The sequence below is a fragment of the Oreochromis aureus genome, linkage group 11 (assembly GCF_013358895.1).
Source record: "Oreochromis aureus strain Israel breed Guangdong linkage group 11, ZZ_aureus, whole genome shotgun sequence".
Lineage (NCBI taxonomy): Eukaryota > Metazoa > Chordata > Actinopteri > Cichliformes > Cichlidae > Oreochromis > Oreochromis aureus.
In genome coordinates, this window is record NC_052952.1 from 9185376 (window position 1) to 9257464 (window position 72089).

Sequence of the window (72089 nt, forward strand, 5' to 3'; positions counted from 1 at the left end):
GTAACCACTACTTATTTAACCTTTAAAGGTGGCAAACACGAGGAACTAAATTGCTTTGCTTTACGTATTTGAAGCTCTCTAGTGTAAGCTAGTGTCTGAAAAAAATACAACAAAACAAAGAGACATTATTCATTTTGCTGCATGAGATCTGCTCCACGACAACTTCATTTGCATTTATCCAGTGTCAGGCAGTGAAATAGAGAGAGAGGAGCACTCATCTGAAATGATGCATGGCTGACACACTGTGAGTGATAAAAGTAATCACTCTAGATGCCATCTTTGGAATGAGGGTGTGTGTGTGTGTGTGTGTGTGTTTGTGTGTGTGTGCAATCATGTATGCAAGGCATAGGCAGGGCACCATACAGTGTATAAATCTGCATGCTTTTGTTGCAAGTTTGCTTAATTTCAATGTGTACATGTGAAGATTTATGTGCATGCACAGAGTTGCATGCACACAAATCTCTTTGTTTGTTTGTTTGTGCATGAATGCATGTACGTAACATAGCTACCATTGAGACTGAATTTGTGTGTGCCTGTGTGTTTGCCTGTACCTTTTGTGTGTTTGACGGCGTCTTATTAAAGTGTCATTTAGACAGACACTTCTCAGAGTCTGGCCCCAGGCAGCCTGATAGATTGTAATCATGGAGTAAATTACTACTTTCCCAAGCTGTAATCATAGGCTGTGTGTGTGTGTGTGCGTGTATGTGTGTGTGTGTTTCTTAGAGATAGACAAAGAACCTCATCATTGTGTGGCATGTGTCTGTTATGATTCAAGTGAATATAACAATCGGCCTGATTTATTTACCGCTTACTTTGTAATTCATCGGTGCCCACACACCACCTTTAGTTTCACTGGATTATACTCTGCATGTTATACAGGTCATCAACTCCATTCACATGTTATTAAAAAGAGTGGGAAAGCAATTAAGTTATTGCTTTGGACTTTAATAAAACTTTAATCAACATGGCCAAAGGCAGTATAAAAGCTGTCCTTTTGCTTTATTTATTTATTTTAACTGTCAGAATTTATGTTAAAATCTAGCAAAGACCTGCAGATTCCATTCTTAGGAACAAAATATGACTCCTAGTTTTTAGATTTCAGCTAGTAATACATCTTACAATTTTAAAACTACATTTTTATACGGTAGTTATAAAAAAAACGTTCTCCTAAAAGGTCCATCAGGATCAACTGCTTAAAAAAAACCCAATCCAGCCTTTTGATGTCACAGTGATGACGGCACTGTCTGGCAACACTCGGCCCTGTTGAACTGTGACTCCAAATTGCTCAAGGTCTATATCTCTGCTGCGCTTCCATCACTTGACTATTTTAAGATACTAAGGACACACACACACACATAGATACACACGTGGAACAATTATAAGCATTCACATCCAATGGTCTTCCACCTGAAAAGCACATGCACACACATACACAGAGATTCCAAATATCTCTTGACCTTTAGCAAAGCATACGGTGACAAGAACTGTCTTTCCTTTTAACCTTCTCGCCCTACTCTTCTACGGTTATCGCTTCCCTCTCAGACTTCACCCAGATTATGTCTCTTAACAGCTTGGCCACTCTGAGCAGAATGTCAGCTAAAGAAAAGGAACAAAATGAGCCAACAGCACACGTCATGTTATATTTTTGAGTTATGACTAATGGCAATTAAGATCACGGGCTTGAGTAATGAGTTGTTAAGAAAATAAAATGGGACATTAAAAAGGCCACACTCTCCTGCTATTAGTAATCTGATAGTTCTGTACTACGCTGTGCACTTTTGAATTTATTACCCACGCCTGCAATGTAGCTTACTGTTAAGCTGCAATGCTTAAAGATGGCAGTGAAGTATTGCTTATGATTAAAACAATCGCATTCCCTGCTCCTCCCCCCTGCTTTAAAACCTGCAGTGCTTAATTTCCTTTGGCCTTGCGTGTTTGGCGAGCTTGGTGGTAACTTGATTGGTCAGCTGCGTGCCTTTCCTGTCTGATGATTGGATTTGGTTCTCATGTGTCCAGAGCACACCCCAACACACCAGGATGAAGCAGATTAACTAGATTTTGTGTTTTTCTATGCTCTCCCTTTCTCGCTCCATCCCTGGCACTGTTATTGGAAGAAAGTGATAATTCCCCTGCACTTCAAACACAGCCCCCTAACTAAGACTCCGCTTAAGTCTCCTCCAAGGAAAAGCTGCCTGCCTGTGCACAGATGTCTCTGATTAAATTGTATCTCAGAGAGAGAAAAAGAGAGTCCTCCTTGCAGCTCCCCCCTCCTTTATGCTACCCCCTTTCTCTCATACCACCCCCCCACCTTCCCCACCCCATGTCTCTCTATCTGTCTCTCTGTTAGCTTGCTCAACTGGCTGTTGCCAAAAGAGCCTTGGGCAACGAATAAATTGCTTTGGTTTCAACAGACAGAGAAGTTGGCCGAGACAAGCTGAATCAGTGCATTAGATGCGAAGGCCCCCTCATAGACTGGAAGTTAGCCTTTAGCACAATCATTGACCGTGAGTGATGATTATGTCTAATTGAAGGAGACTTTCGCTACCTGTAACACAGCTGGGGGGCCTTGAGCATATTGGACAGATGAAAACAGACAGGGAGAAAAGAACGGGGCGTTTGTTACAGGAGATGATGATGGAGGGGGGTGAGATGAAGACAGAAATTACTGGGAGCAAAAAAAGGAAAAAAAAGAAAGAATTGTTCTTATAAGTGGCACATCTGAGTGTGTATAATACAAGCTTTTGTGCAGAGTTAATAAAATTCAAATAAATAAATTAATTAAGCGTAACTAGCCAGCATTCTTCTTTCATTCAAGTCCTCTGGCTGTTTAGTTTTCAGCATTTGGATCGTTGAACATATTTGTTGCTACTGTAGAAATGCATCTGCTTAAAATCTGCTTCTAACAAGGAAAATGTGCACAAAAAAAATAGTGTAGAAAAAAAAAACAGATTTCTAGCGTGCTTCATAGCCTTTCAAATCATTCCCAAAACCCATAAAAAGAGTGCACTTGAATGCAGACTGGACTAGAGCTGAATGTACAATATGCAAAAGCTTCTGGGCAATTTAGAGGAAAAAAAATCAATATGTTCATTGTGCACTGGGAGGGAAAAAACACACACACTCTCCAAATTTAAACACTGGAAATAATAGGATATTTTCTACAGGCTTTATTACAGCGAGTGTTTGGAAGTGTTTAAGTGTTCACGTAACCAAGAGCCAGCACACATAAAGTTGTGCGTATAACATGCATGTGTTTAGGTGAATGTTGATATGTCTGAATCTGTTTGTAGGCCTCTGTGCGTGTGTGTGTGTATCTGTATGTGTGCAGGAATGAACGGCTGAGCTGAGCAGACGAGTGCCAAAGACAAAAACAGCCATAGTACCCCCCACCCCTCCCTTTCCTTCCATGTCCACATGGCACCGGGCTCCCTGGCACGAACAGTGGCCATGGGAGTCGCTTCAGATCATCTAGGAGGGTATTGGATGGCCATGGCTGCCTTTTGCAATAACCTGGCAAGGTCCAAATTCATTAGGGTAAAATTTGGCCCTGGCTGCAGCGCTGTAGTGCCCATAGCATTTGGCCCTGCTGCGCCGTGCTACGCTAGGCCGAGCTTCGGAGCGTTTTTGCTGGATCCAGAGAGAGCCATTAGCGGCTGCTTGTGATGATGGTTATGCTCCCCAGTGTCAAACACAGATAGTTGCCTTTGAATGATTTGAGCGATTACCCTTTTCACACAAGCTATGGAATAATGGGCTAGGTGAGAGAGCGCAGGGAGGAGAGAAAAGGGAGGGAGGGAGGAAAAAAAGAGCGGGAGTCAGAATCTCAGTGGATAGTTTAATATGAAATAAAAGAGAAGTCATTTTGATTTCAGAAAATTTAGCATTTCAATTTCTGTTTCCAATCTTGCCCACTGATTCATGTCATTTTATTTTTGTCTGTTAAATAATCAAAATATTAAATTTCTCCAGATTTAGAGAAAAATACCAATAATATCAGTGGTAAATGATTATGGGGCATTTAGCAACACGAATGTATTTCTGTTAACATGTATTGTGGGAAATAAGCAAATTAAAAAGAGTTTGTTTTTTTCAGTGAAAATATTTAATATGCTGAAGCAAAAGTATAAAGTATAACTCCTGGTTAAAAAAATAGGAGCTGTGACAAATTACTTCTAACATTTGTTACACAATCATGAAAACTTTGAACCGTTGTCATGCCACCTGTGTTGAAACAATCCTACTTTATATAACAAGGTACTGTACAGCAATGATGTAGTTTGGTAAAATGAGACTTTTTAAGAATCTCCCTGCAGTGCAGCTATTTGCACTGACTGCATTTCACTAAACCACTCATTCAAACACCAACTGAAACCACCTCCTCAGCTGTACCAGAGGTGCATCTGTGTGATGAATGAAATGCCAAAAGGCCTAGTTGCTGACTTCAGAGAGCAACACAGAATCAATACTTTGCCAAAAAAGAGAAAGAAAAAAAGAAAAAAACAACACAAACAGGACTGAGGTGCTGACAAGAACCTGCCCACCATTCAGAGTTCACAGTGTGCAGTTTTTGTGCTTCTTTCAGGCTTTGGTCCTCTGGGGCTGCTTGCTCAGTTGAAGTTAACACTGATCTGATCTGATCTGAAACTTACAGACTTTTCTTTAATCTTTCTGTCTGCCTTCCTTTGAGAAGTACAGTTTTGTTTTGTTTTGGTTTTTTTATATATATATAACTGTCTTTGTTTTTCTTTCACTCATAAGATCTTTGTTTTATGTCTCCGACGGTTTTTCTTACACACTTCTTGTTGCTAACACATTTGTCTACATTACTTACCTTTTCACTGCCCTTCGGTGTTCGCAGCAGCTACACATCTTTTCCACTGTTTTCTGTTTTTTTTTTTTATCTTAACTCTGGCATAGCTTCAGTTCCTCAAGCAAGCAGTGGAATGACTGAAGTTTTCTTGTCCCAACATGTAATTAAGCAGTTAAAACCGTAAGCTCATCTCCACAGAGGTGTCAGAATACATACTTCATACAACAAGCCTGCAATGTAAATGAATGCAAATAATTTGAATTTAATCTTTACACCAGTACTTTTTTCCCAGACTCCAAATTCTTATTCTTAAATTTAAAAATAATATGTTGTGTGTATTATATAATTTTCTGCTCCTTTTACTCAAAGAAAACCTTTTTTTTTTACAACGATTTTAAAGATTCAAAGGTGCATTTGGAAAATGTGATGATGCTTGGTTATTACATGATAAAGTAACAGGTGACAACAGTGTCGTGTATGAATAGATGTGTCACACCACTGCAAATGATACACACTGAATACCGACCAACTCATGCCACTCTCCCATCAAATATAAAGCCACCAGTACAATAAATATGCATACATATACAGAGCAATCTTCCTCAAACAAACAGCTAACAGTGTTAATGGAAATATAGATTCTATATCACAAAATAGCTGCACAGCTACTCGAATTGATTAAAACAATCACACATTATACTATGAGTAAATATATACAGTACTGCATGCACCCCGTGTGCCTCCACAGGATTGTGTAGAAAAAGGAAATATAACTGTCCATACATCAGTATGTACTTGCATTTGTGTGTGTGTACTAAAAAAAAAATCCCATTCTGCTGTACAGTGCAGCAGGGCCATAAACAGGGGGCACCTCTCCTATTTGATAACAGATAGGCTCCCGTAGGATCAGCCATTATTCCTTTGCATTTCGCAGAGCAAATGAACTTGACAGATGGCTGTGTCACCCAAACCCTTGACTACCAACCTGATTATGCAGAAAACAATACAATAGAATAGAGCAGGGGAATCATTACCGGAGGTAGGGATTGCGAGCTCGAGAGCACACCCCAGCACCTCACCCACATTCGAGGACAATGCAGCACAGCCCAACAAAATTACACTTGTGAAATTGAACAGCAAGAATGAGTTTAACATAAACTGGGTTACGGTCAGGCAATCTGTCATCAGGCTAAAGCCATTGTCTAGGGCTGCTTGCATGGCATATGAACCCATCCGTCATCTCTGGCTCCATTAATGGCTGCTGCTCAGGTTTTAAACTGTAGAGGTTTACTTGCTGGGGCAAGGCTCCCCTGGTGCATGTGTATGCTTTATGAGGAATGTGTCATTTTGTGTACTGGATGGGTTTGTCTGTGGGGAAGTGGCTAAGTGAGACTGGTGTTTGCTTAGGCCCACTGTAAATCTTTAGACCCTTTTTTGCCTTGTAAAACACGTCCTTCTCAAAAAAACAAAGAAAGAAAGACAAGAAGCATTTTGCCCTTTTCAACTTAACTGTCATGATTTAAAATATTAGGGTTTGAGAGTTCAATCATAGGTCATAGAGTTTTCAATCTGAAGTGAAAATCGAGAGTCTTCAAACACACAGCAGCTAGATGAAAAATGCATCTAAAAAACCCAACAGGTGTTGTACCTGGAGAATCAACAGTTGTACTTGAAAGTTCTTGACAACATCTGATCCAGCTGTTTAATTTGGCACCAAAGGCATTGTTCCTGGTATAAGGTTGTGAATGGGCCCATGACTGCTTTGGCTTTCGCCTCTTTTTATGAAGGTTTTGCTTATGTTTGTGAGTTCTTTTCAGTTCAATTCAATTTTTTGAAAAGCCGCTTTGTTTGTTTTAACATATCACCGAATTGCTCATCAGTATAGTAAAATATACTTTCAAATATTGTTGTTTAAAAAAAACCCAACAAAAACAAAGCCTTTTAGCTTACTTGATGATTTTTATGTCCTTTTTGTTGCTGCTGTTATCTCTGAAATTTTAATTTATTTTTCTTCTCACCAGAAAAACAAACCTGTTGTCCAGTGAGCTTTTGCCCTTTCTCTGAGGCATATTTTTAGACTTCATCCTCACCACTTGCGTAAACAGAGTCCAAATGAGTCCGCATTACCCACATTCTCTCCATTGAGATTGTGTGAGTTTCATTAAGTTCTTGTTTAAAAAAGGCAGAAAAAGTGTTTCCCCATCACTCAAAACATCAGGCTGTTAGGATAGCAAAATGGGGTGAATGTATCTCTTCTTTTTCAATGTAATGTGAATTTCCATAGCATAGTGGCAGAGTGTGTTTTACTACTTCAACCTCATATCCTGAAGCTGGTGGTTCAGTCAAAGTATTTGTGAAGCACAGGGTGTAAACAAAGCTTAAAAGGCTGCAAATGCCATAAATAAGAACTCTGAAGTCTGTAGTAGAAAGTTTGTTTAACCTGTACCATTTCCCCTCCCTCCAGGAGTAGTGTGTTTCCCTATCCATGCTGTTGACAGTGTGCCATGCTGCATTGCCAGCTTTCAAAGCAAACGAACAGTGGCCTTGCATTGGTTTAGCACCCTGGTGTTAGGTGTGTACACACAGCGAGTCAAATCAAAGACCTTGTTGTGCTTCAGCACAGGGCAGGTTTTCAGTGGGGATAAATAAACCTTAAATAGGAAATCTCACACTGTCTTGTAAGCGGGCTCAAGAAGGCACAGCCTTAAAAGAGGTGAGCAAGTAGTGAGGAAAGGGGAAAAAATGCTCTCTTTAAATGACTTCGATCTCTGGTGTGATGAATCACAGAGTTGCAAATCCCTTTTTAGCTAATTGCTACCAGCATGTGAGATTTCGGCCCTACTCCTCCTCCATGTTCAATATCAATTTTCAGGGCCGACAGAGAGAGATAGCCCTGGTCCGTTCCCCTGAGTCTCGCCAGTGGCTTCGCTGATAAAAACTGCACTAACAGCACTTAGCTATTTCAGAGACTGAGGGAATGGGCACACAAACACACACACACACACACACACACACACACACACACACACACACACACACACACACACACAGGGAACAGGCTGGTCTCTTATTCACAGCTGTGTGTGGTAATGAAGGAGAAAAAGATGGGGTCCCTGTGCTCACTGAAGGAAAACAGGCTTCGCTACAGGCTGGTGTCATTTTCTGCTCTTTTGTGCTCTGCCTTCTGACTATACATGACTTTTTTTTTTGCATCCCCAAACATAAACTATTGACTGTGTGTATTTGTTTAATGTGTGTGTTCCTTCAAAGGCATATGTATGGTATGTAACGTGCGAATTGGTGTAGATGCTGTGCTTTTCATTTCTTATACTTACTGTTCACTTTCATATTTGTCTGATCCAATATGAGGTCATGACCAGAAGGTTTATGCTCACAAAGAAATGAAAAGGAATTAACATTTGTCTGCTTCCCCAAGAGGAGCAACACAGCAGAAATCCTGACACACCTTCTGCTCCACAGGCTGTCCCCCATGGAGAATGCAGAAAATGTGTGCATTTTCCATGTGTAATTAAGGGTCATGCAGCAGCATTTTGTGCTCTGCAATTAGCATTCATACACTATACATGACTTTTTTTTGCATCCCCAAACATAAACTATTGTAGTATATACGTGTTTCTGTTTTTGAATATTTGTTTAATGTGCACCACTTCCGCCTCGAAATCCATCATGGAAATATGTGAACCCACTGCACTCCAGTCAAAAGGATAGCCACACACTTTATGAGAGCGTCGCTATTTTCCCTGTAGTGATTTGGCTACATTTAAAAGTGACACAATTGGGTTTTACATCTTTGTAAAAGGTGGTGCACTCCAAAGGTCGGTGAACTGCTGAAGCTAAAACCATAATAGCAGTGTGCCAGTGGTTTACCAAGCTGGTTAGCTTGGTAATTGTCAAAGAGAGATATTTGAGTTGCATTTGTTTCTAACAGGACTCACGCAGTTCAATTAAGAGATGTATTTGTATTTTTAACTCGTTTCAGGAAGTGTTTGGAAATTATAATGGGTTGAATGAAAACTGATGAAAGATACCCAAAGGTTAGTATAACTTCCTATGCTATTGACTCAAACTGACAATAAGCCAGTTTATCTCATAAATACCATTAGAGCTTCAGCTTTGTGTCTTTTTCATTGTAGCTGAAGTCCGGGACAAACTGTTCCTTTTCACCTCAGCGCGCTTTCCCTTTTGTGTCTTTTTTCATTGAGCTGAAGTCCGGAGGCTTTTGTATACAGACTGCCAGATTTCAATTCTGGGTTTAATTGTTACCACAATGAAACTACAAAACTGAACAACATATGGTTTTATTCTCCTAACTTTTTCTTTTATCACACAATTCTTTCTGATAAAGTGAGACTACCCTTTTGCTTCTGTATGTTGTAACACTTGTGAATGAAATTGATATTATTCCACAGCTGACCGCTATAGTAGATGTTTTCCTTTTTCCTTTACCTGTCTTTCAACCCTTTTAATGGTTTTGTTTCATTTGTTGCTAAAAGGCCTTTTGGGGGGACTACTCTCCTGTCACCTACTCTCCTGCCTGATTATGCAAAAAGCTTTTAAAGAGGTAAAGTGGAGAGAGGTTTGAAAGATCTGTGGCCTTCACACCCTGCTCCCTGTAACCCTCTGCTCTCTTCTTTACTCTAATCTGATTTCTAGTAGACATCTTTGATCTAGGCCTGGGCAAGAGTAAAGCAAACTGCTGGGGCCTTGCCTCTACAGATGAAGTGAGTATGGAGATTAGCAGCCTTCCCTTACAGCTTTAGTGGCTAATACCTGATTAGGGCCCAGAGTCAGCCAATTGTCTCAATGCTGGCTATCAATACCACCACTGGCTCTAGAGGGAGGGTGGGGGTAGTTGGATTGAGTAGAGGATGGAGGGATGGAGTAGTAGTGTTGGTAATATTGGGGAGAGAGGGTTGGGATAAAGGTTGATTCCGTAATGGATACTCATTTTATCCCACCCCACTAAGAAGATTAGGCCTTGGGGTGTCATATTAGCTGTGCTCTCTGGGCCTTCGGTGGCCCATGCAGCTGGTTCTCCTTTCCTATTTTCTCCTTCCCCTGCTTTCCTGTTGTGGAATATTCTCTTGCATTACACAGTACTACTGGATCATGAAAACTGAGTGTTAAATATCCCACTTTCCCTTTAAAAAAAAAAAAAAAAGACCAGGACTGATCTAGTGTAATGCTTAACATCTGCTTCAAGTTAGAGAAAACTCCTATCATCTTTTGAGGACTAAGCTGCACCATGCATACTTTCAAATAAGAGATTGGAAGACATTTGATGTATGAGGTGAGATACACTGCAAGTGCATTTTGCAAAAAAGAAAAAGAACAAAAAGAAACATAACAAATCTGATGCCACTTGCTAAAAATGAGACAACTCTTTGTTCATTCAATCCTGCTATTCTTCTGAGATGTAAATTATGTTTAGGGACTGTTGAGTCTTAACTAATTGATGCCTTATCATTAATTCAAGATCAACACCATCTTAAGTTTTGTGTTACATCATGAGTAGAGAGTTGTGAGACATAGCTGGCAAAAAGGCCAAACAGCAGGCCATGAAAGTTTTAAAAAAAAGGTGTTTAAACATCTTCTTGCACTGCAGGACTGTTACTTTGTCTCTGTCTTCTACCTTGCTCTCTTTAAGTCAGTGAGCTTAACAATGACAAAGCAGACTCATCTGTGAACAATAAGCTTTGCCAGTTACAACACTAGAGACAGGTAAATGTCTCTTTCCTCTGTTAGTTGGGTTTAAAGTTATGCTCCAACTGGTGAGAGCGAGTGGTTATTGGTACAGTGGGCAGCTACCAAAAACAGGTATAATGCAAATGCTATATAGTACATGAATTATTTAAGCATGTATAACATTTTATACTAAGCATTATACTCTACAGAAGAGGCCTTTAGGTGTCAATCAAGTTCGCCTATTTAACAAACAGTAGTTAAAATGCAGTTACTTGTAAAACTGATATGTGATAGCTATGGAGCTGTGCCCCATAGCTATCACCCACTATAACTGCATGGGAAAAAAAGTCAAATACTGGGTGGTGGATTGGGGGACATGGTGTAGGGACAAAGAATTAGAAAGATGTGCGGTTTAAGGAGAAGCTCATTTGTCTCAAATGCATCATTGTTCTAAAAGCTCCATTGTCTTCCAAGTATACTCTACTACTTAGAATCTTTTACTCTTTGTTCCACACACACGCAGATTAAAGGTGTTGAGCTATGGCGTGTGTGTGTGTGTGAAAGGAGCAGTCTAGACTACATGCTTGCATGACTGTGTGCATATGGCTTATTATTGTTGTGCAGAAACTCTGAACGGGAAATTTTAAAAATAATAATAGGTAGAGATTTGCTTTGTGTGTACACCATTTTGTTTAGGCCTGTTGGACTTAACAGATGCAAATGACTAATCCGTCATTACCTAAGATCTTTATCTCAAAATTGCTAGTCAAAGCCGCTATTTGTCTTCTTTAGCTACGTGCTAGCTGAATTACTGGATGCATGAGATTAATTGTGTGAACTTTTTTGTTGAAGTCCTGTGATGTCTCCTTCCGAAAGAGGTGTGGTTGCTGTGTTGTTGATGGTGATGGTGGTGACATATGTTGGGGAAAATAAGTATTTGAGCCCATGATGAATTTGTAATCTTGCTCACTCACTCATGTAGAGGCCAGTGAACATGAAAATGATTCATTGAAGGTTTGGGAGAAAGCGCTATGGTGAAACAAAACCAAATCAAGCTCTTTGGCATTAACTCGACCCACCATGTTTGGAGGAAGAGAAATGCTGAATATGACCAAAAGAACACCATACTCACAGTTGAGCACAGAAGTGGAAGCATGTGCTTTAGGACTATACCTTTTAGGCTGTACAAAGGGTATATGATTGCTTCACGGCGTTGAGCCACTGGCTGTAGCTCAGGAGGTAGAGCAGGTCATCTACTAATTTGAAGCTTGGCGTATTGATTCCTGGTTTCTCCAGTCTGCAAGCCAAACATTCTTAGGCAAGATACTAACTCCAAGTTGCTCTCCGATGAGTATGAATGTGTGAATGTTAGATAAAAAGTACTTCTGCATAGAAAAAGTGCTTGTATGAATAGGTGTGAATGGGTGTGCTTTGAGTGGTCCAGGAGAGTAGAAAGGTACTATATGAGAGTCACTCCATTTACCATTTACAATGCCCTTGGATGAGAACCTCCTTCCCTCAGCCAGAACACGTCTTCCATTATTACAATAGCTGTGTCCCAAAACATAGGCCGCATCCTTTGGAGGACCCGGCCTTCGCGGTCTACGTGGGCCGGGTCATTTGAAGACCGAGAAGGCCGGAAGTGCGAGGCTGTGAAATGGGACGGTCTAGCCTTCAGATTTGCGTCACCACTGTCTCGGTGGAGTTTAATAAACTCAGCCGTCTGCTCCTTGCTATCTAAAATATAACAGGACACTGGCGTGAATTCTCGACCGTCTCGCACTTCTGTTTAATCAGTTTTCTGTTTGACGTTTATTCAGCTGTGTGAAAATCCCAGAGGAACCCACCCGATGGATTAATAAAGTTTTATTTAATCTAAGCTAATCTAATAATTTTGATCCCAGCCAAACTGATTTACTCCGGAACAAATAAAACACCGAAAAAAGCCAAACAATTAAATTTTTAAGGTATCCGAGTGACTTATATATCATGTTTAACCTGAGTAGCGAAGGACAGCGGGGGTCTGAAAACAATGAAGCCGAGAGTCCGCTGCTCTCGCCGGCTCGAGTGACCATTGAACCCCCCGGCTTGCTATTGAGCGGGTGGGTAACAGACGTCTCCGAAAACGTCGGAGCACTTTTGCAAATATGCAATGTCTTGATAAACCAAGCAGATATTTGAAGTTTACACAGCTACATTCTCGCCTGAAAATATGTTAAAAGTTTATTTTGGGACACAGCTAATGACATACTGCCAAGCAACGAAGTGCGTGATAAGACGAAGGCAAAATAAGAAGTTCATTAAGACCATGGAGTGGCCGAGCCAGTCAATGGTAGATATTCTATAGAATAAAATGAAACTACCATAAAAATTAGAGAACTGATCCATTTTTATTTTATTTATTCATTTTTATATATTTAGGACTTTACATGTTAGACTTTGATATCTGTAGAATCACCTTTAACAGCAAAATCTTGAAGTGATAATTCTCTGCATGACATTGTCAGTCTCTCGTGCTGATGTTGACTCTTTTTACAAGTTGCTTCAGTTCATTGAGGTTTGTAGCACAGCTCCATAAGGTTCACACTGTAGCATTTTTGTCTGGCTGAGATTCGGACTTTGACTGGTCCATTTAACATCATGATTCTTTTCTTTTACAACCATTCTGTGGTAGATTTGCTGCTGTGTCTGGGATCATTTTTCTGTTGCATGACCCCATTTTGGCCTAGTTTTAGCTGTCAGGCAGATGGCCTCACATTTGACTGTAGAAAAGTCTAGAACTCTAGAACTTTATAGACTTAAGCTGTGCTGCCATGTTCTTTTTAGAGAGATGTTTTCTTATGGCAACCTTAGTTTTTCTCTTGAATCCTGACATTTTATTTTATGGTCATTTCATTTTCTTTATTTGTTTTTTTCTTTGTTTTTCATGGGAAAAACTTATAAAGAGAAGTATGGTTTAAGGCAGTGCAACCTTTTAATGGACAAGTTGCCATAGTATGGGTATACTCTGTCCTTTGGTGTTTTTTCAGATTCAAATTTTGCTTGGTGCATCTGGTTTTGGAAAACATGGGCCAAATTCGAGGAACTCGAAGAATAGTCTACAAACCAGTAGGCAATGGCGTGGTGGGTGGTTTTGTCCATCTTTTATGTACAGTCTATGAGACTGTTCGAGACTATAAAACACACAGACAGATTATGGCATCCACAGAGGACAGGATAATGCAGGCACTTCTGTGACCTTTCCAGCGACCCTTCCCTCTAATAGGACAAGTGGATCTAAACAATGGCAGAAAATGCAAATGCACAGCCAGAGACAGAGAGAGTATATTAGACTCACAGGTTCAGAGTTTTCCTTGAATACATCAACCCATCTGCACCTGCACATACAAGTCAGTTTTCACAATGAAAGTGTTTATTTCATGTATCACTACTTATCATCACATTTGTCTCTTAGGTAATTTTACATAAACCACTTAGTAGTTTTTTCAGTGCTGAGAAAACACAAAGTTTAACTTAATACCAAATTTAGTTTTGTGATTGTAACCTTCCTGCCTTCCCTGCCCAACACCCACTTCTGTCAGTAGTGGCCATAAACCTATTTAGAGCCCCAAAGGAGTAGCCCAGTTAACGCCTCTGCTCCCCCATGGTCAGCTAATGAGAAGGGGCATACATTTCTACCAACCCCTTCCTCTCACTCTCTCTCTCTCACTCAGCCCTCTCAAAGTGGAATCGATCCTTGATGTCAAAGGCCTACAATTTCTGGAGTACTCAGCCCAGAATCCCCCAGCCAAGCTCCCAGCAGAGCCAAATTAGCAGACCTTCAACACATCAGGGCCTTAATAAAATAAAGGTTAGTCTCTGAGTCTTTCATCTCTGCTTTAACTCTTGCACTTTATAACCACACTACATATTTACCAGTTTCCAAACTAAGTCTAATGAGTATATCATATTGAGCTTTTGATGTACAGCAAGAAACCATTTGGTGTCATTCGGTGACCAAATGTCATTGATAAGGTGGCACAGGATGCAACTGACAGACTCTTTGTTATTTCATTTCCATTAATAATCTATGATCTACTTGTGCCCCTCGCCTCTAGAATGGTTGCAGGGTGTTTACATAAATTGACAAGGATGCTGAAAAGGCACGCTGCGATTTTTGAAAAGTATTTTATCCCCCAGAAGACATGATAAAAATGGTTTTTATTAATTGGATAGTACCCAGGCTCTGTTTACATATTTCATATCCATTTATTATGTTTTCTTTGCTCAGCCATGGAAAGGCATTTGACTGACACAAATACATTATTCTATTTGTGTGTTATGTCCCATGGGCCTGTTAATTTTTTCTTGAGTGGGTAAATTTAAAGGAAATACATCACAAGTCTAACACCCAAGGATGTTGTCTGTTTTTTTTCTCTTCCCTCTCCCTCCTTTGCTTCCATTTCCTTATGTTTGCATGTGCTCAAAGAAAATCAAAACCATGGTACAGTTGAATATATTAATTAAAAGCAGTGTTGAAAAACAAGAAAGAAGAGAGCATTCGGTTTATGCTTTTAGGTCAGTCTGCGGAAGAAGTATTTGTTGATAAAGGAAGCTCTTAGTTTTGTCAACAGTCCTCATATTGGAATTCATCATTCTGAAGATGAAATATGTAGGAAGAAAACAATCTATTCAGTCATTTATTATTCTTCAATAATGAATTCTCTTCAGGAAAATCGAGGAGCTGTTTTTAACTGCCAAGACCATTTTGGGGGGAAGGATGATTGATATATTTGCTCCGGCTGACATGCTGTCATTTGACTAGTCATATTTGCTTCATCACTTGACAAGTCATGGACTTGATGATCTTTCATGTGAGCCATGAAAATGTACTTTTTTAAACGCTAGTAACACGAAGGAAAATCCCAGGTGCTACAGAGTCATTTTCACCTTTACTTTTAAAGTCCAATGACAATGTAGATATCCTCTCCTAAGTTGAAAAAAATAACTTGCAATTTAGTAATTGTCTAAACATAAAACTAATAGACGTGCAAATTCTCATATATATTAGCCACTCTATTTCTGAGCTGCAAGAGCCTCTGTTAACATGGTGTTTGGGCTTTCATCCAGCAAGCTTGTAGTAAACGAAAAAGTGAGGAAAAGGAATCTTCAATTTGGTGAGCACAACCTGAGTCATTATTAGAAATGACAGTTGAACCTGATGAAATTGTATTCCCAATTGAAAACCAAATTACTATCAGGCCAACATGATTTCCTTGTGCTAGGACCATACTAATTTTGTGTCAAAACATCAGTAAATGTATTTAAAAGCCATAATAGCTTATTACCATGCAGTCTTCCTTCGCCCTCACACGTGGACCCTATTAATCTAGAACTTCGATTTGCATGTAAATGTGGTCAACTTTCATATCATCAAAATACATGAGTCCTACACCATCGGCAGGCCAGCGAGCCCCTGTTTGTGTGTGTTTGTGCACGTATACATAAAAATGCGACCCTCTAGCTCACCCAAAAATATATGCAAGTGTATTTGTATATGCACAAGCTATTACTGGTTTTTATATGCATGTGAGAATGCAGCGGGTGAATGTTTATGTGTGTATGAGTGTTGGCATAGGAGGATTTAGTTTTGAAATAATGCATTGAGGTTTTATGTGCAATTACTGACATATATTGGTAATTTCAGAGAGGACAGGCAGGGTGACAAGACATGGAGAGAAAAAGAGGAATAAATGTATCATGGTATGATACCTGAGAGGTCAGTCGCTTCTGTGTAAGAGTCAGGGTATGTGTGACCTGACTAAGTCTGAGTTATCGGGATCAACAAAAACTCTTTTTTTCTATTATTGTTTTTCATATCCTAATAATCCTACTGATTATAGTGTAAGCTAAAGATATAATTGGCTTGTATTTTGTGGCTTGTCCCAGTTTTACAAAATTTGTGCAAGTTTTTTTAGTTTTTCTTTTTCTTTAATGTTTTTAAATCTGTGTGCAAACTGTGCCAGCTAAGATCCAACACAAATGTGACACAATTCAAGGGAAAGAGGTACAGAACTGCTTAAAAGGCCTTTTTAAAAGTTTTCCTTGCTGCTGGGAATGGATAGCTGCATCAGTGTGATGCCATGAACCTGAGCTGTGGCTCCAAGCATCATCTTACCATCTGCCCCAGAGACTGCCAGGTAATAGTTGCTTTTAACACAGATAAATATCTTTGTTTTACTACAGACAGAAAAGTATAGTTTAAAATTAGTTGACCACGCTTTATTTGATAGTGAGATGAGTGGCCATTTGTAAATTCCTGCCAATGCTTTACATGGCCTAGATAGAAACCCTTACAACTTTTTCTCCTAAACAATTACCCCCTCCTTCACATTGCATCCAGCACTACATACAACAGCATCTATAGCCTAATTTGCACTCCCTGTCACTAGATAGGCCTTTTACGGGGTAGCACAACAAAATCGTTCACCTGCCCTTGTTCCGTCACTATTGACTGTGATGTCTTTATCCAAAAGAAGCCAGTCACACTGTGGCACAACAAGCCGAAGCACTGTCTGTGTTTGAAAGGATGTGAAACTGAAGTGATGGATGAATGAAAAAATGTGTGGGATAAGGTTAAGAGGAAAAGTGGAATTAGAAGGTATGAGTGGGGGTAGAGAAGTAAATCAAAGGATGGTGAAAGGTATGACAAAAGAGGATGGCAGGAGGAAGAACACAAGAGAAGGATGGTGAGGGAGGTTAGTGGTGATGGAGGTCTGTGTGTGTGTGTGTGTGTGTGTGTGTGTGTGTGTGTGTGTGTGTGTGTGTGTGTGTGTGTGTGTGTGTGTGTGGGTGGGGGAGGTGATATGAAAGCCATGCAGGAAGCTTTAATTGGTCCCTCTGTCCATGGATTCATCATTATTTCATATGCTGTGGAACCTTTGCATGGATAACTTACCTGAGGCCTCTACAGCTGTTTGATACAGCAAAGGAGAGGATGACTAATTTCACTGGATTCAAATTTTACTGACTTGTTCTTTGCTTACAGACATCAGTGTTCACAACACAAACAGAAAGTTAGATTTAAAGAGGACAAATGAAATATTTAACAAAAGTTGCATTAGCAGATATTAACAAAGAAAAATATCATATGAATAATACAGAGTCATATATTTAAATCCTACCATTAAACTATTAACTTATATGTTATACTATAGCTGAGACACAGAAAATAATCATTCTAAAGGGGATAGAGCATTACATAAAAAAGGTAGCATGAGCACTGATTGATATCTTGGTTAAACAAACAGGGGAAGCATGGCTTTATTGGAATTGCTTTATTGGAAAGTACAAACTATTCAGATTAGCAATGTTGAATTGATTAGATTAATGATTTAAATCATCCCACAGTTTATTTTCACCATGCTAGTATTGTAAAAAACGCTGTCATAAAGTAACTGTAGCCACATACGGAAATTACATTACAGTGTACTATCTCTAGAAAGGAAGAGACTGCAAAATAAAGAGACAAGTGATCTTCAAGAAGCACAAAGAGCACTTGTTTTACATATATATATATTTCCCCTACATATACAGTATATATATATATATATATATATATATATATATATATATATATATATAACTTGTGGGTGTGTAGGTTAATTGATTTCTTAAAATCCAAATTGCCACTAGGTGTGAATGTGAATAAGAGGTCTAGTGAATGGTTGTTTGTCCCTGTGTGTTGGCCCACTGCGACAGACTGGCGGCCTGTCCAGGGTGTACCCCCTGCCTCGCCCTCTGTGACAGCTGGGATAGGCTCCAGCGCCCCCGCGACCCTTGGATAAGCGAAGCGAATGGATGGATGGATGGATGTATATGTATATATATATATATATATATTGTATATATATATATATATAGAATGTATGTGTGTGTGTGTGTGTGTGTGTGTGTACAACAAATTGATTTCTTATTAAAAAATCAGAGCACAGGCAACAGGAAAGGGAGGGTAGAATAAGAGGTCTAAGAGAAAGATAAGGGCAGTGAAAAAAAGGTGGGTTAAAACGTAAAGAGGAGAAATGGGGGTGGGTGGGTGGTGGGGGTGCACTCACTAAGGAGGCAAACCGATTTTCCATCATTATCGTGTAAAATATCATTTGATTGGCTGCTCAGTGGCAGGGGCCCCTGGTGGCTGCAGCTCTGTCGTCGGGCCAAGAAGGAAAACACACAGGTTTTCACTTTTTCTGTCAAAACTAGCTTTGCCCGAATGGTATCACTTTAAATGCCATGACAGTCGAAGGTAGAAGGGAGTGTGATGGGCCTAAGGGTATACATAGACCCAATATGCTAGTGACACTGATACAAGTGTAATTCTAGACTATTAGAGTGACACAAGAGATTCTCCCAACCAATAGAAACACACACACACACACACATACACACCCAAAGCCCTGAACACAAAGCAGCTGAGGCGGCCAGGCTGGAGGGTGGGGGGGCATATGTGGAACAGGCTGTCATGCCATGAAAATTTAAGAAATTCTTTAACCTGGCCTTTCCTGATCCCCTCCTCCTTTGAATATTTTATAATGCCAAAATGATTTATTAACTTGAGACAGGTACAGCTCAGTAGGGCCAGGTAGAGCCACAGGGACAACAGCAGGGTAAGACCCACAGGGTGCCACATTGATCAAAAGGCAAAGGGAAAAGGCTGGTTTCTACCATATTTTACAGTGGATATTATTTTCAGTAATGCCTTCCTTTTTTCATAGAAGTAGGTTAAATTAGATTTTTTTTCCTTTTAATGAACGGTGTAATGTAATAGTTATTAGAAAATGGAAGACATTTTTCTTTTTAACTTTCCTGCCTGCTGATTAATGTTTGCTATTTCAACTAATGGCTGCTACAATGTATCAACATCAGTCAGTAAATAGTCACCTATAATTCCATTTGTTTTATGGCTCATGATCGCCCGAGACACCGTTTGGTCAAAAATGTCACAAAGGTCACTGAGCAAGGGTGAGTGTGGAAGGGAAAAATGGCAATCAGACACTTAATACTTTAAACACTTCATGTTGGGGAAACAGAAAAGGAAAAGACAGAAAGAAGTAGGAAGCCATGAGTATGAAACAAAATAAATTATACAAGCAAAAAGAGCTAGAGAACCATGAACAGATAAATGAGACAGAAAGGGAGAACCATCGAAATGGAGCGAGAGCGAGGGCGCAGTGAAGCAGATAGGGCCCATGGGAGCCAATGAGAGAACAAAAGCGGCCCTTCTGCTAATTGACTGCAGAATTAGCCCCATCTCCCCCATTGGGACTATGGTGAGGCAGTGGCAGATGGAGGCAGACTGGACACCAGAGCGGAAAAAAGGCCTGCAAAACCTGCCGTGAAGCTGTCCACAATTGTGGGTCACAACACTGCAATGTGCTCCTTGTTTAACAGGACGTGGCCAAGTACAGAGAAAGAATTGAGAGAGCTGTGGGTGGGATTAAAAAGGTCATCAGAAGAGGTTGGGACTACTGGATGAGGGGAAGAGAGTAGAGAGAATAGGTAGGGCAGGATTATCATTACAAAGGACTTCTTCAAGTGTAATGTGACTTTTATTTATTTATTTATTTATTTAAATGTAGTTACCTCAATATTATTAAAGATATGCAAGCAAAATCGTTCTGATTAGTATTTTTTTTTCTTTTTAAAAACAGCCGTTGTAAAAATAGGTTCTTTTAGATATACCATTAATTAAGTAATTTAGACGTAATAGAATAGATAATTCTAAGTGTACTCTTCTAGTAAATTTTTAACTTTTAATTTGAGTTATAATCTGGTATGGCTCAATACTTGGGATTACATCTTACATAAGGTCCTACATTTAATATTAAATTAATACACATTATCATGCTATACCTTGACAGAGAACCAGTTAGTGGATTAGTCTATACGCAATTTTGATAGACGTGTTGCTGTTTAAGTATTTTTAATCAAACATTTAAAGGAAAACAGAGAAAAGGAAAAGACAGAAAATATTCAACATATTCAACAGGTTTTTTTTGTTCCTTTTTCTTTAATTTCTAGTTTACTGCTACTCTGATACTTGCTTTCTTCCTTTTCTTTCTTTCTTTGTCCTTAAACCTTTGTCAGCAGTTAGTAAAATGTATGCACTGCAGCCTTCATACATTTGTACCAACAAACATTTCTGTATCAGCACTGGCAGAAGTGTATTTTTTTTAAGTATTTATAACTGCAAAGCGTGAGTTTGGCTCTTCTGCACATCTTGCATACATTTGCTAAAACTGACTCATAAAAGTCCATAAGTGAATTTTCTCAGATAGTGGTTGATGATTCATTAATAATAATAATCATCATCATCACAAAAATATTTAAAATATATATAGATTTTAAAAGTTATTAAAACATTAAAATATAAAAAATATTAATAAATTGTCATACTCGTGATCTCAACTTTTCATTCCTCAAATTGGTTATTAAAATCTGAAAAAAAAAAAAAACAGATCCCAGGCTCCAAAACGGTGATAGAAATGCATTACAGCAGTTTGCCCACCCTCACACCATACCATCCTGCATATCCAAGTAGCTACTCTTACTATGAAGTTGAATTACATTGCTCAAAGCACTTTTTTAAAATGCCAAAAGCAGCCATTCCTCTTCTAGGGATTACTCTCAGGAGTGTATTTATAGTTTCTTTCTCTCCTATAAAGGCTGTATGGAAATCAGAGAACTACAGACAGCGCTCATAGATTGTTTTGAAATTCAAAAAAGGTGGGGAGTTAAACTATATTGTCCTTTTGAGGATGCAGGAGGATGCTTTCCATTCTGCACTGCACCATGACTGTCATAGTAATCTGATATGACAAATTCACATACAGTGGATTAGCTGCCGGTGGTGAAAGCCAGAGCGGTTAATATTTGTTGATGTTGCTTTTATCCAGGAAGTCTGGTGTCCCTGGGATGTGGTACCCTGATGAGGAAAGGAAAGGAAAGGAAAGGAAAGGAAAGGAAAGGAAAGGAAAGGAAAGGAAGAAGCAAGAGAAAGGGTTTTCTGGGTAGAAGAATAAAAAAAATCTGGAGGCCACTGGGCCTGCTCATCACTTTGTATGCTGTCAAAATCTTTGATGTTCCCCAACTCTTGATGTCGGGGGCTATGAAAAATGCTTAGCTCAATTTAAGCCTCTCGCAAAAAAGGGCTAACAACTGTAATTAAATCATTAAATTCGTGTCTACGCTTCACAGAGCATAGAGAAAATTAACTTCCCACCAACCTCATTTTCTACTTGAACATGAAATAATGATTTTTTTTTTCTCAAGCTCATATAATTACAAAGCTAACATCTGATAGAGTCAGCATCCAGGGGGGATTATCACATGCATGAGTATTAGACCTCATTACCAGCTTGACTGCAAAATTATTACATCTTGTAATTGGATGGTGAGATTTATACACAGATTGGCCGGGTTTCTGTAAGATTGTAATTACAAGCTTCATTGGTTTGCTACTTATCGGAACTTCACAGAGAAAACAACTGGTAAAATGAAATGAGCATTTCATTAACCTATCGCCTTATCAGGGGAAAAACCTGTGTAACGTTCATGTATGCATTAACATAAATAGGATCATTCATTCTGCCGCCAGAAAGCCTGGGCCTGTAGTTCTTCTTGCTTTTTTTTTTTTTTTTTTTGCAGTGAGGGTGGAGGATAGAAGAGAAAGAGAGTGGCGGTGGTGGTGTGGGTTTGATTGCAGTCGGAGTAGGAGGGGAGGAGGTTGTGGCAATATTCATTCATTTTGACAGAGTTTATTTAACCTTCATAATCCTATGTTGATGGGGAACGGAGGGAAAAGGGACACATGGGCTAAAAAGGGATGAGATGGAAGGGGAATAGGGGAAAGCGAGGGCAACAAGGGGCGGGGAGGGGGGGAGGAAAAAATAATAATATATTATTTGTCTAACGTTACAAGGGATGAACTCAATATATCTATTACTTAAAGAGTAACTGACTGTGAAAGTGTTCATTTCACGAGAGACGAGGCAGTGAGCTGGCAGGGACTCTTGGGGCTCCGAGGTGTCTGCTCTTTCCCTCTTCTCTAGCTCTCTCTCTTCCTCTCTCTCGGCTTTGATGTTTCCCTTTTCACTATTAACAGACTCTGGCCGTGTTCCTCTCTTGCTCCAACACAGCGGCAGGTGCGGCTTGTATGCCCACATAAATAACCTCCTAACACAATGACACCAGGGGATCGATTCAGATTTTGATGGGTGATGCTACTCATACAAAAGGTGTGGGGGGTTGCACGCGTGTGTGTGTCTCTGTGTGTACATTAAGATGGGGGTGAGCAGAAAACAAATAGGGACAAGCAAGATGGGACAGACTGGAGGAAAGCGGTGGAAAAAAGGGGGTTAACAAGAGTGATGGCGAGGGGGGGTATAAAATACTTCAATTACGAGGCGAACACAATTTCTCTCTTCTTAACAAGAGATTTCATGGTGTGGGCCAATGTTTGGCAGAAACAGCTGAGAGCCACTAATGCTAAAGAATTACACTCAAAAGGGCCCAGATCAACTGGCCCCTTTTGAGATGAGAGTCAGTTGTTATTGAACTTCATTGCCCAGACTGGTTTCTTTGTCAGCTGGGATCAATGATGCTTCAGCATGGGCGTGATGTAAAATCCCATGTTGTAACCCTTTCACCCACTCTCTGAGTAACCCCATCGCTGCACTGGATACAGAAGACTACATGGTTGTTCTTTTAAGTGTTTCCTCATTTATCCCTGTGTAAGAAAAAAATGTTTCACGGTATATCCAGGCCATTTGTCATTCATTTATTTAGCATCGTTTGTCCACTTGGCATCTTACAGATGTAATAGGGGGGAAAAAAAGCTGAATTTAAATTGGCTGGCCAACATGCTTCACATCAGATTTCCAGGGACACTCAACAAAGTTGATTTTCCAGTTAAATTATGTAGAATTTGATGAATTTCTGCCTTAATGAGCTACTTTGGCAATTAAATCAAGTCACAATCTGTGTTCATAGATTATGACTTGCAGCACAGCGTTACGTTGGTTAGCTATGTCACCCTACAGCAACAGGGTCCTGGTTTGAATCCGCTCACTGGCTGGGGACCTGTGTGGCGCTTGCGTGCACTCCCTTTTGCCTTGGTGGGTTGTCTTTAGGTAATCCAGTTTTCTTCCATGATCCAAATGAATGCATGTTAGGTTAACTGGTGATTCTAAATTGGCCTTAAGAGTAAATAGTTGTTTATATCTATGCATTAGCCCTGCAATAGCCCAGTGACTTGTTCAGGGTGTACCCCATTCTTTTTAATAACTCACTACTTGAGTTATTCAAATTGTATATTTATGTTTCCAGTCATTGTATACATTTGTAAGTTAGCAATTGGCGTAGCAGCATAATTGCATAATTGTTAAATATACTCAGAATGTGAAAAATGCTTTCTACATCTCTGTCTTCTCCTGCTTCTTTGTTTTTGAATAGCCTTTATCATTGGACTCCAGGATGATAAAAATAAATTGTCAGGTCAGGATGTTTCCTGTTCCCAACATATTTATCTAATCCACAATCAGAATGACTAAATCAATCGACTCAAGTTGTATATTCTAAGATACTCAACTTCTTGTTTCCTTTTTAAGCCGATATTGAGGTCCTTCATGATTTTCTGAACAGATAAATAAAGAAAAATCCACCTAGTTTCTCTTCGCTCGAGCACATGGGAAGATTCAATCTGTGATGCAAAGGGCTAATCTCATACATCAATAACCTGTAAACCCTTTTGAAACCCTGTCTTTTTTTTCAGGTGTTGTCACTCTAGCGTCCCACTCGTCTCCCTAGGTCACTGTCTAAAACTCATTACAGAATTTGACAGGCTGCTGTTTTCATCTGTGACACCACATCATCCAATGGTTAGCCTAATCAGGAGCCACGATGGTATCAATAATTAGAATTCAAAGTGTTCTCTCAAGTCCCAAAGATGTCAACATAAGCCTTCAGAATAACAGAATGATAAATATGTTTTTTTTTCTAAAATAAAAAGCAGAATTTAATCCAGACATTTTTTTTCTTCTAGCGGTCTCTGCATTTAAAACCAGTACAACACTGCAAGAAGTAAAAACCCCAAAGCAACTAAAACAAAGTCAGTCTGATCACTGATAAAGGTGATAGCAGTGTTGTTAAGAGTGAGAGTCCGATGCAACCTGGGGAGCGTGTCCAGCAACATAAAAACACCAGATTTCAACTACTATCAATAGTTTGTACAAAGACACACCAAAGCAAAAAAGAAAAAGAAAAAAAAGAAAATCAGCACAACATGATAACAGATGAAAGAAACAGCCTCATTAAAATTCCATTTGTCATGCTGTCTGTTGATCATTTTATCTATAAGTCTATCCTTTACACCACTATCAAAGGGTGTAATTTCAAAAGAATACTTCAGCGCAAAAAAACCAACCTTTTTTTTCCCAAGAAGGCCGTTCCTTAAAATTCAATTAACTCTGTTTATGAATAAACGTGGGAATTGTATCATCTGAAAGCAGATTTGCATGCTCACATTTTTTTTCACTTTCCGAGGTAGCAAATAAACATCTGAAATGGGAGACTAACTCTTATGAATATTTCTAAGCTAATGTTCTAAATCAGTGTTTGCATCTCCCTCATTCAGACTTAGCATAAAATTATATGTGGGACAAAACAAGGACTTTGATATTACTTCTGTCTTTGTCAAAAGTCTTTTTTCCCCTGTACATTATGTGTTTACTGTACTTAGCATACATCTGCAACTGAATTTTGGCGATATGCACATATAGTAGAGACTGGTAGTTTGTGGCTTAAAGCCTATTGGCTTGCGAGATTTGATGTACTCTTCATGAAGAAGTTAAATACAAAGTAATGGAATTAGTTTGACAGTTGCCAGTGTAGTCTTTGCTGCAGACTTGTATGGTTTTTGTAAGTATACTGCAACAGGTCACAAAAAAAGCAAGTGTTCACATTTCATAAAGGTACATTTAAAGGATAATACCACTTTAAATATGGAGACTGTGAAATCCCTCTGCTTGAAATGTATAGTTGAAGATGTCCTTGAGGTCTGTCGCTATAGCTGCAAATAGCTGTGCTTACTATTTTAGATGTCTCATTTTAAAAAAGAAAAATATATATTTCATCTAAAGATACTTTCATGAGTTTTTTAAGTTAATCCTCTTAGTTCAGTGGAGCAATAAAACACTCAGCTCAATGCAGTTAAAACCTTTTAAAGCCCAGTAAAGGCTACATCCTCTTTTTCTCCCCTCTCTCTGCATCTCTCTCTCTCGCTCACTTTTTCTCTCTCTTCTTGGCTAGCTATAGCTATTCATTAGCTCCAGCCCCTATGGCAATGAGAGTCTTTAACCTCCATTAGATCTAATGTTGATATGTTTCCCCAGCAAAGAGCCAAAACAATTAACACCCCTTCTCACATTTCTTTCCCCTTGGCCCCTAACCACATCAAAATCTGGGCCCACCCGTTCATTACCCACCCCTGAGAATGCCCTTGGGAGGAAAGAAGTCAGATCCCTCTGTTGTCTTTTGTATGGTATGCAGTTAGAAGCCAGAATGAGTTAAACGTAACTTGTCAATACTAACGAAGTGTTGTGCTTTCCCCATAACTTTGCCTCAGTGTGGCCACTGGTTTTTTTTTTCTGTTTTTTTAATTAGATGAGGGGCTTAATCATGACAATACTTTATCATAATTTGTGAGCTAACACCTTCTGCTGTTAGTGTTTGGTTTAATTTACTTTATATTTAATATACCTTCAGCACCAGCAGTGGTGGAAGTGGTATTTTTTGCTGTGGCAGCCTTGCTGATAAACAACATGTGTATGGAACCTTTGTGGGCTATACTCTGTATTAATTTTTTGGATGCATAATACATAAAATACTCATAAAATCATTGCATACCTATTTTAAGACCTCAGTAATAGAGTATGTACATCTATGGATCACTGCATTTGTAGCAGGGCTAAACTTGTTGGGGGTGTAATGGTTATGCAAAGCGTCTTTACTTTGGCAAAAATTCAAGTGCAGACGTTCATTGTCTCATCAATATTGGGAGGGGGCATCACCCCTCAAACTGTGTAGCTGTCAAGTGCATAACATCCTGACCCAGAATAAACCTCTTTTATTATCCAGGAAATTCCTTGTTTCCTTACCTAAAGGTGTGGTGCAGTTGCCTATGTATTGAATGTCTCACAGTAACACCAGTGGTCCTCTGACTCCAACCCACAGCTGACTAGCTCATTTGCTCTGACGCAGGTCTGGGACAACACTAGAGCCAATGCATGTGAGAGTGTGCAGTGGGCTTGTACGCAATAAGCTAGATGTCTAACAGTTGTGATGATCCATTAATATCATTGATATTCATCTAATCTCCTCTCTTCAGGAGGATAGCGAGTTTTTGTTTCAACACTTAATTTGATAATCTGCAAGGAAAGCACAAAAGGAACATTCTGCAGATTCTTAACCTTTCCTCAACTTTGGCACTCCTCGAGGCAGGAAAGGAGTATCTTTCACCACAGTTATTAGTTCACAGAGACACCCTTGACCTCTGCGGTGGTAGCCAACTGTCAACATAACCAATGTGATTGTAATGCAGGTTCACTCTCGTTGACTCCTATTGGAGCCATTGAGATGTACCTATTTGCACACATCCTAGAGAACTGCATTCGAGCCCAGAAAGTTACAAAAACAAATTATAAGACTGTCATGATCCCAGATTACTACTGATATCTTAGTTTTAAAAACTATAAATGACAGAAGCTATGATTATATGGTAAATCTGGCTTTTTTAAAAATAAATTATTTATGATATTCAACATAAAGTTGAATTGCACAACAATTCTGAAACGTGGTATTGAATATGGATTGCAATGCACTGTCACTATGCTGGTTTCTATATAGAGAAAATGCTGTTCACTTAACCTGCCTGAATTTAACAATATCTCTTTTTAGTTGGTTCGTTTTCCCATTGAAATCATATATAAGTGTTTGTGTTTGCCATTATCTGATAACTGAAGTATCTGTAATTTTAAATGTACATCGGGTATAGACCTACTGCTCAGTTATTTTTCTTTCTATTACTTGGACATGAGTAATGGCAGAGAGTGCTATCCTCCAACAGAGTAACTGGGAATATTTCATATCTTTCTTATAGCTTTAGAGGCTCTATTGCTATAAGGTACCAGAGAGAGAGAGAGAGAATATGCTTTGATCTCTTTCTTTTAGATTTTAGGTATAACAGAAGTTGTTGCTGACATTTTACATTAATACACATATCATATGAGAACATACTTAACTATGGTACTATGTATTATTATTAGTTTTGTATATATTTATTTATTTATTTTTAATTGGTGGCAGGAAAATTCAAAACGCACAGTACTTAGGGACTGAGTGATTTAGCCTATTAGAATGTGGCCATTAAGGCGCAGCAGCTTATGAAGAGCCTCCTGTAGATTTACACGATAAAACTATCTGATATGATAAGCCGGGGGATTTTCTTTCTCTTTAAAAATGGGAAGAGTATTTAAGAGTCGTTTTGACGACATGAACGTGAGCGCCTGTGCGCGAAGGCGCGTGCATGTCATACAGAGACGATACAGGTGGTGAACGCCTGCATTAGAACTGAACGTGATGAAGATGAGTTTTAAACACGGGCGAGGATCCGGAACAAAGTTTACCGTGCTCTCTCGCTCCCTCCCTCCCTCTCTCTCTCGCTCTCTCTCTCTCCCTTTCTCGCTCTCTCTGGTTTTTAGACTGAAAAGCTTGTGGTGGCAAAGACAGTTTAACAACACTCAATAAATCAGTTAACAGTGATGGCTTACTGACCTCGACACATGTCTTTGTTTACCTAATTCATTGATTTGTTTGTGATTTTTTTAAAATAAAAATCATTTTTTTCTGAAAAAGAAACACGGTCATCATATATTTTTGTAAATATGATTATTATCATCATCGTCACTGTTATTACTAGTAGTGGTAAGCTAGTGATATTAAATTATCTTTTCGCTGTTTCTAAAACATTTACTAATCATCTCGATTCATTGATTTCTCTTCGGCTTTTCCAGTGTCATTTCTGTTTAGACATAATTTCGCTCTTCTAACTCCCTGCCACCCCTCCACCAGCCCGCCACAGCCATTATATTTAGCCCCCTGCACACATTTCCAGCGGGTTATCACAATTGCCATTCCTCCCCTCCTTTCTGATGTGTTACCCAGATTACCATCAGTGCCCCACAGATATTTTTAACAGATCCTCGGCGCTCGGCAATATCCACTCGGAGCCATCTGGTGCAGATCAAAATCTACTGACTTCTTGGGCTTCAGTCGTTAAGGCATTAAATCTAGATCTACAGAATACCCCCTTTGACTCGGGAGGTGGGTGATATGAGAATCAAATCAAATAGAAATAGAACAGTCAAAAAATGAACACCCTCCCACCCGTGAGCCACATAGGTGTGTGAGGAGTGGATAGTTAAGCAGAGGTTAGTGTCCGACCCTTTTTTTTTTTCTTTTTTTGTGAGCTGGAAATTGGATAAGCAGTTCAAGAGGCGCTGAACAAAATAGCATCCGAGTTTTTTCACACTTTGAAATATTGGGATAATATTTTTGAAAAGATCGGTTTGTTTTAGAAAACATTATATAATTTTTTTCTGGAATATATATATTCCAGAAACAATTATAGAATTGTTACACACAATATTTTTACGGTTTTTGTGTGTTGGTACGTCTTTTATTAAATTAGGAGCTAAACGTACCTGGATAACATTTTGTGGCGAATACATGGACTTGGGGACTTCTTAGCCGGTAACCCGGTCTTTGGCTCGTCCCTGGCGTTTCTACATTCCTTTTCACTAAAAGCAAGGAAACGTGAAGTGGCTCTGCTTTTACAAAGGACAACAACAATCTGCCTTAAGTCCACACACACACACACACACACACACACACACGAAAGCAGATGGAAAGTGAGAGGGGGGAAAAGGATGGAGAGGCTAATTAAAACTTTATGAAGAAATCAAAGGAAACCGAAAACAGAAGTCAATAAAGACTTACATAATTAATAACTCATATGGAGAAATCTGCATGGATTTCCGCAACTGTTTAGGGAGTTAACTGTAACCGTCTTGAAGTAAGCGTTATAACTTTAAAACAAAATAATAAGATATATAATTGTTTTATTGTAGAAATATAAAATGCTTTTATTTATTCATTCATTTATTTATTTATTTAATAAATAAACTTTTAAATATCTCATCCTGATAAAGTCTCGTGTGTCTTTTACGAGTGCGTAGGTTTAAAAAAAATCCATAAATTACAGAAATTAAATTTAATGTTAAAACTTTTAGAGAAACAAATGCCACTGAATTAAATAAAGGCACCAGCAGTCCGTGTTACCAAATACTAATTCCTCGGCGGACAGGCTTTTCCCCCTTTAATTACAATTTAAATCTATTCAAAGTAAGTTCCTTCTTGACGGGTTTACTTCCCCTTGTGTCGGACAGCTGTAAAATCGTGTAGACAGGTTGTCATACAACAATCAAAGCCTTCGGTGAATGGACTCTAATGCTTGAACATTTAACATACAATAACTCCAAACACGGACGGAGAGAGAGAGAGCGAGAGAGGGGGAGAGAGAGAGATCGCGAGAGAGAGAGAGAGAGAGAGAGAAGGGGGGCCCCAGCCAATGTGCTCACTCTATATTCACATTATCCACATTGCTCCAAACGAGGAGGAGCTTGCAGGCTCAAGTAGAGGACGCCAATCAAAGCATCAACTTCAAATTGTATCTGAGAGATCAGCCTGGAGACCTCAGGGCCAGGCGCGTCAGTCGGAGCGCAATTGTTGATCAGATCACATCCAGCGGACTTTGCGCGAGAAAAGAGAGGAAGCAGAGATTTAAGAGCGGTTTGTTTTGACTGCATACCGTTGTATGTCGGTAGTAGCTGCGACTTTGGCTTAAACACTTTCTCTTTACTCATCCGGGTTTTTTCTTTTTTTTTCTTTTTTCTTTTTCTTTTCTTTTTTGTGCCTCGCATACTTTTTTTACGCACAGTTTATCGGACAAAAGAACTGTGCGGTGGAGATGTCTTTCCCCCAGCTAGGGTACCCGCAGTACTTAAGTGCCTCCCAAGCGGTTTACGGGAGCGAAAGACCGGGAGTGCTTACGCCTTCGTCCCGGGGAGGGAGCACCGAAATCGGGGGAAGTCCGTCAGCCACTGCAGCGGCTGTCACGTCAGTCTTGGGCATGTACGCCAACCCGTACGCACACAACTACAGCGCTTTCTTACCGTACACCAGCGCGGACTTGGCTCTTTTCTCACAAATGGTAAGAACACGTTCATATACTTCTGTCGAAAGATTGGTGTTGCGTAGATGTTTGTAAATCCTTCCGTCCCAACCATCAATGTATGATCATAAAAAAAATCTAAAGGCCACTTCAACCAAAAGAATTAATACTCTTGGTTTCCGATTTGTTTATTGCGCATTTTCTGGTTTAAGTCCATACTTGATTGATTTAACAGCCCGCTGGTGTGTTTTAGCTGCAAGGTGAAAAGTTTGACGAAATGCAAACGAAAAAAAAAAACATTGAAAATGCGGCTTAAAATGTGTTTTGTTGTTATGCATAAAGCAAAAGAACAAGAGAAATTATAATTAGGCAGTTATTAGTCTCACACTGTGAAAAAAATAATCCTGCAGAGCTGTGTTCTACCGTGCAACATGAAAAAAAAAAATGCCTCTTTGACGATTTTTTTTAAATCAGGCTGATAAAAATATTCACCAGCCTGATACAATATCTTAAACTATATGGAATTACTTTTTTTAAGTTTGTGTTTTGTAAATCTTTCTGACCTAGTTAAATGCCCTTCTAACTTTGTCTACCTGACGAATTGCAAGACAGTTATTGGGTCAGCACATCTTGTGATAATAATTAACTTGGAGTGTGTTAATGTATTGACTAAGGTATGTATTAGGCTCTAACACAGTGTAAAACTGAGGGGGAAAAGGGGTTTTATCGAAAATACTAAGTTGAGCGACTTGCGTGTGGATTCAGCAAAACCAAGTCAAAGACTTAAAGTACAAAATTCGTCACGCGAGTGTATATTTCACAGAGTGAGAAGAGGGAGAAAAAAAGGGAAAAACTTTGCTTGGGCCTTCATACTGCTTTGTCATATTGTGCATAGAGGGGAGTTTAACAGGCAGGCCTACTATATGTTTAAGCTGTCAGTTTGCGTGCACATGCAGTGTGCGTGATCACAAACTTTCACTGGTCCTGCTCACTTTGTTACTTTTTGCTGACAATTTACGGACAATAATTGCTAATAAATGGTCTCTCAGAGAGCTGTGCAGTTGCAGGTGCCATAGGCCTAGCATGTGACATGTTGCAAGCTGAGAAGCTTATTTGTGGGCAGAGCTAAGTCAGGTGCAACTGTAACTCAATGTTTTTTAAAGCCAGTTGTTTGAATCATATATATATATATATATATATATATATATATATATATATATATATATATATATATATATATATATATATATATATATATATATATATATATATATGAAGCATGTATTTAACAGTTCATGAAATTAAATGGCGCATGAAACTCAATGGGGACACTTTAATAACACACAATCTTTGATTTCTAAGGGATCCCAGTACGAACTGAAGGACAGTCCTGGCGTCCACCCTGCCAGCTTTGCAGCCCACACATCTCCTGCCTTCTATCCATACGGCCAGTTTCAGTACGGAGACCCTGCTAGGCCTAAAAATGCCACCCGGGAGAGCACCAGCACATTGAAAGCGTGGCTCAATGAGCACAGGAAGAATCCGTACCCGACAAAAGGGGAGAAGATCATGCTGGCTATCATTACCAAAATGACGCTGACGCAAGTTTCCACCTGGTTCGCCAACGCCAGGAGGAGGCTCAAGAAGGAGAACAAGGTGACCTGGGGAAGCAGGAGCAAAGAGGACGAGGACGGTAACTTGTTGGGCAGTGGAGACGAAGCAGAAAAAAACGAAGACGAGGAAGAGATCGACCTGGAGAGCATAGATATAGACAAAATCGACGACAACGACGGGGATCAAAGCAACGAGGATGATGACGATAAGTCAACGGAGGGCAGCAGGGACCGTAGGGGCGGCCTCAGTGCAACGGGAGAGTTGGACAACTTAGAGAAAAGACGGGCCTTCGCCCTACAGGCCCACGAGGCCTTTGAAAAATCTAAGAACGCTATTTCAATTCACCCAGGGAGTAAGGAGAACTCTGATAGCAGCAACAACAACACCACAAGAGTTTTGTCTCCGGACAGACCTGGGAGCTTTCCTCTCCCATCCAACAATAAGCCCAAAATATGGTCTTTAGCAGAGACCGCTACTAGTCCCGACAGCTCGTCACAGAAACCCACGTCCCCTTGCGGCACTGGGGCCACCACTCACCCCTCAGCGCCCCACCACCAGATTCAGACCCACCCCGCCTTCCTCCCCAGTCACGGACTGTACACTTGCCAGATTGGAAAGTTCCACAATTGGACAAATGGGGCTTTCTTGGGCCAGAATTCCCTGCTGAATGTTAGATCGTTTCTGGGAGTAAACCAGCACCACCACCAGCACAACCATCACTTGCCGGCCCAGCAGCAGCAGCAGCCGACATCAGTGGTGGTGTCGCCGGTAGCAGCTTCAGCAGCGCTCACCAATGACAGCAAAGCCCAACCAGAGAGCCACAGTCCGAAACACATAGGTACGATGACAGTCTGTGTTTGCACATATGAGGAGACGTGCAAAATGCTCTGTTGAAAAAAAGCGACTTCGGATTATTATTTTTTTCGATTTCAAATACAATTAATTTAGCCTATAAAAGATTCTGCACACGCATCCACACACAAGTAAAGTACATTTACACACTTACATTTTCACATAATCGACTACACACACACACACACACACAATAATGTTTAGTTAAAAATTCTCGTCTCTCTATTTTATCTACCAGACAAGTACTAATACTGTTTCCCCATCAGATCACGAAAACGGTGTAAGGTCGGATTCACCTCCAACACAGACCCTGAAGTCTTCTTTTCGACCCATCCATGACAGGTGAGACCAGTTTTTACTTTATTGCTTTTGCTGAATTTCAACACGTTGCCATAAGCAGATGAAAGCAGCCACAGCCGGAAATAAAATGAAGGAGATCTGATTATTGGATTATCAAAATAGAAACATACTTAGAGCTCTTTTAAAAAATATATAGCTATAACATTACTGATAAGAGAAGTATTAGAAACAATATTTTTTTTAAAAAAAGTAAACTGCTTAACGAATTTTGGCATATATACTCAAGGTTTATTTCTATTTTTTTCATCTTTTATTTATATATTTTCTAACATAAAACAATATAACAGCACTACAAAATAAAAGAAACAATTTTTTTTCAACGATACCCAGTTTACTTTGGGGGTGACAGGGGTCTTGACTCCCATCCCACAACCCTTTTAATTCCTTCCCTCTGGGGAGAGTGTGGCTACTTATCAAGTCACCGAGTAAAACGGGCTCTGTCTGGGTTGTGTGCTTTCCCTAAAGACCCATGGGAGACCCAGAGCCCAGGGGAGCGCTCTTACCCAAAGAAAAAAAAAAGTTCTACCTCAGGTTTTCCTCTTGTGCGTAACGTTCTTAGAGAATTAACAATGAGATAACGAATTACAACTGTTGACAATGGATAAACAGTGAGGGGTTTTTTTCATGCCGTAAAAAAATCGGATCTGTAAAATTGATAACACTATTATTGTTGATGTTGTTTTAATTATTAGTGTTTAAAAAAAAAGAAAAGAAAAAAAAGCGAGGGCTTGAAAAGGAGGGCTTCAGTCTGTTTCTAATCAAAACTGCTCAGCCAGACACTTGAGATGCATATTGAAACCCGCTGTCCAAACACGGCGGGGGTATTTATCTACCTTTCTGTATTATTCTTTATCCAGATCCTCTCTGCCTTCCAGCGCCAGGAGTCCACAAGACGCCACGCAACGGGTCCTCACTGCACTCTCCTCGGCTTGATCAAGACATTTTTTTTTTTTTGCTTGAAAAAAAAAATCAAATAGAAAAAAAAAAAACAAAGACTTTACGCTCTCTAAAAAGGACAATGAGAAATAATAATGCAGCATAGCATTCAGACGGTACAGAACAAATGGCGTAATTTGGTAATATCCTGTGGATGGATGGATTACTTCCTCTATTGTTGTGTAGCTTATAATCGCGCCTATAATGTTACTCTCTCTCTCTCCACTTTGCCCAGGCAGGCTGGGACATTTTGGTAGGCTGTTTACTTTATTATTATTATAATTATTGTTATTATAATTATTATTTGTCACTATCTTGTGTTTTTTGGTGTCCTTTCTTTAATGTAAATACAAGTGATTTAAATTTGTAAATAGGAAATGTTGAAGGAATTTGTCCAGATCGTATATTTTGCCTAAATAAACTAAATGAAATTATAGAGAAAACCCAACATCCTCAGCCTACATTTCTTTTCTGTGATTATTATTATTATTATTATTATTATTATTATTATTATTATTATTATTATTATTATGATTATGCAAACGAAATTGATAAATTATGTAGAAAGCTTAGGCCTGCAACAAAAAGGGTGGGAATTCTACAGAGAGAAAAAAAAAATATTGGCAGTCTGCATGCAACCAGGCTTAATTTTATTCAAGTTTGGGAGGAAAGCAGCGTGGATGCATTGAGGTGCTAATAAGTGTCCAGATGGTTGCTGGTGACAGAAAATGGACAGGAGCAGCTGGGAAGGTCATTAAGTAATAATATGGGAACGCCCAGTCCAAACAAAATCAAATGGTTAAAATCTAATCTGTCAGAGGGAGAAGTCGATTCGAAGATAAATTATTAATATTTTCCTTTTTGGGGGAGGAGAAGGCTGACATTGTGGACCTTGAGGAGCAGGGTCACTTTTGGGGTCTCTGTCTGTTTCTAAGCTGATAGTGATCATTAGCCTGTAAAAAGCTGCTTCCTTGCTGTACAATGACCAAAAGCAAATATTGATTTACATCATCAGCCTAATTGGGTCTAAACATAATAAGACAAAAGGAACGTGCAATAATTATCTGCTATTGGAATATCTTATTTATTTTATTTACATTATATTATTTATTTTATTTGTCTTTAATGCTATTTGTCTCAACTGATTTAAATGTTTATTTATTTATTTATTTAGTCATATTTATTTTTAATTAAAAATTACCACTCACTTAAAAAATAATTCTAAAAGGAACCAAGAAGAGTATGATAACATTCATTCTTTGACTGAAGGACACTTTTGCAAATAGCAGTAAGCTACAAAGTGAGCTGTTATAGAGGGTGAATGATTTCAGCGCCCCAAACCTGTGGACTAACTTATGCACATCTGTTTTGCAATATCACAGCGGCCTCTATAGGCGAGAAAGAGAATTATAAGACCTGAAACCGTTGTCACTTTCCCAAACGCTTTAAGTGAGATGAAAAACTTTAGCATCTCTCATTATGTAGCTTAAACTTTCTAATTTGATTTAACGGTCTTGCACCCAATTGTGTACTATTATGCTTTTATGAGAGTACTAAAATATCATCCCTTTTAATATTTTGAAAGTCCGTGAGCTACGTCATAGAAAAAAGGAAATATCATAGGAATACAATTATAATTTACAAATAAATAATAAAGAGCTTGCTTTTTGTCACGGCAATTAATAGTATTATTTCTGCTACATCTTTATATTTTACATATTCAAAGACGGCCAAATTAAGTAACTGCAATTATCTCTGCAAGTCAAAGCTCAAGAGTCTCTTTTCTTTTTCCTTTCTTTTTTTTTCCGTGTAGGTAAACGGTGACCAGACTGTTTGTGTTTTGCAGAGGTGGGGGAGGGGGTGAACGGCAGGAGGGGGGTGGGGGGTCTTTACGCATAAATCTGTGTCACTTAAATGTCTGTTTTTAAAAACAGTCACAGACTGTGTTAAAAAAAATTAACTAAGGTCAGTGAACGTTTTGTTGATCGACGTGGAGTCATTTGGCTTTTACACACACACCAAAACGGTTGTACTCAAATCACAAACACATTTCAAATGTAAACTACACGCTGTATTAATGTGTCTATCAATAATAATAATAATAATAATAATAATAATAATAATAATAATACGTAACATAAAACGCAATAGTTACATGTTTCTACATTTGCTCGTTTTAGTATATAAATATGAAATATTCCAGCCCCAATAAACCGCTATATCTAAATTAGGATAAAATTAATTAACACAAAGTCGAACCGAGTCTTTTCAATTCGCTTATAGGACAGCACGTGTTTTGCAATAATGACTCTTAAATTGCGAAGAAAAAGGCAGGTGCGTAAGTTTCCCTCCCACCCCATTTGCACATGACATCCTCTCATGAGCTGGCTTTTGGGGCTAAAATTAAATAACCTCTCGGTGTCCCATTTATTTCTTTTGTACTGAAACAGCGTGAGGTTAGCAAAGGCGTTAGCTGCAGGCCATTATATTGTGTTTCCATAATATATACAAAATTATTCATTTAGTAAGTGGATGTACAGTGGATTGTCTAATGGGTAATGAGCGCTGTTGAAGCTGATAATTAGGCTGTCACTTCCAGCCATTTCCTCCCTGGATGCCCAAGGCCGCGATGCAGGGGAGGAAAAGGAAAATAAATATAATGAAATAAAAGAAAAAGGGGCAGATAAATGTATTAAATGCAAATTTAGAGGTTGAGAAAAAACTCTCTTCGGGACTGTACTGTTAACACATGATAATGTCTGATCTTTAAATCGCTGTAGCCACCAAGTGTTTTAATATTCTTACACTCTAGAATGTAAAATAAAAATGGTATATCATTTTATAGTGAAAATTTAATTACAGTTAAAATGAATAATTGCCACTCACATCACACTTGAATTTTTTGATTGATAAACTAAAAAATTAAATAAAATAAGAAAGACAAAAAACAAAAGCAAGTTGTCAAAACTGTTTTCAGTAACCTTTGGAACAGGTTCGGCTATTTACATCTGAGGACTCGCTGCTGAAAGCTGCTCAGGAGATATGTAAATTGTGGCTCATGCAAAGACAATAAGTTGTTGACCCTAAAACAATTTAGCATTCTGTCACAGGCTGTGCTCCCCATAATACCTCAGTCTTTTGTTGGCGAACAAGGACCATCTCTCCCTGCAACTGAGACGTGTCACGCTGTGGCAATCCATTCATTTTAGTGGTGAATTGTGCATTGTGACTGTGTGTGCGTATGTGTGTGTGTGTGCGTGAGCATGTGTAACAGGAAGAGTGAGGGGGGAGAGGTGACTGCATGGGGAGGAAAGTTTATCACTGTCTTGTCTTTTTTGGCAGAAGCAGGCTATTCTTACAACAGACTCGACCCCTTGTTGTCCAACAACACAAATGTCTTTGCCTCTTCCTATCCCTTCACCCTCCTCTTTCAACCCCCGCTTTCCTTCAACATCTCCGTTGTCTTTTCTCAAAGATGCCCGCCCATATCTGTGCCTCTCTAATCCATTTATCTAGTTTCATGAGTGCAGCACTGGTCAAACACTGACACAAAAGCCATCCCGGGCCCCCAGCCTCAGCTGGGGGAAACACACAACAACAAGCAACAACAAGTCACTGGAGTCCAGCAGCCGCAGCCACAGCAGGGCCACCATAGAGCCCTGCTACTCCATGTTTATCTGGCTACTTTGGTTCTGCTCCTTGTTTCAGCAGCACAATGGCAGTGAAAGGAATAGGTGCCTTGGTCATAGGCTTTTCATTCCAGGAGCGATAGGCTGCAGGAAGACACAAGTCCTGCCATAGGAAGAGGTTGGAGGATTTGGTTGGAAAAGGGGAAAACAGAGGGAGGGAGGCCCTCAGCACGGCTTCATTCAAACACAAATAGCAACAAGGAACTAGTATTTGCCTGACAACTGGCTGGCTGTCTGACTGACTCGCTGTCGGTTAGGCAACTACTCATGACAACTAAACAACCCATGCGGACCCCCGTTGACACAAAAAACCTGGCCTGGTTTGTAGATATACTAGAAATAAACATGGTCTCTCGCTCATGTATTCCTGGTTCCCTTTCATTTGGCCACTCAAAGCGACATTCTTATGTTTTGATCGAGCAAGAAAGAGAGAAAAAGATAACAAAGTAAGACAGGGAGCGCAGTCGAGTAAAGTTTTCTCTGTCTCAGTTGAACATTCTTTCTTACTCTGAGTAAAGAACAGAAAAGCTTTTTTGCTCCTCTGCGATGAGGACAATATGCTTATTTGGATCTCAGTCAAAGCGCTGTGCCAAATATTGGGGCACTAATTAGCTGTCCTAATCTAGAAATATTATCCTCAAATCTGATATATCCTTGTTGAAATGGTCTATTTTAAGAGACCTCGGCTGAACATAGAGGTTCATTATTATCTTCTTGTTTGCAACATGTTGGTTGATCAAAGTTATCGCCATGTGTCTGTTGTTGTTTTAAGGGCATTGACAGGGTCCGAAATACACAAATAAACACAGTTTCACACACACGCACACCTACACACACACACACACACACACACACACACACACACACACACACACACACACACACACTTGTACTTGAGCTGTTCTTCTATTCCATTAATGACTCCACAAACCAATTAAAGCTGGTCTGTCTTGAGTTTTCCTGAAGTATTTGTACACAACAGTTTTACCACAACAGAACTATATTTAGGGAAGAATGCCGTATAATTCCATCCCATCTCATACACACCCACGCTCTCTCTATCAAGAACACGCACAACCACGTACTCATGAGCGACACACACAAATACAAGTGCGCATGCACACATTCCTTGTGCAGACTGCTGGAGGATCAGAAATATTTTGCCTTAATTATCCTTCAGTATGGATCATGTTCTTCAGGAAGGACTAGTAATGATGGGGTTATTTATAGTCATTCATTCTCTCTCTGTAATTATACACTACTCAGAATTGGGGTTTTTACATTTGGCATGCGCTTGAAAACGTAAATTAGACAGACAGCACTGTTGTTAAGATCTCTTTGAAGTGAATCCCCTCTCCAAACACATTTTGATGGAAAGTTTTATACCAACACTACTTCTCTTCGTTAGCAGAGTTTGTTTTTCAGCACTAGTTGAACATCATTTTTTTCAGTTCTAGTTCAACAAAAAAATTGTCTTGACACAAATATATATTTTATTTATAAATTATTTTTTGCAGTGAATACATTTAAAATTGTAACATGCCATATATAGTAAATTGTGTCTTTTGACTGCATTCTGTACTATTTTTATTGTCTCAAAAATTAAAATAATGAAGGTAAATAAGGAATGGCAGTGTTTACATTTCAGTTCAGCACCAAGTCATCCTAGAGGACAAGTATCATAACAGTGGTCTACCTCACACTTATTTGAAGAGAGTTGTGTGTGTGTGCATGTGTGTGTTTAATAATCAAATGCAGGTTGATATGGCAGGGAAGCCAAGGGCCTTGTGCCCCTTTTTCCTCCCTGCACAAATATTTCCAGAACGACAGATAATAAAGTCTGATTTTTCCTGCCTTCTTTTCTGATGTGATGCCATTGTGGTTTGGGTTAATTCCAGGGGGCTGTACAAAGGGAAGCACAGCCATCTGAAGTGTCATAGTGCAGCTGTGGCTGAAGCACAGGAATTTCCATTTAGCAGAGGATGCTTCTCTTTTTTGTCCTCTCTGGACACTCCCAGCACATGTGCGGCACAGAGGGTGATATCAAATGCAACTCACCATTTTCCTTCCTGCTAATGTGAAATCTTTACTCTCTCTGTCCAACCGTCCCTCTCTACCCCTGTCTGTCCTGGTTTCCCTTGTGGGTAACACTGTTCACTTATCCACTTACGGAGTGTGAATGTGTGCACATTATATATTATTTGAGCCCTATTATGTTGATTTTTTTCACTACACAATTTATTATAATGAACTCATCCATGATTTTCTAAATTTAAATAAAAATATAGCATGTATAATTTGAGTTTGCTTAAATTATTAAACAATTATTTCAGCTCTACAATTTAAAATGAGATGTTTATAAAGCCAGAAGGAGTATCATTCTGACCACTTACTGATCGTACAAGGAATTGAAGTTGCTAACAGTGTCTTCCACTTAGAGCATTTTAATTTGTAAATGGTGCATAGAAAACAAAAGAAAAGATTGTACACATTTTTTTGTCCAAACAAATTAACTGGGTAATGAAAAGAAGATTACTAGCATAAAAAGTCAGAACCCTATAATTTAAAGGAGATGTTTAATCCACAAAGGGCTTCAGATAAATGTGATTATTTCAAAGAAATTATTCGTAATTGGAATTTGAAATTATTGCATCTGGCCTAGACAAGGTTACCAATCCCAACAGCACCTCATCGTCATCAGTTATCAATAATTTCTACCGAAAGGAAACAAAAGCTGTATTACACTATCCATCCCATCACCCAAAGCAGACAATTACAATGTCAGGAGCTGTCACCTAAAGTACAGTAGCCAGTACATCCAATACCGGGTCACCTGCCAAAGCTGAAACAGAAGAAGAGCAGAACAAGCACACAATGTGTTGGAACTATCACTTCACACAAATGAAAACCTGAACTAAACAGGGCAGGCCGGTCAAAAGCCAGACTATCTTGCAGTGATACTTTTCCCCTCTGCTTGAACTGGGGGCTCTTTCTTCACGCATACTGTCCCTCTACATGGTAGTCAGTGTAACATGTCACAGAATGCTAACAGAAGCTAGCTACGCCGCATATTGACAGAAGAGTGTTAGATCAAAGTGTTTGGTTTGTCATGCAAGCTATAAAAAATGACTTGAAATGAAAAATGACTTGAAATCATCCAGTTACTGATTTTTTTTATGCAGATCTTAAAATATTATATGAATATGAGACATGTATTATAAGCAGTATCATTCAAATGTAATCATGGATGAACACATTTTTAAAAACAAATAATAAAAAAAATTGTATGCTTGTGTTTGTTAATCTGTATGAATTTATATAATTTCTAACTGGCACTTTAAAGACTTTCTCTCTACACAGGCAAGTTTTTGAGGAAAAAAACTCAGTGTGACCAGTTCACATGAAGTCAACATAGACGATGAAGAACAAAACAATGTTGGTTGGAAAATAACTAGAAACCCTTATGAACAATTTTAAAATGCTGATTCTGTGGGACACCCTATAATTAATTTTAAACAACTTTGCTTATGTATTCATAAAGGAAGAATATCCCATAATATTGTTATATCTATGATACCAACTGTCTCCACCACCAAATTGTTGTGCATGCTATTCCTTCTCTCAGTTAAATATTCAATTATGTGTACAACCGTTCTTTACCAGAAAACTTATGTTGAGCAGAATACTAAATGTCCTGAGATCAACCTACACCATTACTGAGATATACACACACACCCACACACACACAAACAAAAAAAGTTCTGGATAGGCATACAATATGTATGAGCCCTGTTATTGAGACCATGCGAACCACAAGAACAAAGCGTTTTTTCATGGCAAATCATGTTCACATCAAAGTTTAAAAATACACATGCACATCTTGAGGAAATGCCATCACGTTTTCTTTGTGATCTGTCTGGGCACATCTGCAGCCAATACTGTCTAGCATGTGGTCAGCTCAGTTTTAACTGCTTTGTCTCTGCTTTAGTCCACAGGAACCATCGCTGTGGACTTTGGGCAGCAACTACACACTTGCATGCATCCATTTAGTTACGAACACAGTACAGATGCATATCACACCATTACCTTGAGATCTACATCTCTCCACAATCAAAACAGCACTGAGCATGCAGTCGATCTGGGTTTAACTCTGCCGATCCATTCTACCCCCACTCATCAACAAAACCTAAAGGTACTGAAACTCTTCTACTAGAAGCAGCAATGCACCCCAGCCTCAGAGCTGGCAATACACTATTATTACTGGATGAGAACCATGCCTTTGAAGGTGCGAATTGACAGTCCAATCATACAGCTGAAAACTATCCCAGTGCCAGGTGGAATTCATTGCTTGATAAACCAACTTCTACACTTTATCATCTGGATAAATTAAATCCTAAAAAATCTCTTAACAGATCCTAATGTCATCAAACTCGCCACGGTCCACCCTTTGGCTGCACCTATAAATTCTGTCCTTGAGTTATAAAAAGAATCATACCAAAGGGAGGTGCTGGGGGAGTCCAAGGCACACCAGGAATGAGCCTAACTTATACTGGTGATGAAAACTAATGAATTGTTGTACAGGGACTGAACGATAATGATGGTCACGATAAAACATATTTTTGTACTACCCACACGTGACACTCCTAATGATGTGGTCAGAATTTTAAAAGTCCACAAAACTTGCATCAACTGGTTAGGCAAACTCCTGTGCCCACCCCACCCACTATTCTTGACAGAGTAAAATCCCACAAGCTAACCAAGCTCTATTTGGCTCCTACTCCAGGTTGACAGTTCTCTTTACCAGCAGTCCTTCTGAACCCAGTGATGAACCCATAAGGTCACACCTCCCAACAACCACCTTAATAAGGTGGGGTGGAACATGACTAACATGTCTAACTGTTCTCAGTCTGCCTCCAAATGTTGTCACTTCTCCCAGTGGTTGTAGCTGAAAATCATGTGGACCAAATCTTCTGCCAAAGGCTCAAAGTATGCTCCAGCTATGCATTTATCAAACTCACCACTCAGTGATGATCGGTTGATGGATGAATTCACAAGTGTCCAAGTCATAAAGTTGCAGATCTGATGACAAGACCACAAAATTAATTATCATTCTGTGGGCTAAGGTGTCCTGGTTCCAATGGTTTTTGCAGACACCCTTATGTCAAGCATGAACATCATAATGGACAAACTGAGATTAGCATAGAAGTCCACTAATAGAACAGCCTGATTCCTATGCCGTCATCCCAGTGAGAGCCCTTTTAGTTTCACTGTCTGTGCTCAGATTAACTTTGTAGTCCTCAAGTGGAGCAAAAAAGAATCCACCTTCTAGTACTCTAACCACGGACACCGAGAACTATGATGCTCCGAGCAGGTGTTCATTGACAAAAACAAAAAACAAAAACAAAAGCAAAAAAACAGGCAAAGCCCATTCCTCAACCTGAAGGTAGGCACAAAAGCAACCCTCATGTTCAGTGTGATGACCCCAACATTTAAGGACATTTAAGGAAATCATAAGCTAGATGTTTGCCCAGCAATTAGACCAATACATAGAAAAGGAAAACAAAAGAAAACAAAATCATAATTTTTTTCTTATATATATTTTTTTCTTGTTTGTTGGTAAAAGTTTAGTTACAACTTTGCCTTGATGCAAGATAGAGAGCAATGGATTACCACAGTCTATTGATTAAATATTGTTTTTGACATTATGAACTGGCCATACTGGCAAATATGGCTAGACACCTAACTCAGTGTTTTTATTTCATTATGACCCGTTTATGTCTGCCTATTGTTAGCTCAGCAGCTGAAAGCAAGGTGGGGATAGAATTGAACTAGAAGCACCTAAGTCTTTCTATGTGGCACTTGCATATGGTTTGCATGGTTCACAGCCCCAGGCACAAGAAATAAATCAATAAATAGTACAGCTTTTGCGTGCAGTGTATTCACTAAAATAGCAACACTTCACAGTTTATCTAGTATACATTAGCTAGCTGGCATAAAGTTGTCGATTTTACACATGTTAATTACCTGCACAGTTGCATGTTTTTACATCCCAACAATTTGCAGCATGGCAGGAAAAATGGTGTATGTTCTTCTGTTTTAGTTAAAAAGAGAAGAACATACACCATCTTTCCTAGATGTATATATATATATATATATATATATATATATATACACACATATATCAGATGCACTAAGCCTCTAAAATATGAATCAAAGCTGTTCTAATGCCAGCAGTTGCCATGTGGGGGGCCGGAGTGGCAGTGACTTGGACGACTGGAATTACCCTGACTTCCAAGTCCTCAGCAGGCCTCCTCCTGCCTGGTGTTGGCTTACCCGTTACTGCGATCGCTGGTTTTTCATACACAGAAAAGGGGGAGAGAGTGCAGTCAAGAACAATAAGAGAGGTGGATAGGTAGAGCCACAAAGAGACGGATGGAGGTATGACAGTGTTGTGACTCTCTTGTCTTTAAGCAACGTCTGGCACTTGATTGACCAGCTAGCTTGCTCAGAATTCCTCTCTTCCTGTCTTTCTCATTTCATCTTTCTCACTTTCCTTGTGAAAGCACTTGCTGAGAAAATCTTTATGAACTCCTGGGCCTGTCGGCGTTGCTGGGGCTACTTAAAAACCTGCCAGTTTAACAGCTGTGTGTATGGGCTCGGCCCCGGATAAAGCACTTGGAAGTGGCAGGGTTTACACCATAGGGTGAGTCTTTATGAGGGGCCCTCCTGCGTGGCGGCCGCTGCTGGGGCTGTTAATTGGCACACTCTGAAGTGCTGTACAGTATTTCTGCCCTTCATAATACAGACACAGGTGGAGGCAGCAGGGAAAACCAAACGTTTATCCAACGCTAAAGCCTCAAGCTCACTCTCCTCTCCTTCAACATGAGAAGTAATTTCTACATTATATAAATGCATGACTTGAACATGTTGAATTGACCTTAAAGCAAATAACTAAGAAATAGGACATTATTTTTCAACATCTGTACTGATACATCTGCAAGGTTAGTCAACTGATGAAAGAGGTCAGGAGAAGTTGCTTTTGGGAAACTTAAAGACTATGTGCAGTTTGTTAAATGTTTTTGTCTTTTTAGGGTTATATTTGAAGAGATATAATTTTGGTTAGTCCTTGCCCAGAATCTTTAGTTATGACCAAAGAGAAAGACTTTTGAAAAACACTACAAACTTAGAGGGGGGAAAAAGACCATATTTTTATGAGTTTAGTCTGAATCCCAGTTCTTTGAAGCAATGAACAGATGAATATGCCTTCTCATGCATTCTTACTTCCCAGCAAACCTTTTCAGTTTTTCTGCTTTTGTTTCTTTTCAGTTTCATGTTTTTTAACCTCCATTCACGTATATGAATTCACACACGTTCTCACATGTAATTTTTTAGGGAGCAGTCTTCATTGGAAATATTTTCAGGAAGCCCTGCTCTCTGCAGTAGTCACTTCAGATAACTATCTTACAGCATTTTCTGCATATTGCACACTGTGCACTGATGCAAACAGTCATTTTGCATGATTGGTGTCTCCTTCTTCAGTTGGGAAATCTTTCAATTTGGAATGAAATACTTAATATCACCCCACTTGTGTATTTCTTCTGGAAGGGATCAGTGCCAGTTCATACATTTACGTCACTATGTTAAATTTGTTACGTCAGTGTGGCATTACCTTAATGTGGCTTGTGTAATGTGATGATCTTTAATGAAAACAGGACACGATGGGTTTTAAGCTGTTAAATTATCAGCATTGGTAATATTTTTTTTTATTTAAACACAAACATCACAAAAGTGGATCTCTGGAGCCATTTGGCATAAATTGAGACTGTCATGGGAGAGAAGACAGAAGATGAGAAACAAAACCTGCTCGTGAACCTATGCACTCAGCAGATTTTGCTCACATGACAAACTGATTTACTTGAGCTACATCCCATTCCAGCCATTGCTACACATGATACACACATGAAAGACCTACTAAAACTCAGCCATCAGCACATACCAGCAGATGACATGTATGACTGGAGACAGCTGATACAATGAGTGGTTTCATAAAATCAGAAAAGACATGTTGAGAGTATTCAACGTGGGGGGAGAAAGCTGGATTAAGAAATAAACCAATGTAAAAAAAATGTCAGAAGAAGAAGAAGAAAACAGGAAAGAAGAGGAAATAAAAGTGAGAAAAATAAGTGAGATAGAAAGATACAGGAGTAGAAGGAAGAACAGCAGCTTTAGATTGGATGAGCAGCCCATAAGGTTGCCAGATGAGCTTCAGCTTAACCACAATCCTCAAAATGGAGACAAACATACGCCAGTGTCTCCTGTATGCCTTCCACAGACGCCCCTAAATGATTGTAAACATTAGTTCTTGAGAAAAGGGAGGGTACCTCAGGGCCACTTTTCTGCATTGGATCACACTACCTCAGCAGTGGTGCTACATAATCACCAACAGATAATGTTTGGTTAGTACAGCTATTTCTGAGGACTGATTTCACTGCTGATTGTGACGGTACTGTGTTCAGAAAAAAAAAAAAAAACTTGGGCAAATTACAATAAATGTTTCTGCAAACCTGGAGCTCGTGTTATTCAAGTCTCATTTTGATGCTTGTGGTTTTAACTGAAGCTGAGTCAATCATTCCTCTGTTATCACTGAGGAAAGGTTCCTACAGTCGTGCACATTTGCAAAACCTGAAAAAGGGCCATGTTAGGAAGACAGATTGCATGAGTACATTTTATCAACAAAAAGATGGATATATCTATAGCTTGACTTGTCTACAAGAATGTTTAAGAATTGTTTTAATTTTAACAAGTCAAAAATAAAAGGTAGATATACAATGTCATTAAAAAACATGTTTTTTTCCATTTAAAAGCATATTTATGTTTTCTGTGTATATTGCATGTTTTTTCTAATATTAAATATGAATTAAAAACATATACACATAAAAAAGAAACAAAATAATAAAAATTAATTTTAACTAAAAAGGAAAAAAACTGGCTCTGCAACTTCACCACATCTTGCATCATTTTCCACCATTCTTTACTGCTTGTCAGTGGCCTAGGTGTGTATACATTTTATGCTATTCTGGTGTTGGGGTTAGGTTTCTGAAGAACACCACATTGCTCTGAATCAGCTAATTATTTTCGAGATTTGACACCAAACAAATCTACCCTCCACGAGTTTACATTAAACAGGCCACGGCTCTCTGGCGTTTTTCACAGATGAAACATTGTGGGTGTCACACAAAGTGCGTCTCCCTTTGTGCCTTGTTTTTACCCTTCGAGGACTACTTCACTTTGTTTGAAGTCTCATTTATTTTACCTACATATCAGCTTCACAATTGATTAAGCTCTTTCGACACATACCCACCACGTGGTGTTAGTTTTATGTGGACATTTGGGGGCGAGCTCCTCCTCACATGAGCCATTAACGACACAGCACGTCCTGACATTATTACCATTTCCAAGCTTCCCCAAAGGGATACGAAAGGAAGCGAAATGTAAACAGACGAGACATCTGAAAGGAGATATTTGATTCAAACTTTCACATCCTCTTTTCTTAGGTTGCTTGAAAATGGAAACCTGGAGTTTGTTTAGTTTTGAGCCCCCTGAGACTGCTAACATTTGGCCTCTAAGTATTAATTGGAGAACTGGCAGAATCTCCACAGCTGCTTAAGGTCTCCGTAGAAATTCAACAATCTCTCAAATAAAATGTTGAAAACACCGTGGACAGTTGCATTTTAAGGCTTTTCCTGACTCTAGACTTTAACATGAACTGCACATATGTCTTTGAAGATCTTTATGATGCTTTGAAAAGCAGCCAGGCCCCAGAAATGACCTTCTGACTTGCTGTGTGATTAAAATCCCTCCTCTGTAGACAAGTAGAGATACTTGAATTAAACAACCATCTAATTAGATTACACCCTTTATGTGTGACGCTGAACAGAATCTCTCATGTATTATTCTTGTTCCCATTTATATTATTTAGAGGTCTGATTTATTGTGCTTGGCAAAATGTTCATGGATTGTGGGATCAAGTTTAACGGTAGAATTTGTCACATATATTTACAAAAATAATGGCACTTGTTATTAGGTCACGTTTAGTAACCTTGTGGAAGGGAATTAATATCATAAAGTATTCAGCAACGTCAACAACTCAAGATTCAGACCGTCTGGAACGGCGGCCTATCTAAACAATGAGAACATTGTTATTTTCGTAAACCTGTTGACACAAGTCATTGAGTACCGTATTATATGCCAGACAGCTGTTTCGACATAAACTCAAGGGTAAAGGCTGAAAAGAAAAAAAAAAAAGAAGAAATGAACATGTAAAACCCTGACTGTATGATTACATTATCCAGTATCCCAGGCAGCATACTGTAATCAAACAATTACAGGGAAGCTATTTACTGGTTGACTACTGCTACACCCAGTCAGCTGCAGTGTCAAAGCCGACTCGCTCATATGTGATCTAAACAGAACAATTACCATTATTAGAAGATATGATCAAGTTTCACGGTGTGACCCATAAACATGAACAGAGGAGAGCATTTTCACAAGATCTGAGTATTATTTCTAAAGTGGAAGATTCCCAGGGGCTGATCTAGCTTATTAACCACAGCGGGGCAGGGCTGTAGGGAAGGGGGCAATCAGTGTATAATCAGTTTGGGTGTGAGGCCGTGTGGCAAATTTGTATTTTTGCACGAGCGTAATTAAACTGTATGGAGACTCCTTTCCTACTGCATTGCTTTCAGGCTGCGCTAGCTTTTTTTTTCCCTTTACCCAGAAACAAGGAGAGAAAAAAAGACAAGACGGGGAAGGAAGACACTGATAGAAGTTGAACAAGAACTGTAGAAAGTGGCCCTCTCTTGGCAACCCAGTGCTATCCAACAGACATGCTTTAGGGGTTGCATTGGTGGCATTCTGGTAGAGAATCGGGGTAGCATTCATCGGAGCATGCCACACAGAATCTCTGTGGCCAATCCACACTGGAGGCCCTAGGACAGGGAGTTTGTGCTGCTGAAAGCTTGGGACAACATAGTTCGACAACATCACACACACACACACAGACACACACACAGTGAGAGAAAAGACAGGCTGGTTTCCCACAGGGCAGGGCTGAAAGCTACACCATGTTCAGCTGGTACAACATGATGAAAGTGAACTGGAACACATTGTGCTGGACTGCCACCGAAGGGACATTGCTTCTCTGGTGATCTTTTTTAAGCATGAAGTGGTGTTTTTTTTGTGTATGTCCTTGTGTGTAAACCCTATAACGTCAAGTGGAATTGTCGCAAATTCTGTTTCCATGTAGCTATCAATCGATTAAGTGAATTAAACTCGTGAAGCAAATCCTGGGCAGTGATGGACCCCTTTAAGTTTACTGTAAGCAAGCAGCGATGCATCCTTAAATATTTAGGGGCAGGCCATTTTAGTGCAACACAGCTTTCAGCAATGCAGTTTCCAAATAAATATACATCACAGTTTATTTACTCTATAGAAGCATTAGATATGTTAGTAAAAAATTTTACAAAGTGTAGTAGCATGTATTTTTCGAAGTATTTGTGTTACTTTGAGTTACAGTTTTTATATATTTTTGTATTATGAAAAGCAAAACCTGAACACAAAACTGATTATCAGTCTTGATGTTGAGGGAATGAAGCGTTTCAATATGGTTTTTCCATGCCGAATACTTAAACAGACTCTGGACAGCAGCGCACATCCCTCACCCACATGGGTACACTTTGTGTCAGCCATGTTTTGATTTTGCGTTGTAGGGTCAATGGCGACCTCTTGACACAGGGAGTTTATACATGCTAATGAGGCTTGCACTCTAACCTAATCGCTAAGTGCATATGGTTAGCACGGGCTCGCCTCCTTGTGTTTATGTGGGATCAGTGTGTGGATCATTGAACCGAGTAGTGGGGAGCTTTCAGTCGGAGACCCCCAAACAAAAAAGAAAGAAAGAAAAAGAGAGAAAAAAGGAGCACGATGGCAAATCTCACAGAATAAATCTCCCATTGAACAAAGTTTGGAAAGCCATAAAATGCAACGTGCAACTGTAAAATAAAAAAAAATACAATATGTAGCATACACATTTAAATACTTTTTAATCATGATGAATTAATCCAGCTCCCTTTAATATTTTGCAATTTGTTCTAAACATATAATATTGTTTTTACACCTATTCAAGACGGTGAACTTTATTCATGTTTTTGAAGACATATAGTGTGCACTCACGCACCCACCCACAGACACACACACACACACACACACAAAGAATAATCATATGCTTTGGAAAAGTTGCAGCTTTGAAAACTCACTTTTCTCAGCCAAACTTCTTATACATATTTGCAAGAAAATCAAAGCGTCTTTGTGGGGCTCGCTCTAATCCTTTCTCCAGCACATAAAGGATGTACCTTTAAACTGGCTTTCACTCCACTGACAACCATGCAAATTGGTGAGAGGTAGGATGCCATCTCATTGACATTGTTTGTTAGAATAACATAGCACAGGGGAAAGGTCCTGTCTCAGGCATTCCACTGAAGCCCTCCCCTCTGTGAAGTTTCCTGATGAATTGTCACAAGCTTGTTATTTGCCATTAGTTTCTAGCATTTCTTCCTTCTGTTGGCCAAACTAATTCAATCTTTTTGGGAGGTAATCTCATTGAATCCCCCAGGAGGTTCAGGAGAACCTTTTTTTTTCTCCTTTCTCCCCTTTTTCTCCCTCCTTCTTCTTCTCCACATAGTGTTATGACCCAGTTTATTTTACAGTTTCCTACTTAGGAAACATGAAGAAACTATGAAATGTTTATCGCAAAGCATTTTTTGTAGAGATTTTCATTGTTTTATAGTGAGGATAACTACATTTAATATATATTTATATACATATATATTTTACGAGTGATCTGCATTCTTCTTGCGGACGAAGTTTACAGTGTAGTTGATAGCTGCTGATTCAAGGAAACTTAATTTTAGCCATAACAAACTAGCATGATAAACTGTTAGAATAAATAAGAACCCTTTTCTTTATAGTACATGTACATGTTTAAAAACATACCATGTGGTTTATAATATAGCAATAGAAAAAAAAGATTCTGAATCTAAAACCTCCTTGCTTGAATTAAGTATCTATGTTTCTACGAGGCTATACTAGACTATCAAATTGTCTAGAAATCATATCAAATATCAAAAATACTGGAATGGGTATGTTCACTATGATCATAGCTGGACTGGCCATCGGGCATACCGGGCACTTGCCCGGTGGGCCGCTCGTGATTTTTCGTTTTTATGGGCCGATGGGGTTTTATTTCTTTTATTTTTTCAACGGTATAAATGAATAGTGGTGTATTGGCCAGTTGGTCATGATCGACTCTGGGCAGGACCAATTACAGCCGAGGAGGTCGAACTTTAAAGTTGAGAAAAAGCAACGCGATTTGTCCCGATCAGCTGATCAATGATCAGCTGATCGGCTTTTCTCTCTGCGTCAGAAAGAGCAAACTAGCGGAGGTCGCGCTAAACAACAGAAGCACCTTTAAACTTGATGAGCTGTTGTTAGAATTTATTTAATATTAATTTCTAGTATCAGCTGATGTTTGCTGGAGGGATGAAGGGTTGAAGGGAAGTTATGAACTGTTTCTGAGAGACAAATAGCACCAGGATCCTTTTCTAAGTAGCTGACAGCTGGTAACTGTGCAGGGGCGGGTCTAGCAAAGTTATGCCAGGGGCAGGTAGGGCATTAACAGGGAAGGGGGAACAAAAAAAATACGTTTCTTTCTTATTCTCATTTAAAATTTCTAGCTTTTAACAAATAATTATCTGAATCATACAACCAAAGTATTCATCTGATGTCAAATGTATAGAAATCCATTATTGTACATAGTAATTTTTTTCAGGGTCCCAACATAATTTCTTCAGAAGTCAGTACTGTATATGATGCCAGTATTTTCCCACATTTTCTAGATACTGTACCAGTACTGTGTAAAATACCATCAAAATTAAGTTTTGATGGTAAGTTTTGAGTGAGGAAGTTTTATTCTTTCTCACCTTTCTTTCTGTCTCCTTTCACTTTTTAAAGGTTGCCATGTTAGAAAAAAATATTTTGCCCTGCCATGCTGTTTATTGATGTGGTAAATAAATAGTTTATGAAAATATCACTAAATCTGTCATTTATTATTTTTAATATTCAGTAATGATCATGTCTCACCTCTAGTCTTCTCTGTCTTAATTTCAGGTTTCCACCATGTGTTGTGGAAAGAAAACTAAGCAGTCTTTGGGTTTCGCTAAACTGTTTAGAATACCAGAATAGGGAGGATGGTGTAGGTTTAAGTTAAGTTCTAGATTGATATATATACCAACAAGACAGTGTACATCACTGTCACAACGACGTTTGTTTTCATTCAAAGGCTTAATGGTTTTTACCATAATACCTGGTGGGCCGGTCTCTAGTCAAAATGCCCGGGCCGATTTTTTGTCCCAGTCCAGCCCTGACTATGATACACCCTAAAAGGCATCAATCAGAAGTCACATTATTGTAATAAAAAGAAAAGAAAGAAAGAAAGAAAAAGGAAGAAAAAAACCCAGAAAAGCTCAAGTGTGCTCAGATGTAAGCAGTGCACTTCTAACAACCATATCTTTTTGATAGTGGTGTAATGAAGAGTTTAATTTGGAAGCAGCCATCACTTCAAAGGGAGATGCGAGTATTTTCCTGCTTATTTGCACCCCCAATGGGGCCTATACATTATAGTATAACAATGTCCCGGTCCTCCACTCATGCACTAATGCCATCTTGATTGCCTAATTTCTCATGTCAGCAACTTCTTCTGGGGAGAGAGAAGAGGACAATTAGGGGACAACTGAGCATAATTGTGATGGGAATGTTCTGTGCAGCAGCAGGCAGCCCACAAGCCGCCTCGCTGTAGGCTGGTTTTGGTTAAGAAGAAGATGCAATTTTTTTTCCCTTTTTCTTTTTTCATTCCATGTTTTTCTCAAAGTTCATCCTCAGGACACATCAGGAAGCGTGTGTGACGGGCAGGCGGTAAGCAGTCACAGAGGGAACACAACAGCTTCTTGCTAATTAAAAACATTTAGATACTCCAGAGCAAACGGGTGGAATCATGGGTGGTTTGGTTTCTTTGACGATGCATGTGGCTTTTTTTATGTGTGTCACACCTTGCATTTAACTTGCTTATTTTATTGTTGTTATCTTGGCGCTATGCATAAAAATGATATCTAGTGAAATCACATATTTCTCCATCTTAGAAGCTGCTTTAAAACGCTATGTCAAACATTTGCATTAACACCTTATGGACATATGAAGTCTGAATCTGCAGCCATTTTTGGAGAATAAACATTTAAATACAGCTACGAACAACAGATATGTCAAAAAAAGAAAAAAGAAAGAAAGTTAAGCCAACCAGTGGCGTAGCATGTGTAAAGGTTTAGCTTGTTAGCTTGTTAGGAGACAAATTTGACCCACCAAGGTTACAAGTATCTAATGTGACTGTGCTCTAATGCTTTACATGCTATGGTTACTTAAAAGCATACATGTGGCAAGGGAAAGAGCTTTTTAATACAGAAACAGTTGTGTGCTCTTTCAATCAAAGCCAAATGTTGGCACATGGGTGTACACAGTAGACTAAGCCACTACCAACAACTTTAAATTTATGAAGTCAAAAATAGACCGTATGTATATGTATATGACAACTGGAATACTTTAAAGCCACAGCTTGTATAGCGGAAAGCATTTTAAAATGTCAGAGACTTCAAATATTTTCCAGACAAAAAAACGTCTCATGTTTTACAGAGATGGTGTGTCCTTTAGTTCAGTGTTAAATACACCATTATGAATGCAAGAAAACACAGCATCAGGGTGCACTTACAAAAGAAACAAGAAAGAAAGGGCCAATAAATTTCCATCACAGCTCAATAGTGGCATTATCTGGTTGCGGGGCCATGCATTATCTTGTGTTAGTGGACTATTCGTCATAAGAGACCACTTCCCTTTGTTCAAACAAACCAGTCAGTGTTGCAGGTCCAGAGTAGGGAGCTGAGCGAATTCTGGTTTATCTTACCTCTGGACAAATAAACTATAATGCTGACTAATAACTGGCCTGGAATGTGAAGAGAGCTTGACTCTCGACTCAGTGTGTTGTTAAGCATAATGAATATTACAGGCCCCTCTGTATACAGTGCCAAGCCTTAGTTTACTTTACTACACATGGCTGGGGCCTTTAACTGAACACTGACCTCTGAGACAAGAGAATTCACTTACGCATAAACAACTGACTGAATTAGCATAATGAAAAAGGTGACAGCTCAACTTTTCAAAGTAAAGGTGGTGGGAAAAGTCATGTTAAGCAGTGTAAAAATGTACACTCAGTGTAGACATATTTCAGAGTATTAACTGTAATTTGTATGCTTTAAGAATTTATAGGAATTATGGAGTGTGAAATACACCACTGTGCTATGTTATGCAGAATAGCACAGATCTGTAAAAAGCTGTAAAGACTTATGTTGGGGCAAAGGGTTTATTCATACTGAAAACGTTGCTCTTGTATTGCAGATTCTCTTTTGCCATGCTCATAAACATATCAAAGATATTTAATTTCAGTTTAACACACAAAAAAAGAATTATATCTTTAAATAAGTAGGTAAGAGGTTCATGCCACTCTGTGTTATTAGGGAAAGAATAGCAGAGTAGCACGGCTGTCCCGCCTGTCTACAGTTAACAGCAGAAGCACAGCAAGGCCACTCGGTGCCTCAGCAGGCTGTAGCTGTCAGGCTTTCCAGTGAGTCGACAACCCCAGTGATAAGACCACTTTAAAGGAGAAATACCCGCCTCTCCTTCCCTTTAAGAGGAAATCTGCTTAAAATACCATGACTGTGTTGCATGTGGCTTATGGACGGTGCTATCTCTTGTGGCTGCTTTAAGAGTAATAAACTCAATACAGTGACTGTCGGGCTTTGTTCGTGGAACAGTGACTGGCACAAGCCATCAAAAACAGAGAGGTTGTCACTGTTTCTGTCTGACTATAACCCATATATCTGTCTTGATGTCATCGAGACTCAGTAAAGAAGAATAAGCTTTGCGCTGGGACATCAACTGCTAGGGTGCCAAGTAAGCAATCGGTACACTGAATGAATATTTCGAGCCACAGATCAATGTTTCTTTACAAAGCGATAATGTCCTTCGTGGACTGTTTTTCATACACACATATACAAAGAGAAGATTTTATGAATAATGACGACAAGGTCTTAAACTGACACTAAGATCAAGGTTGAGAGGATCAAAAGAATGTCAGGGGTGAAGTATGAGGGACACTAGATAGGTTACAGTCTGACAGAGCATTTCAGTCCCCTCAGTGTGTGTGTGTGTTTTTTCTTTCTGTGGCAGTATACAGTTGGAGCTATAGAAACACTGCCCAACTCCCCTGAGCCCTCTGTCTCTCTCCCATCCCTCCATGACCCAATTCCCCCGAGGTTTCCAACTGCCTGTCAAAGTTTTGCACCAACTCTCGAAATGGGAAGGGATCTCTGTGGTGTGAATACCCTTTACGATCAACCTAGTTGTAGGTATCTGTTTTGCTTGGAGTTGCAGAACTGAGGCAATATTCTGATGAGGACGTGTGGAGGTCAACACCTCTGTGAAAACAATGACAGATGCAGTAGCACAATATAAATTCACCATGGCATCCACCCTCAACTGTCAGCAACATCAGAGGGCATCAGGGGAGCCCTCTGCAAAAATGAGGGGGGAAAACGAGCAGTGGAGAAAGGCAGCAGAGTTTGTAACAGTGTCTATTACGCTGCCGAAGAATTTGCCTGGGAGCTCAGCTTGACAGATTAGCCCAGCGCTCAGATGGGGCAGTGCAGTGGTGAAACAAGAGCTACTTTTATGAGGTACGTAACACAAGCCTGTGGTAGCCACGGCAAGGCCAGGTAAGCGATCTCTTGATGAAAGTGAGGGCAGTGCTCCACCTTTCATGTTTCCATAGGTTTTATTTGGAGCACGCACAGACGGGGCTGCAGACAGAAATGACAGACAATTAAGATTGCACAAAGGCAAGGGAAATTCAGTATCGGGCTACATGACCCCTGCTTGCCGGCAGTATTTCAATGCATATGGCTGCCTTTTGTAATGAAATTCTTAGGGAAAACCTGTGTGTGTGTCAGTAGGAGAGACAGTAAAAAAAGAGGAGGGAGAGAAAAGAGGGCCTGAAGCTCAAGCAATGGGTAAAACATGCAGTTATATATACCTGGCAGATTTCAGTTTCTAAACCCACCTTCATGCATCAAAGAGCCAAAGCAATAGACGGGTGTGGGGATTAATGTGGAAATAAACCTTGGGCTTTCTACATATCAAAGACCAGATAAGCTTATGAAGTTTAATTCATATGTTTTATTCCGGTGAAAAACGGCCATTTGTGATGATGGCTGGGCTGTCCCAGCGGAATGATAGCACGCCGATAACGATCCGGCGCCAACACTTCAACTGAATCCATTTCTAAGGAGAAAGGAACAGGTCTGAAAAATATAAATTAACCTCACCTTGCTGAGAGTGAGAAAAGGGGGGGATTCTCCTATGAATGTCCACTGACAGGGATTTCTTCATCCCATAACTAAGACATCTAGTTTGAGCCAATAAGGAACGATGCAGCAGACAGGCAGGCTGTGGCTCCAGACAGAAAAGAACATTTTTTTGGTGGCGAGAGATGTCTAAATCTGGGAATGGATTTTATATTTCCAGCATAATATCAAGGGCAAGCAGGTGAGCTTCATGGGTTTTCATTCTGCAGGCACCTAATCTTGATCTCCCTGCACATGTGAATGCGGGAATGAAGTCAGCACTGAAAATATGCCCACACTGGGTAAGAATTATGATGGACTTGGTACGTCTTTTGCTTTGTTTGTTTTTTTCTTTCTTTCTCATAAAGTTCTCAGTTAAAATTCCCCAAACTAATTAAAAATATATCTGATAAGTGTAGATTATTTTAAATATATGCTTTTATACACACTTCACATCTGCCTTAAAGATGTGGAATACCAAGCCTTTAGAGTCGCTACAGGTGTTCTTTAGGGTCATCATTTTCACTCATGTATAGATAGTTGTTTTTTTAATAGCTCTGTAATTACTGTATATATTGTTTAAAATATACAACATATTTTCCTTCACATGACATTGACCTAATGTCAATTTTTATGGCATTAAACATGAAGCAAAATGTATGTATATTGCACTACACAAATAAAATATTGCTGGTGCTTGCTACTGAATAAGTCACAGTTTGGGATTATCACTGTGTGGTTGTTTTGTTTTTGGAAGACCAATACTAAAGAAACAAATTTATCATGTTTGAACAATTGGGCTAAGCAATTTTTTAGACAAAGAGTAATGCTGCGGGATTAGGTACGGGATGTTTCCCTTCAGAGCAGGCACCGCAACTGGAAACATTTTTTTCATTGAGCATGTAAATTATTACAAAATGTTCCTCTGCAACCACTTTTCAACAGTATCCCGCAACTCTGTAAAAAATGTATTTATTTATTTATTTTCCTTTTCCTTATTTTGGAGAGCTTCTTCACAGTACAAATTCACCCAGGAGGTTTTACAGGATTGTTCCCTTTAATGAGGCACTGGAAAAGCTTATTTTCCCATCTGTGGCCTCTCTCATTCCCATTCAGTTAATCAAATTACACGGCATCTTTAATCTTTCCTTATGAGCCACTTTATTAACTTAAATTCTTCAAACCCTGCAGCAATGAGTGGGTGAGATTCAAAGGAGATCTATATGCAGCACAAGAATATGATGCGTTTCCGTCTCTTTGACAGTCAGGCATAGTGATGATGACACCCCTGATGAATTTTTCAACACAAACAGTGCTCAATTGATATTTACTCTCAAATGGAAGAGTAAACACATTTCAAAATGACAATCTACAAATCATAAAACCAGCTTTATTAATTTTTCCAAAAACAGAGATCTGACTGTAATTACAGCATACAGTCAGGGACTACTCAAACCCTATAGGGTGGAGTTATTAATGAGTGCAACTGTTCTGCCAATCCGTTAATCGCAACCACACTGAACCACATCATATATCACACAACCTCACTGAGACAGCCAGCCAGCGAACCAATCAGTCAACCAGCCAGGCACTGGGGCAGAGCGCCAACCATCAAATAAAACACTGATCAGGCTGCTAGGCAGTTACTTAGTCAGCCAGTCAGGTGGCCATTCAGCTAGCTATGCCTAGGTTGTCAAAGGCAACAAAGTCAACCCAACAAAGCCAGCCTGTACGTGAGTTAGTCACCCAGTCTGTCTGCCAGCCAAAGCAGCCTGTCTTGGCCCAAGCCTTGGAGAAAACAAGCAGTGTGCAATCTGTACACCATAAACACAAAGTGACAGTTAGCACCGGGTTGAGCAAGATTTATCGCACACATTCTTGGCTCTGCAGTTAATATACTGCAGTCTGCTTTGACCCAACTTTCACTTCAGACTGTAAGACAGTGATTTTGTGACACCCCTGCCCCTTAACATTAACATCGCCCCATTTCACTTACCAAAATATTTTTCAGTATGACATATAAATATCTATCCATCCATTTTCTTAACTGTGTATACAATATAGGGTCACCATGGGATTGGCGCCTATCCCAGCTGCCACTGGGTCAACAGGTTGGCAGGCTAGCACAGGGCTAATATATAATTATTATAAAATGAAACAGTATTTAAAATGAAATAGATGGCATTTGCACAATTATTTTCAAAGCCAGACTAAATCTCTGCAAAGCAGGACAAACTTATGGTTCTAAGTTCTTGTTATATAAAATAGTGCTTTAATAGTGCTTTAATGGGGCCCAGTGAATGCGTTAGAAAATCGATGGATACTTTGCATTGTTAAAACAATTATATTTCACTGAAACTCCATAGCAGCAAATAAAATTGCACATTTCACTATAGATGGAAGTCTGCACTGAAAATGACAAATTTTAATGTGTCACATTGCTAAATTCTTACTATATCCCAACATTGTTCTGAAAGGCCAAATAGGAGAAGGCAAAAAAGCATGGCATGTTATTGTTATTGTATTAGGGACTATTTGCTTGTTCACAGCTTGCCTAGGTTAAGGTAATCTTTGAACAAGTTTATTTTATCCAAAAAGAAAACATATGATAGGATTATACTAAGTATTTCCTCTATGCAGTAGATCTTAGCTCTGTTTCCTATTTTGAAACGGAAAAATCCATGGGGGCAGCAGTTGTGCGACAGGTTGGTGTCACATAAGTGAGAAACAGATTGGGAACACATGCTTGGAGCTTTTGCGTTCAAGAATTTGGAACACATCATAATTCAAATGCTATATAATTGCTTTTTTGGAGAAGCTTTCCAGAATAAGAATAGTCCAAATACCCTGTCCCCTTCATTTTGCCAGCTCAATATTCCCACTTCACTTGATGTATGATGGCTGCATGCTTTAGCTGCTTCAGGAGAAATAATCTCAGTGTCCCCTAGAGATCAACTGGTCAGTGCAAACTATGAAAAGGGGATTATGAAGACAGCTGTATTCATATTCTAAATTGTTCTAAAACCCATACAAGTCGTACACTGTCAGGACCAACCACAAATGTTATAGTTACATTTCAATTTAAGCGAATTAAATTAGCATTACTGATAATAATAATTATAAACTAATTTGTTTGACTAATTTGTTTAATACTAAGATCTTAAAAGGAGAACCAATAAAAGATCAAGCACTTGATGAGCAGTTTTACTAAACAGTTACTATTACATCAACTAATTCAAAGTAGGCATAGAAGACTGGAAAACTGGTGCCCCGCTGGTATGGAGAAGTATTTGCCCCCTTCCTAATCAATATGTTTAACACATTCAAGTCTGGTTACTACTAGACTTGCTAAACCAAGAAGTCACTTGCCTAACAGAGTGAATTAAGCTAAAAAAAAATATTTTAAAAAAGTAAAATAGCAAAAATCTGAAGAAATGCAGGCCTTCCTTATCTCAGTTAGACCAGTGTTCATGTTTAAACACTAAGAATACCAAAAACAGCATCCATGGGTGAGTTCCAAGGAAACTACTGTTGAACAAAAAGAGCACAAAGGTTCATCTCTTTTTTGCCAAAAAGCTATGTTGAAGATTCCCAAGACTTTGGGGAAAATATTCTGTGGACTGACAAGAAATTACAAAAACTGAAAAAATTAAACTTTTTGAAGGTTTGAAACCTGTTACAACTGCCATGAAATGAATACAGCATTTCATAAACTAACATCATCCCAACAATTATACATGGTTGTATGATAGTCTGGGGCTGCTTAAGGATCTGGAAGACCTGGCCACAATTGATGGAACCATGAATTCTGCTCTTTATCTGAAAATCCTGAAGGAGAAAGTCTGGCCATCAGTTTGTGCCTCGAACCTCAGCAGCAGGATGAGCATCTGAATGCCTCAAAAACAAAGCAAACTGAAAATTTCAGAGTGGTAAAGTCCAAAGATGTTTTGGCATAACCTTATACAGGTTGTTACATACAAAATCATTATGGTTAAATTAAAACAATTATACAAAGAAGAGTCGGCCAAAATCCCTCCATAGCAATGTGAAAGACTCATTGCCAGTTATCGTAAATGCTTGCAGTTCAACCAGTTAACAGATTTAGAGGTTAATTACTTTTTCACATAGGGCCAGGTATGCTTGGTTGGCTTTTTCCCCTAATCAATCATAATTTAAAAAAATGCATTTTGTATGTAATAATATTAAAAAAAAAAATTCATAAACTGAGGGAGAAATCTGAGGGAAAAATGCTTTATTACAAGACTCTACATGTTTCATTATCACCAATTATCTTGTAGGAAAGTTTTTTGTTATGATGTTCTATTTGCTTTTGTTGTCGGGGTTTTTTGGTCTTTTTTGTAATAAAAAGCATTAGATTTTATTAGGGGCATTGTGTGTGTGTGTGTGGTGATGAGTGTTGGAGAAATTAGGTGAGATGCTTATGCTTCAAGACAGCTATATGAAAAAGACAAGCATTTCTTACAACATATGAACCAACATAAATTTTATCCAAGAGTATTTCGTGAGATAGAGAGAAGCTGGAACTGAACTAAAAAAAAAAAAAACCTTTCTGAATGGAAGATGAAGTACAATCACTCTTAAAAAAACAAATCAAAATGAATATTGTGGTAAAAAAAGAAAAAGTTTGTTGTTTTAATCTGCCTGAAATCAACTCACTCCAACAATAAGAAGCATCTGTTTTACCAAAGAGGGCATTGACCTCTTGCTGCAAAGTTAAGTATATCCATCAGTTTGTCAGTGCGGGATCAAAGGGATTAAGTAGATTACTGACATCAGTTTAACAGTATCTGTTGGGGTGATATACACCAGTTAGATTTGGTCACTGTAAGTTATTTAGTTCAAATGTAGTTAAACAATGACAATCTTTTCTTCAGGAAGTATAGTATTGAAGGAAACCACACAAGATAACAAAGGATAGCTAGTGTTTGGCATCTGTTACTTAAATTTTAAGAAACGTCTCTTATCTGTTTTGTAAATCTAATACCAAAATGCCCAACTGTGCATCAGTCAGTGGTTGCGTGTCAAAAATATATCTTTACACCAGTGTTGACCCTCGATTTGTTTCCCACAATGTCATTTGAGACCAGCATGGAAAGAGTATCACTCTGCTGTTGATATGACAAATATAGAGTTGATCCTTGAGAATGCAGCATAAAGTTCAGCCAGAATACAACCGATAAGATTGTCTACATCCAAGACCATCAAAGAGCTTTAAAGATACCAGATGGTGGTAACATGTTACCAAAGCTGTTGCTTATACAGTTAAGTTAATTCTAAGCTATTCTGTGTGGGTATTGATGACAGTTGGAATGTGATACTTTATTCCAGAGTTACGTGTTTACTTATCAGTTTTTAAAGCTCAGTAGGTCAGTTCTTGTTTGAATGACCTTTGGCGATCTCATCTTCTTGGCAATGCCATATCATTGAAACATCCCTTCAAGTACCAGCGATGTAAACTGTTATTCATCAAACTAACCACAACCACAATGTGATAGTTACAGCCTGATATGTTCCAGATTCACAGTCGCTATCAATTTCATTTATTGCTGGGTTGATATGTAATTAAATATCCTAAAAAATGTTTTTAAAAATGTCCACTGTGTCAACCAGCATGAATGACAAAATATATGGAGAAAATGTTGGTGTAAAAAAAACTATGATTGTTTAATGCAATCACTCTTAAAAAATGACAGAAAGAAAAAAGAGAATTCCTTCTACTGAGGGTTTCGGAAAGCTAACAAAATCTTCTCCAGGCAAACAAGAATGCCAGAAAGCATATTTAATGCTATTTGTGGCCAGAAACCTACCAAGACATCTGATGCAAATCTGTTAAATAAATGCATTTTTAAGGTAGAAAAGCACAAAGGTATTATTTCATTCAGATGAGCCAATGTACAGTTGCAGACTTTAGTTTCATTTGTTCTTCATACAGTATGTTTGTACACAGGCTGAGTTGGTCACCTGCCCCAGAGCATTAGAATGTTAACCAGTTTACATTCTGCCCACAGCTTTTGAAATGATTCAATTTTCCTAATCTTGTTTAGCTTTAGAGTATGTGGCTTTGAGGCAATATAGCATCCTTTTTCAATCGTGCATCCTTTTAGTCCATTTGCATATCTAAATTTTGTACTGAAACTCAGGACAGGCTCTGCTTTGCGGCCCTCTGAGAAACTGCAAAGCAGTGCTGGGTTAACCTGCAGGCTCAGAATATGTTTGATGGGTAGAGATAGTGACTTGTTTTTTTGTTTTCTTTCTCTCTCTTTTACTCCAGTTTTCTGAGAAATGCTAAGCACTTTGTTGTTACGCTGGTCGACTGTTCGTCATAACTCATATCCTTGTACACCCTCCCAAATGGATAACATTAATAGTGCTCTTTCTTTTCTCTCTGCAGGTAAAATGAATGCTCAAAGTGTTAGTAAAAAACATTTTCAGTTTGCGGCTTGTTTTCATTCTCCCTCTTTATTGGAGGACTGTACAACATAAGAAATAAGAGCAATACCCTATGCAAAACATTTATTATTTACTGTCAGGAATTAAAAGGAATTGCAATTTTATGTAAGCCTCTAAACTATCTAACTCTACAGACAAATTAAAAGTATTTGAAATAATTCAAGATCCCACATTGATGCTGCAAAAAAGCACACTCCTGTCTTTCTCTGGTTTGTACTCACAATTACCTGCAAGAGTTAATGTCCACTGATGTGTAAAATATTTGTGAAGTGCTGAGAGGTTTTCCATTCTAAGTGGTCCCCAATGACTTGAGTGTTAAGTCCTTATGGCAAGATGATGCAGAAGACATTTGTTACTCAGATTTAGCCAGCAGGGAAGCAGTAGACTAAATGGAACCAGATTTCCTCCTCATATTTGCACAAATGCTCGGTTTACAAAGTGAGCTTCAAGTATGAACTGTGTCTTAAGTGATATAGAGACACTGCACTTACTGACACGAAAATGAATACGTTTTGGAATGTAGTTTTCTTTTAATGTTTTAAATTTTATTGAAAAAATGCAGTTAAAAGTGATAAATTACTATCAGACAAATATAAATAATAAACACTGGTTGACATTTATTTGACTTTTTCTCCTTTAGAGAAATACAAATTAAAGATTTACATAGTACAATAATTTATTTAATTGATAAGCAGTAACCCTGCAAATATTCTAAAATGCAACTTGTACACAGAGCATAAACAAGTTTTTATCAGTGGGATTATAGAGCTCCTTCTTGTGTAAAGGATGCACAACACAGAATATGAATATTGTTTCAGGTGCTTTAATATATGACATGAAAAAAAAGATTAATCTTTCTAATCCCAAAAGACCATCTTGATCTCAGAGCTTGGATGCTCACTGTGAATCGAGCGGGGGGGAAAAAGTATTAAAAAGGGACAAATATCGCTTCTCCATTCGTCGCCAGATGTATGTGATAAAGCGAAATGTCAGCCAAAATAGTAAAGCGGTATGTCAGCAAAGCCAGCTGACAGACGGAAGGGAAGAGGTAAAAATGTTCTATCATGTCCGACAAGGTGTTCTTTTTGAGATTTAAAGATCACTGCACAACTTTAAACATGTTTGTCACTTTTTACTCTGACGCAGAGAACTATCATGGGCTTCACAAGAACTTTATCGGCTCAGGCTCAAGGTAAGGGAGAGGAGAAAAAAATGTCCATTCCCATTTATCTTAGCCAGGTTCCCTTCAAAGGCAACAAATAAATTACAGTGTACATTTGATACAAATTGATTTCTTAACTCAAATAACAATGTTGTCCCCCCGGTCAGGGCCATGTGTCACTCAGTCGCCAGTCTGAGTGAAAGCCTCAATCTGTCTCTGTGATAGAAATAGAGCTGACACATCTCCACCAAGGAATGCTAATCACGCAGGCCTGGCCTGGCCCTTTGTGGGCAGGCCATGATAAGGAAAATCAGTTTCCCCTCCTGTCAGACAGTGGGGCCTGCGCCCTGATCGCTGTCTGGGAGGAAACAAGCCATGGGTCTGGAAGTTAGTGTCCTAGTTGTTTTGTTGTCTCGGTGTAGCTACATGACGGTGGATAGAGCAGGAGAGAGAGAGGCGGAGAGTCAGATAGACGAAGAGGTGCAGTGAGAGGAAAAAAAAGTGAGGGAAATGGAACGAAGACAGGAAAAGGCAGAGGTGACAGGTAGATAGTGGAGGAGCTGGGTAAAAGACAGAGAATGAGAAGGTAAGAGAATGAAAGAAAGAGAGAGGAGGGAGAGATAGAGATGCACACAGCAAGAGGGAGAGAGAGAGAAAGCTCGGGACAGATGCTATGGTTTTAAAGTCTTGGTGGCAGCTGCAGCATCAGAGATGGAGCTGAAGTTAACCCCACTGAATATCTTGAGCCGATCTTATCAGCGCCTGGGAGAAATGAGATATTGGCAGGAGCTGTTGAGTGCTCTCACAGCTGAGCAGGTTAATAGGGTTGGAAGGCAGGCCACAGGCTAATTGGATTTGCCGTGGCTTGATAAACAGTGGCAAGCCTTTTTTTGCCAGCCAAACATACAGGTCGACTTCGCCACCCTGCTTTAGCACCCCCCCCCCTCAACTCCCCATAGCCCACTTCACTTCCAAACCCTGTTGTAACCACAACAAGGGAAGGAGAGCAGGGTAGAGCAGAATGAAGGCTATTTTCTTCTTCTTATTCCCAAGAGACCACGCTAGGAGGGTCTGTTTGTGTATCTGTGCTTATGTGCCTGTGTGTGTCTGTATGTGTACATGTGTGAAAGACAGAGAGAGAGTGTGTTGGCCATCTACTGATTTTAATCAAATACCATTTAACCTGTCTGACCTCTAAGAGTCATCACACATGGCCGGATCAAGCTGCTTGTTCTTCTCGCTTGCTCGGCATTAGAGCTGCGGGTGTAAAGAGGTCGTCTGTGCGGACTGTTATTTCAACAGCTTTCTGTTTAAAAGAAATCCTAGTTTCCACGTCATCACCCTTTTCAATCTCAGACCAAAACAAGTGGTATTTGTGTGATAAGACCCAATCAGAGAATGGGGTTGGGTATTTGTGGATTCAAGAAAGATCACAGGCCATTCTCAAAGCTCTGTGTAAACCTCAATATTTTAATCTAATCTAATAGAATCAGTCATATTTATACAAGGACACAAGCTCACATTTAAAACTACACTTCCCACTCTTCCAGCTAATGGTCATCAGTTAATTGGCCATAACCAGTGCAAAATGCACACGTTTACCAAGGCAAGGCTCCTTATACTAATTTATATTCTTATACTTTTGACTGTTTTGATCATATCTAAATAGGTAGCCAGGGTTTGATTCTGAATCTTCGTATATGTTTTGTTTTGCCAGAATGCTGTGTACACATACGCTAAAGTGAGTAGTATTTGTACTTTGAGTGTGAGGGCAAGGAGGAAAGCGTGTCCATCAAAATCTATTTACAAGGCGAGGGACTCCGAGGAGCAAGTGACACAGACAGATTTAATTTTTTTCTTCTTTTTTTGAAGGAATAGTACCCAGTGTGAAACACCCTGGGGTGTCACACTGTCCTCATTTATATAAACAGCCCCGACCGGTGGATAACTCCTCTGCATGCTTGGGTGTAGCCAGATTGGCTTAGTTAGTGAACACCCCACACAAGACAACCCAAGGAAAAAGTGTTTGGAAATAGAGGGGGAGAAAAAGAGGACAGTACACCAGGCTGCCTCTGGATATCCATTTGCAAAAGCAAAAACATCAAGGACTCAGACAGCTTTGAAAGGAGAAACTAAAACGGTGATTGATGTGGAAAAGGATGTTGGATGTCGACTGTTGGACAGACTGCATTTGGTAAAAGTTCACAAATTTGGAGATAAGCTCCAATGTAAACGCAGAAAGAACCAGCCAAAAGAATGATAATGGCCTTTAGGGACAGACACCCTACTATCTGTTTGAAAAGTCCATCTGGGTAAAGGTTGGTAACATTATAGGAATAAGGCCAATCTAGACGTCCATGCGTATTCTGAGGAAGACATACTATTGGCACTTTCAGGGGGTTACAAGCACCGCAAACAAATCCCCATTTGCTCCTAGGGGTCCTTCTAAATGGACACAATCTTTACATTATCAGGAAAAGCAATTACAGTAGAAAGTATGTAGATGGAAAATTAGATTAAAAAAAAGAAAGACCAAAAGGAGATGAAAACTAAAGAAAAGACAGAGACAATTTCTTCATCTTTTTATTTCAAGCACTGCAGGAGATGGCAAGGTTGAGGGAGCAGGAAGTTTGGCATGAGCCATCTAGCAGACTGAATTCATCAACCACCATAACTTCAACTTGCCCATAAAGAATTTATGAACCTTCTGATAGTAATCGGCTGCATCCATTTCCTGAAGAAGAAAGGACAACTGATGTCTGTTAAACAGCCCAGAGGGACTGGCCTCCACAGAAAGAAGGCATACACACACACACACACACACACACACACACACACACACACAGGGATGTAAGCAGATATTGTATGAACAGAATGTGCACAGACTCACATTCTGTATACACATACAGGGATACAGATACACACTCCAGAGCAAGGCAAAAATAGTTGCACTCATTAAACTTTTGAAACACTAATGATAGCAAACGTTACTTTTCTTCTATGTGCAACAAAGTACTTGTAAAAAAAAATATGTGACTTTAAAATATAATTGAAATGTTATTGATAGCAAACACAGATATGTAGTTTTGAAAATATTATGCTTTATGCATCCCTTATGTGATTAACTACTCTTTAGTTAATCAAAAAAGGAATGTATATTTTTTTAATTATCATTTTTTTTCCTGAATAGTCAAAGGGGTAAATTTCAAGACATCAAAATAGTTAGTGTATAATAGAAACAATGTGCTCTCTCTGTGCTATCAGGAATGCTCCATAAATCTCATCAAAAAAAACCTTCATATTAAAAATATGAATATAGCATATCACATCAGACAACAACAGAAGTCGGAACAAGCAAAGGATTCTTCCATTTATTTTACTATTATCAGTGCGGTGTGAAGTGATTGATCTTCAACAGTACTAAGCAATGCTACATCTCTATCTTTTTTTCAGTTTGATTTTCCATTTGATTTTCTCTCGTTAATTTGAATGTAATTTTTTGCAATTTTACAGTTTTATTCTACAGTGACACAATCCTAGCTAAAGGGAGCTTTAAATCTTTCCTTCTTCTTTCCTGTGGCAACCGAACAATACGGCTTGAGAACCTCAGCAGTTCACTTCCCAGATCACTGTAGTAAATTGACCTTTCATAAAGTAATCAAGTAAAAAAGTGACAAAGAGAAGAGTAAGTAAATGAGCAAATAAATTGTTTCCAATACTTGTCCATTGTGTTTTACAGTTAATTATTGGTGATGGATTTCATTGATATGCCACTGAGAAAAAATGTTGGGCTTACTTTCCAATATATCAATATATTAAGAGAGTTTGTTTCATTATTGTGCCAATTTAGCTTCCTTTCATACAGTTGTCCATTTACACAAATCTATGTCCTATTATCTATGTCCTATCACTTATATGAAACATTCAGTATGATACATTGTTGATACTTAGAGTTGTTGTTTATCCAGGGGCCATTCTCTGATCTACAGATCAGATTACCCCATCCTGTAAATCTGGGTTTTAAATGTCCACTATCACTTATTCCACCCTTAGAACCATGGTGCTTGTAAAAAGTAGACAGCATATTAATGAATAGTGCAAAAAAAGGCGAGTCCATTGGGTTAAAAACTTTCAGCAGTCACTGACAATATGACACATGGAGATCCATCAGTGATTATACAGTTTGCATTAAAAGTTAGACTTACTCAAAGCTACATATAGAAACATTTTCTTTGTCTTTTTGTTCTTGTTTCTTTCTCCCTTTGTCAGCACAAGTAAGTAGCAGATAATTAGCACCTTAAGTTGTTCTGGGCCCTATTCATGCTTCCAGGTTTGGGATCTGGCTGTATATGAAGCGGACAGAACTCAAGCACCTTATCTGGTATTGCCTGTGTTTTCACAGCTGACCATTCCTGTCTTTTTTCCTGACTATCATCTTTCAGGCTGTGCTCAAATTCCATTCCTCACACATCAGAATGGGGACATCCATCTTAACGATGACATCTGCGGTGAATTTCTCAATAATTTAATAGTCATTTCGACACAGGAGGGGCTAAAGGAAAAGGTTTTAAAATGTAAGGAACAGGGGATTATAACTTATAAAATACTAAAACCTCAATAGGTGGGTGTGGGGTGGTTGTGTATAAAGTTCAGATTTGGTAATTCAAGTTAATGTGGTTTGGGATCCTCCAGAGACTGGACCATAATCCATGGCATGATACACTGAAGCCCAGTTTTACCAAGGCCATAGGTTCCACATAATATTATTATCTTGGAGTTACAAGAATATGGAGTCAAACTAAGTGTTTACTTTTCTCTCAAGAAAAGGCTGTTAAAGCCAAGAGTAACACCACATTTTACAGTGTAGGAACACATGTCATGCAATGAAATGCTTATGTTGGTCTTACTACCATGGCAACAGAATGGATTGGATTTCTTCTCTATTCTCACGCCAGACCCCTAGATCAGTTTTTATTCTTATTGTTTTAAATCGACCATTCCCAAATAGAAAACAAATTTACAAATCCGTATTATATGAGGCTGTTAAAAGAGCCCACTCTGACACATTTTCAGACAACAGTGTTTTATGAGAATTATCATCTGCCCAAACAACTATATGCGATTTGTTTCTGCCATGGTACATATGGTGTGGATGATGTGCTTTAACAGGCCCATCAGTCAGTTAATCTTAAAGAAAATAGCAGCAGCAGATATCTCCGTCTCTTTGAGGCAAACCAAAGAGAAAGCAAAGGACAGAAGGGGATTCAAAGGAGAGCAAAATCAGGTCCTCTCAGAGATGGAGAGGTTGGTTTAGAGGGGGGATTAAGGCACTCTCTCACTGTGGAGCCTCCTTTTATAAGGTACATCATATTACTTCAGCTTCACACTTTCATAGATATACCATCATCTGCCTCCCACCAAAGTCAGGCCGTTATGCCTGCATAGTCTGTCTCAAACAAGATTAATACTTATACACTTGGCGTGTAAGAAAACACAGTGACAGTAAGCTGACAGTACTTACGGTATGTAAAGCTTACACTCAATTCGATATCTTGGTAAATGTGTAACCCTGCAGAGATCACACCCTAATGCACCTCAGTGTTTGGTCAGCTTGTATAAAGTCCTGTGTAAAAAATATGTAATACAAGAAAATCTTGTTTATTTTAAATGTTCTCTTTACTCATAGCGTTCTAGCATAATGCAATCATTTGTTACGTACGCTGATTAACTAGGACATAGACCAAGACAAAGATCAAGCTGTTTCTGGGTTTTTTTTTTTACTTAAGTTCCTGTGCATTAAATGTTTTTTATAACCACTAGTGTGCACAAGGTGGTGTTTGGCTTTGAGCCCTCAATGCATGAAACATGGAATAATTTTCTAGTGTAAATTGTAACGCATAGAAATGTTGTACCCAGGTTTATTAGAAGCCAAACTAAACTCTGTGACTGACAAACACTACACTTCATCACTCAGAAAAGATGGCATCTTAGCATCAAATATTGTTGCAGCCAGTGCATCATATGACCAGTGCTAAAGGACATGTCTTGTGTGTATCTCTTAAAGCCAAGCAGCTCCCTGGGAATAAAAACGGGTTCATGGTTCTTTAAATCAATCCAGCAATTTATGTAAAGCATGCTGAACAATGAAGAATAAGACACAAGACTTCCGAGACTTTTCTGCTTTTGACTTGACTTTATCTCCCAATAAACTGGGGAAGACTGCTCTTGATTTTGTACCAATTTTAAAACAAGAAACCAGACAAAGGTAAAATGTGAAAAAAAAATTTTAGATATATACTCTTTCATCTCAAGTCAGTGTCCTAGAGTAAGATTAGGGCTGCTGTGAACATGTTTGACTAGTCAGTTCATTGCCTGGGGAGAGTCCCCAGGCAAAATCCATACTCCGAGTGCAGGGCTGCCTTTAGAAGTAAGCCATGGAAATGATTAGTGCTGCTCAACTGAGAGGCACAAAGGGGCCTGTTGGCTGGCCATAAAGTTTCAAAGTGAAACCAGTACACCTTGTGTCTGTGTTAATTGATCACAGGACCATTATCTTGCCTGTTCAAGGCTTAATTTGCCCTCTGAATCAACACCTTTTGTCGACTACTGCAGTCATTTGTTGGAAGGGGAAAAAAAGAATCACTACAGCTTAATCATTCCAAGCAGGTGTGAGTCCTGGCCAATTTTGTGCTCCCTTTTGTCATTTACTTTTTTTCATAGATTTTGTGTTTCTTTCCATAGAGTACTGTTTACAGGCTTTTGCAGTGTTAGCGTGAATATTTCAGAAAACAAAACCCGTGTAGTATATGCCACGTTCTACAATAAATTACACTGTACATTGTAAAAATATCCTTTAATTTACATATATAAGAGGCACACATACATGTATTTGTATGAATGGTGTTAAAAAAAGATAAAAGCAAATAAAGCAATATTTTCTGCACAAAAATGCAGTACAATACAATCAGCACTTTTAGTTATTGTAATTTATTCCAGGCTTTTTGACAATTCAAGCATCAGTGTTTAAGAAGATCAGGAATCCATGAATACATAAAGTCAGAAAAATAATATGAAAAAGAGTATTGTATCTTAAGAATAAATCTCATCGCTCATGTACCCCACTGCCAACCATAATACGTTTATACATTATTTGCAGCAATACATCCTCAACCTATTTTACTTTCAAGCCATAACAATGTCGAATGATGGTACATGATGCATGTTTTTCAAAGCTTTGTCAAATGGATATGGCTTGTTTTTATTCAGGCTGAAATAATATTGTCACCCTCGTGGTTTTCAAAGTGTGGGGCAGCCCCCATTGGTGGAGAACAGTTCCACTGAAGGTGGTGAAGATGATGTTTCATTGGGAAACTAAAGTAGAAAGAAAAAAAATGCTCTTTTTTTGCTCATTTCACATAAACTCAGCTTACTTTTTTTTAATTAATAAAAAAAAAAATGCGGGAAGTGTAGTGTGAACCTTCTTTTGTGTCTGCTGTTGAGCATGTCAGATCAAGTTTGATAACTGCTGTCTTAGTTGAATATGTTACAAAAATAAAGTTGACATAACAGATGTTTTGTTCATAAACAGAACATCTGACCTTTATCCTTC

The 72089-nt window shown here is 39.0% G+C and overlaps 1 protein-coding gene across 1 annotated transcript; it reads left to right on the forward strand.

Moving 5' to 3' along the window:
- The first annotated feature begins 30333 nt into the window (after positions 1 to 30333).
- Positions 30334 to 35044, forward strand: irx1a (iroquois homeobox 1a). The gene is made up of 4 exons (XM_031751377.2): positions 30334 to 30878; positions 32202 to 33291; positions 33572 to 33647; positions 34523 to 35044. The coding sequence occupies exons 1-4, from the start codon at positions 30636 to 30638 to the stop codon at positions 34596 to 34598; spliced, it is 1485 nt and encodes a 494-aa protein (XP_031607237.1). The 5' UTR covers positions 30334 to 30635; the 3' UTR covers positions 34599 to 35044.
- The last annotated feature ends 37045 nt before the right edge of the window (positions 35045 to 72089 follow it).

What these genes read in the sequence shown, in the direction of transcription:
- irx1a (XM_031751377.2), top strand. Translation starts at nt 30,636, where the DNA reads ATGTCTTTCCCCCAGCTAGGGTACCCGCAGTACTTAAGTGCCTCCCAA. An exon ending in TGGCTCTTTTCTCACAAATG is followed by an intron (nt 30,879 to 32,201) that starts GTAAGAACACGT and finishes TTGATTTCTAAG; the next exon opens with GGATCCCAGTACGAACTGAA. An exon ending in TTTCGACCCATCCATGACAG is followed by an intron (nt 33,648 to 34,522) that starts GTGAGACCAGTT and finishes TTCTTTATCCAG; the next exon opens with ATCCTCTCTGCCTTCCAGCG.